A 72,089-nucleotide genomic window follows, 5' to 3' on the forward strand; every position below is an offset into this window, starting at 1 on the left:
TCCAGCAACGGAACCCTGGGAATTGTAGTCGGGAAAGTACGAAGGTCTCTCAGCTGGAATCAACTTTCCTTGTTTAGCGTCTAGTGGACGGAGAGCCGTTTGGTCCAATTCAGTGTTCCTGGCTTCTCATTGGGCCCTTCCGTTCAACACTTGGTGCATTTCCCTAGGTCACCAATGAACGCTTTAGTCTAAGAAAGCCTTCTCGGATTGGATGTCTTCTCCTCGCGTTGGAACGGTATCAGCCAATGAGAGGGCAGAACCGACGGAGGTGACAGGGTCATGTGGGAGAGCTTTTTCCCCGCCAGCGCCCTCGCTCTTTAGCTGGTAGAGTAAGTCTGGTGGTTTGCCTTCCCCGAGGCCGCGGCTGCCAACGGAGGGAGCCGCTTCGCGTCTCTTGGGTCCCTCTACCTCATCCCTGGGTGTGGCCCTGATGGTGCGGCAGGCTCTGGACTCCTAAAGCTCTGGAGCGGTATGTACGGTCCAGGGGCGGCAGACAAAGCCGTGGAGCCCGGAAGGCCGCGGAGAGCGGCCCCTGCACCAGGTCGGCGAATCGGGCTGGGCAGGGGCGTTCTGCCTGCCTCCGTGTCAGGACCCAGCAGTGCGGCCCGCCGGGCGCTTTAAAGCGCCCTGCTCCCGTGTCTCCTGCCAAAATGTTAGCCTTGTTCACTTCCTCTCTTTCCCCGGCATGTCCGGTTTTTACGAGCCCTAGCATCGTTATTGGATGTCATGTCACTTCTTCATTTCTCCAGGTTGTTCTTTGGTAACTTTCTATTAGTTTTGTGCACCTGCGTGTCTACTACGAGCAGAAGGACATGGTTGTGTTTGGGTTCATTCAAGAGAGACCATTGTTCACATCTCTGTATTTAAAAAACGTTCTTGAGGGGCATTCTTGGTGTTAGCAACTTCTTTCGTGGTAGTATAGGTACTGATGTGTTAGGGCCGTGCGGAACATACCCCAACACCTGGCAGAAGAGAGGACCCCACAGGATCAAGTGTTCTTGTTTGGTGATTGCTGGTGCTCTGTTATATCATCTTAAGTTCTTTGATCCGAACAACCACTCAGGATTATTATATGAGGAAACTGAGGCTCGAAGGAGGTAACCCAACTTCTCAAAGAGTTACAGTTATTTACTAGTAAGGGGAAGCCGGATCTGATCTCAATGCTTATGTTATTTTTTTAAAAACTCGCTTAACAGAATATGGATTTAGGTTTTGTGTGTACCCTCTGCAGCTCTTAGTATATGAGAGCTAAATAATTCTTTGAGTTGAATGGTAAATCTTGGCTGAAAGAAGAGAAAATCTTTCAGACATCTGCCTAAATACAGATGTCTCACATCGATTATCTAGCTCCTCAAAGTGTGGTTCCCTGACTAGCAGCATAGCCCTCACCTGGGAGCTTGTTGGAAATGCAGAATCTCAGGCCTCACCCCACCTACTGGATCAGAATCTGCGTTTTAACAAGATCTAAGTGATCAGAGTGCTGGTTCAAGTTTGGGGAGTGTTTATTGTCTTATAATGATTTGTCCAAATTGAACTAAACAAAAGAGAAAATAAAAGGTATGCTGTATATCCATTTGTGTTCTAATAAGACTGGAGCTATAAAGACAAGGAGAGAGTTTTTTCACATTTTCCTCATTTGCTAGTGAGGCTTTGATTTTTAAATTTTAAATTAAATATATCTGTATTGGCAGTTTTAGCTTTGCAGCCAAAAATCGTAAAATAGACATGAATATTTAAATAGTAATTCAGAACTAATTTGTAAGACATCAGGTGCTGGTCTTAAAAAGGCTGAGACTGTTAAATACTACTGCTGACAATTAAATAAAATTTCTAGAACTTTCTTTTTACTCACACACAATCTGCACAAATTCCCCACCATGATTTCCCCCTATGATTGTGTTCCATTGATCAAGAGCTTCCAATCAATTTATTTGGAATGAGGGGGTAGATTTGCTACTGCTAGTGGTTTTTCCAGTTTATTAATTTGGTTATCTGGTAGTAAAACTAAAACTTGGTCCCAAATTCACTTACCCTCATGTTGCTCGGTAATAACGTATCTTGTAGAGTTTTAGTGTTCAGAGTTTTATTCAGATGTTCATAGGCATGTGAAAAGGACTCTTATTTGTACTAGGAATCACCTGGTGTGCTTATTAAAAGGGTAAGTCTTGGGTTCTACCGCCAAGGATTCCTTTTTAGGTCTGGGATTGGGCCTTGGATTCTGCATTTTAAAAATAATCCCAGCTTATTCTGATATGGCTATCCGGGTCCACACCTTGCCATTAGTATTTTAGATGAAAAATGCAACTAGAAAGCAAGCTTATTTTCTTTTGAACCTAATGTAGTACTCATTGTAGAAGAAGAGAAGAGAGGATTTTTTTGTTATTGCTTTTTTTTTTTTTGCTTACATTATGGTTCATTGGTTGCTATAAAATTGCTCTTATCAGTGATTTTAAAAGGTTAATTAAAAAGTATTTTGCGTCTGCCAAATTTGAAATTAAGAAAGGGTAGGATGGAATGAATAACAAAATAATCATTTAAAAACATTTTTCCGAGGTTAACATTATATTAAAATGAGAAAAATGAACTCAACACTAAAGAATTCTCTCCTGAAGTTTTACATAAAAACTCATCTAATTTAGGGGGGCGAATCACAGGTTCTGCCTGCCTTTCTTGCCTTCATTTAAATGTCATAGGAATTGCAGCTCTTGACTGCCGCTTCTGCCTCTGCTTGTTGTATTAGGATCTTTGATGCCTTGTGGTATTCCCAACCTTTTCCTAGGCAGATCCTGTTTTGAGTCTTCTCCTTATCAGTGGGCTTTGAAAATTAGAAGTTTTAACTGTTTTGACTTTTGTTCATCTCAAAGGAACAGGAAGGCCCTAACTTTTTCAAAGCTGTGAATAGTTGCGAGTCCTCGCTCTGAGGACTCCATGAGAATGGAGCTCTCCAGTTCCAAGGCCCACGTTGTATGCAAAAAGCCATCACCCACAGTGTTTGGTTCTTAACTGTGACTCGGCTCTTGGGCCTTTGAGCCAGTAATTGGTTCTGCGGGTTCCATTTTGGATAGGATTTGTACTGGTGACAGCATGTAAAGCTCATGGTAAGCTGGTTTGTAAACAGAGATATTCAGGGTGTTGATAATAGAGGCATCTAAGAGGCAACATGCCCCCAAACCCTGTGGTCTTATCTCTGGGTAGTCACTCTATTGCTTTTTTTTATTGCTGTAATAACTATAATATTTTCATTTTGAGAAAATTTCCTGCCAAATACTATCCTGATAAAGCCCTGTTTTCTCTGAGTCCTTTATTTTGCATTTGCTTGCAAACTTAAAAAATTTAACTCTTAATTTAATGTATTTTATCTGGAATATGATTTTTTTGCCGTGTGGTAGGAGTTAAAAATCCTTAGCAGTGGTTTTAAAATTGCTTAAAAGTTATTCCAATGCCATTTATTGAATAATCTTAGTATTTTTCATTGATTTTTGACCCCATGTAATGTATACCTATCATTTATTGAACATGTGCTGTGTGCCAGAACTAGTCTAAGCCCTTTATGTGTATTGTCATTTCATTTGGACAATACACCATTTGCTAGCTGCTATAATTAACTCCATTTTACAGATGAAGAAACTGAGACAAAGAGTTTAAGTGATTTGCCTCAAATCACAGTAACCTCACGGTGGGGGCTGCCTTCTTATAGTATTGAATGCATAAATAATTTTCCCGAGAGTAGTATCTTTATCCTCTCTCTCTACCCCCGCCCCCGACTCCCAACCACCAGTATTACTGCTTTACTCTTTATAGCTTTGTATATTTCAATACATGATAAGGCCAGTTCTGCTTTATTACCTTTTTCCCTCAAAATAACTTTAATAGCCTTTTTGGATTTATAATTTTGTCACCATCCTCCTCTCCCCCAGTTGGCATTGTTATTGAAATTAGCATGAAACTTATTAATTTGTGGAAAGTATTTATACCTTTATATTCTTGCTAATAAGGAATATATTGTGTAACTTGGTTAATTGAAGTTATTATTTTTAACTTTCTGCTTATATGAATATTATTCCTTGATATTTTGTTTCTTTGGCTTTTGTGTGTTTAGCATGTTATATTTTCTAAAATATCCGGTTTACTTCTATGGGAAAAGAGTATGCTGAATTTAAAAGGATTGTATGGGAAGTGGAAAGACTGACCAGTTTAGGAGATAGTAAGTAAGATTTTAGCCCAGTTCTAAACTAACTAGCTTTTGTCACTTGCGGCAAATTATTTAACTTCTCAGTGACTGTCTGCGTACCTGTGAAATGAATTACCTCAAGTTCTGTTTCCTTATTCTTTTTTTTTTTTTTTTTGTGAGGAAGATCAGCCCTGAGCTAACATCCAATGCCAATCCTCCTCTTTTTGCTGAGGAAGACTGGCCCTGGGCTAACATCTGTGCCCATCTTCCTCTGCTTTATATGGGACGCCACCACAGCATGGCTTGACAAGCAGTGCGTCGGTGCGCACCCGGGATCCGAACCTGCGAACCCCGGACCGCCACAGCGGAGCGTGCGCACCAAACCGCTTGCGCCACCGGGCCGGCCCCTCCTTATTCTGAATATAGCCCACTTACAGATGGACAGGTGTGCTTAGGGTCAGTTCAGATTCACCACGATCTCCTTAAACTCCACTGGCCTGAGGCTTCTTTGTTCACAGCCTTCTTTGACGCCCTCCTTTTTCCTCAGGGATTTTATCTTTTGTAGACCCGGTATGCTGGGTTTTGTTCATAGATGAATAAGAAAAAAAGCTGTCAGCTAGCCACTTTTCCCTGAGGAACTTGTCTTAGGCTCCAGAAATGTTCTAGAGGAAAAAAGCACTGGCAGTGTTACAGTCTGGGAAGCTTGAACTGTAAAGATCTTGTTTATTGTGACTTTAGTGTTAAAATATGTATTGCTAAAAAGAAATTTATTGGAATATTGAAGATGACATATGTTCTTTAAACATTGTGCACACATAAATAACTTCATTTTTTTTTTTAGTCAGCTTCTTATGTTCATTTTACTTTTCCTAAACTGTGGAATTGCCAATTCTTAAGTTTTTGTGTGATTTGGATTCATCTGTTTCTTTCTAAAGGTGTCATAATCCTGATGATTTAATAAATGCCGTAATATATCTCAGCAGCCTATAACTAATTTCGCAAACCATTTCTACAGAATTTAAGAAGATTTTGTTCATGTGTACGGCATAGAAGATGAATTCTTCCTCCTCCACCATGAATGAAGAACCTGATGCTCTATCGGTAGTTAACCAGCTACGGGATCTAGCAGCAGATCCGTTAAATAGAAGAGCCATTGTCCAGGATCAAGGATGTCTGCCTGGCCTTATTTTATTTATGGACCATCCCAACCCCCCTGTTGTCCACTCAGCTTTGCTCGTAAGTTGCCTTTAGTAATTTCAGTCTCAGTGTTATACTTTTGCAATTAAGGAGAATTTGAAGAAGTGTTAGATGACGTGGTAAAAAAAATTAAAAGTAACCATAGAGCAAATAATCCTAAGTCTGTATTTCTGTATGTGCAAGCGTATATGTATGTGCATAGTCCTTTTACACAAACGATAGCATACTACATTGGTTTTATTCTTTGATGCAAATGGTAGCATACTACATGCATGGAATGTTCTGCAACTTACTTTTTTCACTTAACAAGATATCTTAAGGATTATATCATATGTAACAGCTTTATTAAGATGTAAATCACATACCATACCATTCACCTATTCAAAGTGTACCATTCAGTGGTTTTCAGTATATTTGCAGAGTTGTACAACCATCACCACAATCAATTTTAGAACATTTTCATCACCTCAGAAACAAGCTGTACTCTTTACCCCTTGCTCCCCAATCCCTCACCCCCTTCCCTAAACAGCCACTGCTTTCTATCTCTCTGTATTTGCCTATTCCAACAAAAATGCCTATAAATTTTTTATATAAATAGAATCATAATATGTGGTCTTTGTGACTGGTTTCTTTCACTGAGCATAGTGTTTTCAAAGATCATCTGTGGGGCCGGCCTGGTGCTGCAGTGGTTAAGTGCATGTGCTCTGCTTCGGCGGCCTGGGGTTCGCAGGTTTGGACCCCGGGCGTGCACCGATGCACTGCTTGTCAAGCCATGCTGCGGCAGCCTCCCATGTAAAGTAGAGGAAGATGGGCACGGATGATGTTAGCCCGGGGCCCATCTTCCTCAGCAAAAAGAAAAAAAAAGGGGATTGGCAACAGATGTTAGCTCAGGGCTGATCTTCCTCACACACACAAAAAAGAATCATCCACATTGTAACATGTATCAGTACTTCATTCCTGTTAATGGCTGAATAATATTCCATTGTATGGCCATGCCACATTCTGTTTGTCGATTCATCGGTAGATGGACATGGCACTTGTTTTAATATAAGATAAGGAAAGGACAGGAAACGATAAAAATATACAGGAACATAGCTAATAATGCAAAAGGAACTACCGTGATATGAGAAATATGGGGGCTAGAGAAACATGTTGAAGAACAACACAAGGCAATCAGGCAAATCTAGAATCTGATAATTTCTGGAGGACAAACAGTCTGGTTCTGTGAACAATAAATGACATTAAAAAGAAAGACCATTTATTAGGGTTAGAAAGTTGAGGGGCCGGCCCAGTGGCGTAGCGGTTAAGTGTGCGCGCTCCGCTGCTGGTGGCCTGGGTTCGGATCCTGGGCGCGCACCGATGCACCGCTTGTCAGGCCGCGCTGTGGCAGCGTCCCACATAAAGTGGAGGAAGATGGGCATGGATGTTAGCTCAGGGCCAGTCTTCCTCAGCAAAAAGTGGAGGAGTGGCAGATGTTAGCTCAGGCCTGATCTTCCTCACACACACAAAAAAAAGTTGAGGTGGAGGAGAGGGATAGTAGTAACTATTATAGATTTAAAACGAGACTTAAGGGATATATCAGCCACGTGTAATACGTGGACCTAATTTGGATCCTGATTTGAACAAATCAACCATAAACATATTTTTAAATAGCTTGAAATGAATATGGACCAGGTAGTAGATGATATTAAAGGACGATTAGTACTTTTGCAGGGTATTGTAATAGTTGTACCATTAAGTTAATTTAGAAAAAATCATTAATTTCTTAAGAATGTACTGAACTATTTACAAATGAAATTATATGTTCTCTGAGATTTGCTATAAAGTACTCCAGTGTGGTTGCAAGGAGGGGAGGTAGATGAAATAAGATTGTCGAGTGGTTGATAATTGTTGAAGCTGAATGGTGGGTACGTGGGGGTCGCCACACATTTTCTTTACTTTTGTGTCTTCTAAAATTTTCATAACAATAAGTTTAAAAGAAAATGAATGTAATAGAAAATTTTAAACTCATTGTCCTTTACCTTAAGGACCCGTGATAAATTCCCATTTAGTCTAATTTCACAAGTTCATACAAAAAAATAGTATAGGCTTTTCCTTTTTGAAAATCAAAATACATAATACAAATTTCCTATTTTTTCTTCGTAGAATGGAGTTTAATAAGCAAAAGAGACATTGACATGAGTGAACAATAGTAACAAATGGGGAAATTTGGATGGCCCCTAGTTTTGGTTCCATTTCGGTAAGACTTGCAGTAAGGGTGAGAAGAGAGTGTTGGTCTTTAGATAGGGATTGAAGGAAGTTTTTTTTTTTTTTTTAAATAGGCTAGAGTTGAACCTGTTTAAATTCAGAAGGCAAGGGGCTGCTAGAGTGGGAGAGATTTGAGGCGAAGGCCCTCATAGTTGTTACAGAAAATAGAAAAGGTTGCTAACTGAGGAGAATGGTGAGATTGTTCACTGTGTTGAGGAGCTGATTAGCTTGGTAACACTGAATTGATACGATGCTTACGGCTCATGAAACTCTTTTTTCATCCCCTTCGGGCCTGCTGTAGGCCCTGGCAGCCAAATGGTTGGATTTGCTCAGGGTTGACTCTTGGCCAGGTAAGTTGGACAGAACGACTATGCAAGGGAGTTGAGGGTTTTGGCAAGAGAGTGGTTGAAATGATAGACTGTAGATGCTAGGCTGAATAGGATGGGAAGTCAAGTCATGGGAGGACAGAGCGAAGGAGAAAGTAGAGGGATCAGTGGGTGAAAGTTCCCAGTGAGGTTGAAGAACAGGTGTGGTGTTTTTATAATTTCATTTTATCTTCACTGTTGGCTTACTAGCCATACTCTTTTGTTTTTAATTTTTTTAGTGATTGCTGTAGGTTTATAGTATGTGTCTTTAACTTATCACAGTCTACCTTTAAATAAATCATACACTTCCTGTAGAGTGTAAGAATCACACAACAATATATTTCCATTTCCTCCTCCCATCCTTTGCTATTTTTTGTCATACATTTTACTTCACCATGTGTTAAAAAACTACAGTATTTTTTAAATAATTATCTTTTAAAGAGATTAAAAAAAATAAAGAGATTAAAATTTTGAAAATCAAATGTATTTTATATTTATCCTCATATTTACCATTTCTGGTGTTCTTCCTTCTTTAATATAGATTCACATTTCCACTGGTTCTTTTTTTTTCTGCCTGAAGAACTTTAACATTTTTTGTAATGCAGGTTTGCTGGTGGCTTTTTTCCCGGTACTTTATTTTTATTTTTATTTTATTCTATTTTTTTTGTCAGGAAGATCAGCCCTGAGCTAACATCCATGCCAATCCTCCTCTTTTTGCTGAGGAAGACCAGCCCTGAGCTAACATCTATTGCCAATCCTCCTCCTTTTTTTTTCCCCCTTTTTCTCCCCAAAACCCCAGTAGATAGTTGTATATCATAGTTGCACCTCCTTCTAGTTGCTGTATGTGGGACGCCACCTCAGCATGGCCAGACAAGCGGTGCGTTGGTGGGCGCCCGGGATCGAACCCGGGCCGCCAGTAGCGGAGCGTAAGCACCTAACCGCTAAGGCATGGGGCCGACCTCTTCCCGGTACTTTAAAAGTTGTTGTTTCATTGCCTGGCTCATATGATTTCTAATAGGAAGACTGCTGTAATTCTTATCTTTGCTCCTCTCCATATAATGCCTTTTTCTGGCTTCTTTTGTTACTCTATCACTGGTTTTCAGTAAATGACTATGATGTCCTTGATATGGATGGTTTTCTTTTTGTTCTGTTTTTGTTTGTTCTTGTTTTGCTTGGGATTTGTTGGGCTTCTTGGATCTGTGGGTTTATAGTTTTCATCAATTTTGGGAAACTGTCATCCCTTATTTTTTCAAGTTTTTTCTGTCTCCTCCCACTCACTCCTCTCCTGGGCGTCTGGTTACATGTATGTTAGATACTTCATGTTGTCTCATAGGTCGCTGTTGCACTGCTCATTTTTTTTTCTATTTAAGTCTTTTTTCCCCTCTCTGTGCTTCATTTTGGGTAGTTTCTATTGCTACATTTTAAAGTTCACTGATCTTTTTTTCTGTAGTGTCTGTTCTGCTATTAATCAATCCAGTGTGCTTTTCATTTCAGATATTATGTTTTTGTCCTCTAGAAGTTACAGTTGAGTCTTTTTTATATCTTCCATGTCTTTCCTCACCATGCTCCTGTGTTCCTACTCATCCTTGAGCATATGGAATATATTCATAATAGCTGTTTTAATGCCTTATTTTCTAATTCCATCTCTGTCATATCTTGGTCTGTTCTATTGATTTTTTTCCTCTTAGTTATGGGTCATAATTTCTTGCTTCTTCTCATGACTGATAATTTTTATTCAGATGCCAGACATTACAAATTTGATGGTTTTGGGTTTTTGGATTTTTGGTATCCCCATAAATATTCTTGCACTTTGTTCTGGATGGCAGTTAAGTTACTTGGGATCAATTTGATTCTTTCAAGACTGATTTTTAGGCTTTGTGGAGTGAGTCCAAAGCAGTCTGTATTCTGTGATATCATCTCAGGTTTGATAATTTGCTAGAATGGCTCACAGAAGTCAGGAAGCCACTTTACTCACATTTACCAGTTCATTGTAAAGGATACAAATGAACAGGTACAGAGGGCAAGGTCTGGGAGGGTCCTGAGTACAGGAACTTAGTGGAGTTGGAGTGTGCCACCCTCCCGGCAGGTGGATGTATTCACCAGTTCAGAAGCTCTGAATCTCGTCCTTCAAGAGTTTTTATAGGGGCTGGCCTGTGGTGGTTAATCACTTGCTCTGCTTCAGCAGCCCAGGGTTCACGGGTTTGGATCCTACACACAACTCATCAAGCCACGCTGTGGTGGCATCCCACATACAAAATAGAGGAAGATTGGTGCAGATGTTAGCTCAGGGTCAATCTTCCTCACACACAAAAAAAGAGTTTTTCTAGAGCTCAGTCTCCAGCCCCTCTGCCCCACTCCTCCCCAGGTCAGTGGATGGGGCTGATAGTTTCCACCCTCTAATCACTTGGTGTTTCTAGTGACGAGCCCCATACTGAGGCTATTTAGGGGTCCCAGCCTCACGCACTTCTTTAACCTAAACTCAGATGTGATCAAAAGGGCCTCCTTGTGAACAACAAAAGACACTCTTATCACTCAGAAAATTCCAAAGGTGTTAGGAGCTCTGTGCCAGGAACTGGACAAAGACCAAATATTTATTTTTCGTTATACTATTTTTCCTTATACTATACTATACTATATTTATTTTCCTTATACCTTATATTTCCTTATACCTTATACTATACCCCAACCTCCCAAACTCTGATCTCTGCCTCCCTAACTCAGCAAGACCACTGGGCTCCTTTCGGGCTCCCTCTCCCTGTGCTGCAGTCTGGAAACTGCCTCCGAAGCAGTAAGATGGGGCAATTGTCCAGCCCACCTCATCATTTCTTTTTTCTGAGGGCTTACAATCTTTTGCTTCCTCTTGTCCAGGGTGTTTAACATATGTTGTCCTGTTGGTTAGCTTTTTATGGAGGGAGGGCAGTTTCCATGGCAGTTAATCCTTTATGGACTGAAGTAAATATCAAGGTGGGATGAAAAGTACACTATTGTTGCAGAAAGGATAGGAGATTGTACTCTGAGAGAGGTCGTTGAATTTGTGATTTCATAGATTTTTGGTAATGACCAGCACTTTGAAAATGTAGTGTAGAGGACCAGTAGAAAAGTGAAAGTCAGTGGACTGAGATGGCAGTTTTGGATGGTGCAGTTCACAGAGGTATTCTCTTGAGAATCAGGTGCCCAAGTCTTCAGTGAATGGAGAGAGAGTAGGAAGTCTCTAGAACAGCTGAATGAAATCCCTAAAGAATCAGCAGGTGAGGGAAATACTTGCAAAAATATATTTCATTTATTTTTTTTTTTGTGAGCAAGATCAGCCCAGAGCTAACATCCATGCCCATCTTCCTCTATGTTATATGGGACACCGCCACAACATGGCTTGACAAGCAGTGCGTCGGTGTGCTCCTGGGATCTGAACCTGCGAACCCCGGGCTGCTGAAGCAGAGTGCCTGCACTTAACTGCTGTGCCACTGCGCCAGCCCCCCAAAATGTATTTTAAATGTTAAGAGAAAAGTACCCTAGAAAAGTTAAACTCATAAAATAGAAATTTGTGAGAGTGAGTTCATCTTTTGCTTTTTAGTAAAAGAGACATTGTAAAGGTGAATTGTAAAACAAAAGCAGTTCATTCCGTACGGTGTTTGTGTGTTTTGCCCCCCTCAGCAGTTTATTTTAATTAATATGCAAAAAGCATCCAGGGAAACGGCGGCTGTTGGTACTACTCCCTGAAATTAATAAATGGAATATAGTTCCTTGTATCCCTGTCAAGATGAAAATAAAACCGGAACAACCTAATTTTGACCTTGCAGGTAAGTTAGGAACCTTCATTTCAAAGAGCAGATTCAGCTACTTCAGCTCAAAGCATCATTTCTCCCCTAGGGGACTGCTCTGATTATCATATTTAAAGAAGAGCTTCTAAACACTTCAAAAACAAATGATTCTAAAAACAAAAACTATTTTTCTCTCTTTTTTCTCTCGCAGTAAGTTAGTAGTGGGTTTAATTTTGAGTAGTCTGGACGTGTGAATTAACCTATTGCTGTTTCTGCTGTAGGCTCTTCGATACTTGGCAGAATGCCGTGCTAACAGAGAAAAGATGAAAGGAGAACTGGGTATGATGTTAAGCTTGCAAAATGTTATACAGAAGTAAGTACAATAGATAATATCTCCGAATGCAGTAGAGAAATGATCTTCTTGTTAAATGTTGTACTGATTGTTAATATATAGTTTTACTGAAATTTTTCTTCTAACATAAAGGCATACTTTTGTGGGTTATGTGTCTAAAAATGTTCTGATGGTCAATGTTCTGATTATTCTTAAACATTGATATTAGTAATACCTTATGAAAATGCTCAAATAATAATTTTTTTAAAAAGAGAAAATCCTACCTTGTAGGAAGTTTTGTAAAGTATATATAAATTGATTTGCTAGTAGAGCAAGACAGGTGACTAATCACATTTGAGAATATGCAGTATTATAGTATAGTACAAAATTCTTTTGTTACTTCATCCCAGTCTTACTCAAAAGAACCTTCATCAGAATCATGGCAAAAAAAGGCTTTTGGTGAGATTTTCCTGAGCATCATTGAGAGGTCTCTCAGAGACTTAGAGCCATTTAATTTGAATTTTAGCTGATGGGTGGTTTTATTTATTTATTTATTTATATATATATATATATATATATATATTTTAATTTTTTGTGAGGAGGATCAGCCCTGAGCTAACATCCATGCTAATCCTCCTCTTTTCGCTGAGGAAGACCGGCTCTGAGCTAACATCTATTGCCAATCCTCCTTTTTTTTTCCCCAAAGCCCCAGTAGATAGTTGTATGTCATAGTTGCACATCCTTCTAGTTGCTGTATGTGGGACGCGGCCTCAGCATGGCCATGGCCGGAGAAGCAGTGCGTCCGTGCGTGCCCGGGATCCGAACCCGGGCTGCCGGTAGCGGAGCACGTGTACTTAACTGCTAAGCCACCGGGCCGGCCCTGATGGGTGGTTTTTAATTGTACCTTTCATCTTACTAAGATTTTCATGTTCATTGTCTCATTTTGTTATTTACAACTTTTCGAGGTAGGTTTGACAGATAACAGCTTTATGGGTGAGGAAAATGCAGGGGCCGAGTTACATATCTGTAGTCTTTCAGCTGTGTTGCCTCTGGGGATATCTGGTTTTGCCCCTTTCTTAGGCCTTGCTGAATTCCTTGCAGAAGGCCAGAAATTGAAGATTAAGTGTTTTGATATTTCCACTGTGTCTGGAAGCAAAAAAGCTGTGCTTTCTGAGGCTTTATCTTAGTTTACTTTGTATCTTGATCTTATATGAGACATGGCTGCCTTTAAAATTATAATGAGTAACCATTTAATTTATAAAACTTACTTTGTGGTTTCTTTGGCATGAGTGATCACAAAAGTTCTTCTACAATTCCCAAACACTATAAGTTAAATTATAGCAGTGGAGAATCATCTAAACTGATTTCCAAGGCAGTGTGTTTTTTTCTTAGTGTTTGTGGCTTCTGGATAAATTTTATTTTATTATTATTAATCTTATTTTTTAGAGATTACTTAAATATTTGTTCTCGTGGGGTCAACTACCTGATGGTGATACCTCTGAATCTCAAGTGTGCCTGATGCACAGTAAGCCAATCACTGAGACACCAGGGCTTGGAGGTAGAGAAAACCTTATTCAAATTGGCCAAAATGAGAAGGCAGGAGGATAGGTTCTCTCAAATCCACCTTAACAAAAGAAGAAAGCAGGGGATTTTATAGAGCTAAGGGGCTTAGGAGGAGGAGTTTCAGAGAAACAAAGGAGAAATCTGTGTTTCTTTCACTCCGGGTAAGCCCTTGGGCATTGAGACTTCTGGGTGTCATCAGCACCTGGGGGCTGGTTATCTGGTGATCCTAACTTCCTTAAAGGCATTCTTTTTCTTCTGCAAAACAAGCTCATAAATCCTTGGGACCCTTGAGTCACCCCTCAGGTTAAACAAGAAAACAGCAAATTAACAAGATTAACTTCTTTTCATCTGTGTCTGTGTTGGGAACAAGGTTAAAGGGTAATCATTTTCTTATTGAATATTTACAGTAACCCTCAGGTACCCAGCTTCAATAAGATAGTTCTGTGGTGCCTTGATCTTTGATGATGACAAGATAGAGACTGAAGTGTTTTTCTTGTTTTTATTCAAGTGATCGGTTAGAAATAAATAAGAGAAAAATATTGACTGCCATCAATTGTATTAATCATTGCCTATGGTTTGAGGTCAATTCTATTTAGTAAAAATTTGGATTCTAGTTCTGGCTTGAGACAGATAATTTCATTGACCCTCAGTTTCCTTATCTATAAGCCCGCAGTAACACGGCAGAGTGATTGACGATCCAATGGGATATTAGATGTAGAAATGTTTGTAAATTCTAAAGTGTTGTATAAATATAAGGCTGCATATTCTTGTTCCTAGTGTGCTTTAATGCCGTATAGTTAACTATTTTTACTGGCATATTAGTTTTACTGGCAATAGTGAAAGCTTTAAGCATAATGTGATGCTTCTGTAGGGCCATTTTAGTTATATGATGAACTTAAGATTGTGTCTTCCTTTAACAAATATAGTTATTGAAGTTGAAAATATGTGGTAAAAATTTTAAAATGTAAGAAATTAGATGAAAAATTAATGTTGATATATTAACATATATTTCAAATTTGAGCTTTAAAGACTTAGAGCAAGTTTTAGAGATGTCGTAGATTTAACCTGTACAACAGTTTCTTAGCTTTGTTGGTCAAGGTTGTGGTATGTATGTATTTGTGAGTGTGTGTATATGTAAGTGAGAGATATATCTATAAAATAGTAGAGAGATTTCTTGTGTCCTTCTGAGAGAAGTGGTGTGTCAGTTCAGGTTGTTATCTTGGCGTATCATCTGGGAAGGAGACCCTGAGATGGAGTTAGAAATGGAAGAGGTTTATTGTAGAGTAAGGTCTGTAAAATCGGACATCTGTAAAAGGAAAGTGGAGAGGAAGCTGAATGGGGCCAGGAGAGTCTCAGATTGCAGTGCGAATCTGACAGCCAACTCAGTGGGGAGCTCCAAAGCAAGGATTACCCTGTAGATGAGTCTTGCATTGGGCAGAAATGGCCAGGCCCTTGTGCCCCCACTCAGATAGAGCAGGGTGAGTTTTATATCTGCGTAACTAATTTGACACTGTAAACATTGTTCTTGAGACATTTTGCATTTTGACATCTGTGTTACCAGATGCAGATGACTGATTTATCACTATTCTAGTTTAACTAGTTTATGAATTAATTGGCATCCCATTCTTACATAGGTCACCTTGGTAAGCCATAGCACAAGAGATCTATATTGTATATGTTAATTGTTTTCTTTGATGTGACTGCCCCATGACAGCCAGTCAGTCAGAATGGGATTCCGAAAAGTATCTCTCTGTTTGGGAATACTGAGTTAGGAGAGATGTAGTTATGATTCTATGGAATTGTGCAACTAAGGAAGTATCAGAAGGATCTTCCCATACCCCAGAAAGACCCAGAGAACAAAGAAAATCTGTTGTGGAGGGACGCTACTTTATTGACTGAAGAGAAACCTTCCACCTGGCAGTAATCAAAGAGGAAACCAAAAAGCAGAAGAAGGTAAGGAGAGTGCAGGTTATTCTTCACGTCGGGAGCAGAGAAGAATATTTTATAAAATACGGAAAATTCTGTATAGTAAAATTTTCAACTTTTAATCACCATGTTATGTTTTGTTACAGAATTTTGCTGTTATTCAACAGCAGGGTTTTACTTGTGTTGAGGTCCAATTGGTGCTTACTGATCGACAGTTGGATTGACTTCAAAGTCACTGTTACTTTTAGTTCTTTAATTGTGAGGAGAATTTTAAGTTCTCTGTCACTCAGAATGAATCTGGCATTATGTTCTAATTTTAATCTCTTCCATAACTAAAATCTTATTATTAGGGGTTAGAACCTTTTTACATTTTATTTTTAGTCCTGGATCCCTTTGTGAAGAGAATTTTCAACATGTCGACTTAGGAAAAGATCTAAATCTAGTTGAAGACATTTGTTCATTGGTATTTCAGGAGTAATACTTCTGATACAAGATGTGTTTTATAAAAGCACTTGTGAATATCTAACATGAAGTATACTATAAATAAAAGCCACTTTAATAAAATGTGGCATCACAACTTTAAAATATCTCATTTCATCTGGAGAACTTCCTAAAATTCTAGATTTTGAAACAGTGCCATAATAAGTGGTAGTCTATTCTTCTTGCTGAAATCTTGGATGAAAAGTATGTGCTTCATTTCTTTATCCCTTTTTACTATGTTCTTTTATTTTTTAAAATGTAAATTTAAAATCTTATTGCAGGTATGCGGTATGTGGTTTATTCCTAAAAAATTAGAAAATATAAAAAAGAGAATCCGTAATGCCATTTATCTTTTCATTTAAATGTGTTTATACATATATGTATTTTAAAACTTTAGATTGAAGTGGTATCAGACTTACAGAAAAGTTGTAAAAACAGTACAACTGTACCTAGATACCTTATACCTAGATTCCCCAAATTTTAACATTTTTTGCTTTATCATTCTGTCTCCATACATGTAGTTATTTGGTACATACATATTCATAACTTATTCGTTGTGAAGTATGTCTTTTAGGATTAAAAAAGTGCCCTTTGTCTTGTTTAATGCTTGAATTTGGGGCTGGAATTCTACTCTGTGTTTTTTTTTTTGTGAGGAAGATCAGCCCTGAGCTAACATCCGATGTCAATCCTCCTCTTTTTTACCGAGGAAGATTGGTCCTGAGCTAACATCCGTGCCCATCTTCCTCTACTTTATATGGGATGCTGCTACAGCATGGCGTGACAGGCGGTGTGTTGGTGCGCGCCTGGGATCCGAACCTGTGAACCCTGGGCCGCTGAAGCATAGCACGCGCACTTAACCGCTTGCGCCACTGGGCGGCCCCTCTACTCTGTTCCATATCAGTATACAGTGTTCTAATTGTTTCTGTTTGCCTGGTCTGTGTTTCCCCATTCCTCTATTTCTGAATCACTTGGTTTTAGCTGTGTCTTGTTTTGTGAGCCAAATTGAAAATCTTTTTCTTTTAATTGATGACCAAAGGCCATTCATATTTATTGAGGTGACTGATATATTTCATCTTAACTCATTTTTGTTGTAGTTACCACTTGTATTATGTTGTTTTAGTAGTTGTGTTTCTTTCTCTGCATGGTGTTTTCTTGTTTTATTTTGAAAATTTCTTCTGATACTTAGAAAGATTTGTCTTATTGTTACAGTGGTTGTCTTTGTAGCTATACTTTTAAAAAATGTTTGAAGTTGCCTGTTTTCTTATTTAAACTTTCACTATCTTGCTTGTTAGTTTTTTTTTTTTTTTTTGGTGAGGAAGATTGGCCCTGAGCTAACATGTGTTGCCAATTGTCCTCTTTTTGCTAAGGAAGACTAGCCATGAGCTAACATCTGTACCCATCTTCCTCTGTTTTGTATATGGGATATTGCCACAGCATGGCCTAATGAGTGGTGCGTGGATCTGCTCCAGGGATCCGAACCCGTGAACCCCAGGCTGCCAAAGCAGAGCGTGCAAACTTAACTACTCCACCAGTGGGCCAGCCCTTTGCTTCTTAGTTTTTGATGGTATCTTTTGACTCTGGCCTATTGTGTGTTTAATAGTCATTGAGCTTTCTCTGTTTCCTATTTTCTTCTCTCTTCTCCATTCTCTGTTTTTGTTTGTTTTTTGAGGAAGATTGGCCTTGAGCTAACATCTGCCAATCCTCCTCTTTTTGCTGAGGAAGCCTGGCCCTGGGCTAACATCTATGCCCATCCTCCTCCACTCTATATGGGACACCGCCACAGCATGGCTTGACAAGCGGTGCGTCAGTGCACGCCCGGGGTCCGAACCGGCGAATTCCTGGCCGCTGCAGCAGAGTGTGTGCACTTAACCGCCTGCACCACGGGGCTGGCCCCCTTCATTCTCTTTTTTTTTTTTTGGTGAGGAAGATCGGCCCTGAGCTAACATCTGCCAATCCTCTTCTTTTTGTTGAGGAAGACCGGCCCTGGGCTAACATCCACGCCCATCTTCCTCCACTTTATATGGGATGCCGCCAGAGCATAGTTTGACAAGTGGTGCATCGGTGCTCGCCAGGGACCTGAACTGGTGAACCCTGGGCCACGGCGAGTGTGCACCTAACCGCTTGCGCCACCGGGCCGGCCCCCTTCATTCTCTTTTTTAAGTTGCATTATTTCTGCTTTGTCAGAACATTTATATATTCTTCCATTCTCTTTCCCAGCTTAGTTTTAAACTTAGATCTACAGTTAAATATATAAAATGCTCATCGTCAGTCCTTTTGTTTTGTAAAGTTTTCCTAGTCATCTCTTGGTTGGTTGAAGCTCATTTGATAGTAGATTGCTCAAGAAAGGCTCAAATATTCTTTGAGTTCTTTCATGTTTAAAACTCTTTTTCTATAAACTTGATGCTTGAAGGACAGCTGGACAGGATCTGTGACTCACCTTTTGTTTTCTTGAGATTATTGAAAATTCTGCTCCATTTTGCCTTGATTTTTATGTTGTTTTTGAGAAATCTGATGTCAGCCTATCTTATAAAAGATAAAGACAGTAGTGGTAGTTTACTAAATATATCAGGAGCACTCTTCCATATACCATTTTCCTGAAACATCATTCTTTTTTTTGTGTGTGTGAGGAAGATCAGGCCTGAGCTAACATCCATGCCAATCCTCCTCTTTTTGCTGGGGAAGACTGGCCCTGAGCTAACATCCGTGCCCATCTTCCTCCACTTTACATGGGACGCCTCCACAGCATGGCCTGACAAGCGGTGCGTCTGTGTGCGCCCGGAATCCGAACCCGGGCTACCAGCAGAGGAGCGTGCGCTCTTAACCGCTCCGCCGTGGGGCTGGCCCCCTGAAACATCATTCTTAATGGCTGAAGTTATATTCCACATCCTTTGTAGTTTTTTCCAGTGTCTTTTAAAAAAATTATTTAAAACAGAGAGAAGCAAATTTTTTTCTGTAAAAATCCAAATAGTAAATATTTTAGGCTTTGCCAGACATACAGTCTCTGTTGCAACTACTCAGATGTGCCCTTGTGGGTCAGAACAGCCGTAGATAATATGTAAATGAATGGGCTTTGGCCCAAGGATCATAGTTTCCCAACCTTGGACTTCACTGTTACCAAAACAGAGCTATTGACTTCCTTCTTAGAACCCTTTTAAAGTTAGGATTGTTTTTGCATTAAAAGATGACGGATGATTTTCTGGGTTGCATAACTGTTACAAAAACACTTTTCTTGGTAAACAACACAGAAAAAAATGTGAAACCAACTCCTAAAGGAAAAATTATGAAGTTTTACAAAAGACAATAGCAAGTCTTTAACAGTAAAATAGTATGTTTGTTGCTTTCATGCATTATATGGAAATCTTAACTGGCCTTTATTGGCAATATAAAATGTTACTAGCAGCATCTAGAATTAGAGTGAATTGGTGTTTATGATCAATAAGGAAATATGCTTATTTTCAGAATGAAAATTATTTTTGATATATAATAAAGATCAGAGCTCACCTTTTAGTTGTGTATTATGAATAACATTTTGAACCTTTTCAATATAGATAACTAATTAGAAAAAGTGGTGAGGAATCAATGTACTTCATTATGGAATAGTAAATGACTGAGGAAAATTCCAATTGCTTAGGTGAAAGGGCTTCTTAAGATAGTCTTTTTTTCTGGATGTCAGATTTTTTTTTTTTTTTTTTTTGGTGAGGAAGATCAGCCCTGTGCTAGCATCTGCCAATCCTCCTCCTTTTTTGCTGAGGAAGACTGGCCCTGGGCTAACATCCGTGCCCATCTTCCTCCACTTTATATGGGACGCTGCCACAGCATGGCTTGCCAAGCTGTGCGTCAGTGTGCGCCTGGGATCGGAACCGGCGAACCCCGGGCCGCTGCCGCAGCGGAGCGCACGCACTTAACTGCTTGCACTGCTGGGCCGGGCCCTGGATGTCAGATTTTAAAGACCGAACTAAATCCAGGGCATTAATCAGCTCTTTCAATTTTCACTTGCTGAAAAAGATTAGAGCAATTAATACTTGTTTAATTATATGATCTCTCTTACATTTATGGCCAAATGTACCATATAACTCTAAACTTTTTCTACTTGAATGTTTTGAATCATAGTATTTGAACAGTAATTTTGGTTTATTTTAAAAAAATAAAAAAGGCTAAGATAGCTTCTAAATCTGTAGATGCACTTGGATTTTTCTTTTTCGTTGTAAAAGCATTTTTTCAAGATAAGGAAATAATTATTATAATTGATTTGTTGAACAGCAATACGCATATCTATTCGTGATACTTCATATAGTGCCCAGATCAAGAAGTAACTTAGTTTGCAATTCATTTTTGCTTATATGCTTTTGTAAATTTCATCTCGCCTAAGACAAAATTTCATTTAGTTTTTAGAGAGATCTGGTTCTATAAATACAGGTATTCCCTTAACTGTTTCATAAGAAGGGTAGCAGTAAAATTAGTCCTATGAGGTGCACCAGAAGGACATACTTAAAATAACAGTGAGACCATCACCTTGATTTGATTGTTATCCTTTTAAAATCTTTCGGTTTTAGGTAGATAGGAATTGAAAATCTTCCAGGACAGAATTTATTTCTGTATGAAAATGATGAAACTTTGGAACTATGAAATAAGGAAGTTAGAAATAGTGTTGGTGGAAGTATTTATTTCGTGTAACCATTTTTGCTAATGTCATCTGTAATTGGCTTTGTTTATCTAGGTAGACATAGCCTTTGTGATTCTATAGATAAGTGTAGTTGTGTTGTAAATCCTCAACTTTCTAATTGAAAGTTAGTGTGAATCGCCTCTGTGGCTATACAGGCAATCACAAATGCCCATGAATCACCTTTGCAAATTGTTCTGTTCTTTTTTTTTTTTTTTTTTGTGGGGAAGATCAGCCCTGAGCTAACATCCATGCCAATCCTCCTCTTTTTGCTGAGGAAGACTGGCCCTGAGCTAACATCCGTGCCCATCTTCCTCCACTTTATATGGGACGCCGCCACAGCATGGCCTGACAAGTGGTGCCTCAGTGCGTGCCCGGAATCTGAACCCCGGGCCACCAGCAGCAGAGCGCGTGCACTTAGCCGCTACGCCATGGGGCCGGCACCCTGCAAATTGTTCTTGTGAATAAATGGCCACTTCTCTCCTCACTCTAATGCTGCTAATATGGAAACCACTAGAACAGGTTTATGAGAGAAATTAAGCCCTAAAGCCCTAAGGAATCCATTAGATGAACAGATTATCTTCTCACCTATGAATCTGGAATTGTTCTGTCTGTATACCATCCTTAGGAGAATTGAGAAAACACTTACTTAGATAGTTGTAGAGCTACTTTCTTTTGCAAGACCTCCATCAGAAAGGCTGTTGGAGAAGTGGTTTGTCAGAAGCATAGGAGCAATAATTAACAAGGAAAAGGAAGACTAGCTTAAGGAAACTGATAGAACAGTCTTCCCTTTTTTCTAAAACATCAGTCCAACATGGTAGTCATTAGCTATATGTGGCAATTTAAATTAATTACATTTAAATTTAAAAATCAGTTCCTCAGTCACACCAGCCGTATTCCAGTGTTCAGTAGTCATTTGGCTAGTGACTGCGTTTCCATCATCTCGGAAAGTTATGTTGGGCGGTACTGTTCTAAAACTTCCTTGCCTAACTGCATAAAAGCCTATTTTTATATTTTGGATTATTTTTATTTCATGGATTATTTTCTTAACAAGTTCCATTGGAAGAGTTACTGAGTCAAAGAATGTAGCTATTTTTATCAGTGTTAATTTTTTTCAAATGGTACCAATTATACTCTTCCAGCAGTTTCCATTTTATTGGATTTTTTCAAGCATTGGATAGAATTGCTACATTGCAGTTCTACTCTCTACAATTCTAGATCAGTTTTTAAAAAAATTTAAACCGTCTGTGTTCCTTGATGTTGGTATAAGATGGATGGTTTGGGTGGGGACATAAACTCACTGAAATTGATTTGGAGAATTTTTTTATTTTCAGTTTTCCTGTGAAACAGTCTCTGACTTTACGTCAGATTCGCAAAGGCGTTAGTAGACCTGTTTGGTTGAGAACTACTGTTACAGTTCTTATTCTGTAGAACAGGAAGATAATAATTTGGTGTTACAGTGTTTTAATATTTGTCACTATTGGTTCATCAGGAAGCACATAAAAAAGTTTTGAAATAGTGTGTATGTTTTAAAAAATTTTATGAGAAGGTCATAAATTAAATCTTCTATTACGTGTTGTGATGATTCTTTTTTTATTTGATGCAAACATCTAAAAATATTATTGATGGTGAAAAGGGATAACAAAGACATTGTTTTTTCCTCAAATTCATGAGTGCCCCTATCCTCATACTCTTTACAGTTTGTGATTGGCTAGTATTTAAAATATCTCAGAAGTGCAGTGACCTTTTCAATAAACTGTAAAACAGCTATCAGAAAAGTGCTGAGACATCTCCTAAAAAAACCAGCCTTTTTGATAGCTTCCTGCAATACAGAGCCAAAATCATTCAAAGCCTGGTCAACACTGCCCCAGAAAAGCACCTGGTATAGTAAATTGAGTGCCTGGAGAACTGCCAGATTAACACCCCTGGAACTGAAGCTCTATATAGCTGGAATGTGTAAGTCTGAATATCAGAAATTGAAATATTGCTATTCATTCAGTAAACAAACAGATTGCAAAAAAATTTTGTTGGGCTCTGTGGAAGGTAAAGAGGGAATACATCCCTATTCTAGAAGCGTTTGTTTACTTCTGAAAGAAAGTTAAGATCAGTAGTATAAGGACAAGCATAGTACTTTGAAGCTGAGCCCTCAAGGGAGGGATAAGATTTTAAAAGAACACAATCTAGGTAAAGCTCTTCTGGCTGAGGAAAAGGCATTTATAAAAGGTATATAAAAGGACAGAATGAGCTGATGTTGGTAGAAGTGAATGGGGACGGATTTTAAAGGCCTTGAATGTATGTTAAAGGTTTGGACTTAATTGAGCCCAATTATAGGTGAAGTGAGAATTATTTTCTTACAGTTATGTGTACTTATTGTTTATTTGATATAGCTAATTAATACAAACTGTTAGATTTGTGCTGTCCAATATGGTGGCCACGTGCCACACGTGGCTAGTTAAATCTAATTAAAAGTAAATAAAATTCATTTTTTTTAGTTGCACTGCCACATTTCAAGTGCTCAGTAGCCACATGTGGTGAGTGGACAGTGCAGATATAGAACGTTTCTATCAATGCAGAAAGTTCTGTTGTACAGCATGGCACTAGATGTTTATGTGAGGGGCTGTAGTAGGATTTAAAAGTTGAAGAATTGGGCCGGCCCCGTGGCTTAGCGGTTAAGTGCGCGCGCTCCGCTGCTGGCGGCCCGGGTTCGGACCCCAGGCACGCACCGATGCACCGCTTCTCCAGCCATGCTGAGGCCGCGTCCCACATACAGCAACTAGAAGGATGTGCAACTCTGACATACAACTATCTACTGGGGCTATGGGGGGAAAAATAAATAAATAAAATTAAAAAAAATAAATAAAAAAAAGTTGAAGAATGAAAACTTTAGTTTGAGTTGTGATTTTATGACACATACGTGCTTTGTAAAAGATGTGTAAAAAATGTAAATTAAGAAACAATCAGGGCCAGCGCCAGTGGCCTAGTGGTTAAGTTCAGCGTGCTGTGCTTCAGCAGCCTGGTTCAGTTCCCGGGTGTGGACCTACACCACTCATCTGTCAGTGACCATGCTGTGGCAGCGTCTCACGTACAAAAGGAAGAAGATTGGCAACAGATGTTAGCTCGGGGCAAATCTTCCTCAGCAAAAAAGAAAAAGAAAAAAAAAAAAAGAAACAACCAGTTTGAATATACTAAGCAATCTCTTTCTTGAAATAACTCTGATATGAATGATCCTCTCCTAATTTGTTTTCGCCTTTTGGATTTCTGATGTTGTATTTTCTTGAAGGTCAGGGTACTTTCACATTGAGAGTTGAATGTTAGTGTTAATCCAGGGACATGTTAGATCCTGATCTTTGTAGTTGATTTGCTATTTAATTAATGATTTCAATTAAATGTGCTTTTATGCCACTATAGTGATTAGTTTTGTTTTTTTTTAATTTTTTAATTTTATTTATTTATTTTTTCCCCCAAAGCCCCAGTAGATAGTTGTATGTCATAGCTGCACATCCTTCTAGTTGCTGTATGTGGGACGCGGCCCCAGCATGGCCAGAGAAGCAGCACGTTGGCGCGCGCCCGGGATCTGAACCCGGGCCACCAGCAGCGGAGTGCGCGCACCTAACCGCTAAGCCACGGGGCTGGCCTTATAGTGATGAGTTTTGAATCTCAGTGAACTGTGCGTTTAAAATGAAATTAAAAGACTATTATAGACTAGATGCTTTTTCTACATTTTTGATTATTCTGGGATTCACTGGTATTTCTTTTCAATTGAACAAGTCATCCGAATGAAGAAGACAAGGCTCCGCAAAGTTGAGCAATAAAATTACAGAATCAGTAGACGTGGCAAGACTGATTTATTAATTTATATGTGCTTCTTTTCAAGGACTACAACTCCAGGAGAAACGAAACTGCTGGCCTCTGAAATCTATGACGTTCTTCAGTCTTCCAGTACGGCAGATGGTGATAGTTTCAATGAAATGAATTCACGTCGAAGGAAAGCTCAGTTTTTTCTGGGAACTACTAACAAACGTGCCAAAACAGTGGTTCTGCATATAGATGGTCTTGATGATACGGTAAGACTGTCATATACACATGGTTCATAAGATGGGGAAGAGAAATCATGTTAACTAAATAGTTTCTTCAGTGTCACCTGTTAACAGTCTTTAAGAATAAATCCCATTATCAGTGTTTTATACTGATAAAGAGTGTCATTTTGTGCTAAAGGGGTCAGTTAATCAGAGGATATAACAATTTTAAATATTTATGTCCTAATAATAGAACTTCAAAATATATGAAGCAAAAACTTACAGAAATGCAAGGAGAAATAGACAACTTCACAATTAGAGCTGGAGATTTCAGCACCACTCTCAATTAATAGAACACCACTCTCAATTAATAGAAATCAGTAAGGATATAGAAGACTCAAATAACACTAACAACCAACTTAACCTAATTGGTATTTATAGAATACCCCACCCAACAACAAGATAATATTCATTCTTTCCATGTGCACGTGGAACATTTTCCAAGATAGATATTATAGGCCATAAAACAAATCTTAATAAATTTAAAAGAATTAAAACCATGCAGAGCCTGTTCTCTGAGCACAATGAAAAGCAAATTAGAAATCAATAACAGAAGGATATCTGGATAATTCCCTAAATATTTTGGAAACTAAGTGACATATTTCTAAAATAATCCATGGGTCAATGAAGAAATCAAAAGAGAAATTAGAAAGTGTTTTGAGTTGAATAAAAATGAAAATGTAATAGCAAAATTTGTGAGAAGCAGCTAAAGCAATGTTTAGGGGGGAATTCATTAGCACCAATTGCCTAGAATGTTTATATACGAAAAAGAAAAGGTCTCAATGACTTAAGCTTCTACTTTAAGAAACTAGAAAAAGGAGAGCTTCCAAAGTAAGCAGAAGAGAGGAAACAAAAAAGCAGAAATCAGTGAAATGAAGAAAATAGAGAAAAATCTATGAAATCAAAAGCTGATCTTTGAAATGAACAATAAAATTGATATTAACCAAACTGATCAAAAGTAAGAGAGAAGTCACAAATGATCAATATCAGAAATGAGAGAGAACATCACAATAGATTGTACAGACATTAAAAAGGATAATGAGTGAGTCTTTTAAATAACTTATGCCACTAACTTTGATAAGGTATTTGAAACAGGAAAATTTCTTGATAGACACAGTTTGCCAAAGTTTACTCAAGGAGAAAGAGATAACCTGAGTAGCTCTCTATTAAAGAAATTGAATTTGTAGTTAGAATTTATAGAACTTCAATGTAGTTTCTTCTGAACTCATTTTCCTTGATTGGCTTTTTTTTTGTGTGAGGAAGATTGTCCCTGAGCTAACATCATTGCCAGTCTTCCTCCATTTTGTATGTGGGACACTGCCACAGTGTGGCTTGATGAGCAGTGTGTAGGTCTGCACCTGGGATCGGAACCCGCAAACTCTGGGCTGCCAAAGTGGAGCATGTGTACTTAACCACTACGCCACTGGGCTGGCCCCTGTCTGCTTTTAATATGAGCTACTCCAGCTTTCTTTTGATTAGTGTGTATTTTATATTTGTGTCTGTATTTCAGGTGGATTTCTTACAGGTACTGTGTAGTTGGGCCTTGCTTTTTTACCCAACCTGAAAACTTCCTGCCGTTTAACTGGAGTGTTGGGGTCATTTAGCTTTAACATGATTATTGATATGTTTGGGTTTAAAACACTGTCTTGGTAATTGCTTTCTATTTGTCCCATCTTTTCTTTGTTCCTTTTTCCTCTTTTTCTGCCTTTTGGACTAATTGAATGTTTTTTATGATTCCATTTTATCTCCTCTGTTGGCTTATTAGCTACAATTCTCTTTCTTTTCTTCTTTCTTTTTTATTGTTTGATTTAGGGTTTATTTTATATATCTTTAACTTATCACAGTCTAGCTTCAATTAATATTGTATCACTCCATGCACAGTATAAGACACTTCTAACGGTATACTTCCATTTCCTTTATCTCTGCCTTTGTGCTGTTGTTATATGTTTTACCTCTGAATATGTTGTAAACCCCAAAATATATCGTTATTTCTTCGAAATAGTCTATTTTTTCAATATTTTTTATTGTGCTAAAATACACATGGCATAAAATTTACCATCTTAACCATTTTTAAGTATACAGTTCAGTGGTATTAAATACATTCTTAATGTTGTGCAACCATCCCCACCATATATCTCCATAACTTTTCATCTTGTAAAATGGAAACTCTGTACCCGTTAAACAGTAACTCCCTATTCTTCCTTCCCCCAGCCCCCAGCAACCATTATTCTACTTTCTGTCTCTATGGTTTTGAAAAAGTCAGTCTCTTTTAAAGGCATTAAAAAATTATATATCTATAATTATATATAAAAATATTTAAAATTATATATCTATAATTATATATAAAAATATTTATAATTATATATATAAAAATAATATCCTAAGGAAACAAAGTCACTATCTTTCAAAAAGATATTGGGCCGGCCCTGTGGCTTAGCGGTTGAGTGCGTGCGCTCCGCTGCTGGCGGCCCGGGTTCAGATCCCGGGCGTGCACTGACGCACTGCTTCTCTGGCCATGCTGAGGCCACGTCCCACATACAACAACTAGAAGGATGTGCAGCTATGACATACAACTATCTGCCGGGGCTTTGGGGGGAAAAAAAAAAGATATCTGCACCCCATGTTCATTGCAGCATTGTGTACAATAGTCAAGTCATGGAAACAACCTAAATGTCCATCTACGGATGAATGGATAAAGAAAATGTGATGTGTGTGTGTATGTGTATATATATATATATACACATACACACACACACAGTGGACTATTATTCAGCTGTAAAAAAGAAGGAAATCTTACCATTTTTGACAGCATTGATGGACCTTGAGGGCATTATGTTAAGTAAAGTAAGTCTGACAGAGAAAGACAAATACTGTATGATTTTGCTTATATGTAGAATCTTAAAAAAAAACAACAAAAAAACAAAACCGAGCTCATAGACACAGAGAACAAATTGGTGCTTGCCAGAGGCAGGGGATAGCGGATGGGTGAAATGGATGAAAGTGGTCAAAAGGTACAAAATTTTAGTTACAGTGTAAATAAGTCCTGGGGATGTAATATACAGCATGGTGACTATAGTTAACAGTACAGTATTGTATATTTGAAAGTTGCTAAGAGAGTAGATCTTGAAAGTTCTCATCACAAGAAAAAAAGATTTATAACTGTGTGGTGATGGTTGTTAACTAAATTTACTGTGGTCATCATTTCACAATATATATGAATATCAAATCATTGTCGTACACCTAAAACTAATAATAATGTTAGCACATATTTACCATTTCTGGGGATATTTATTCCTTTGTATAAATCTAAATTTTCATTTGCTGTCATTTTCCTTCTGCCTGAAGGACTTCCATTTCTTGTAGTACAGTTCTGGGGATGAATTCTTTTAGGTTTTTTTAAATTGAAATAGAGCTCACATACTATAAAATTGACCATTTTAAAGTGTACAATTCAGTGGTTTTAGTATATTCACAAGGTTGTGCAACCATCACCGTTGTCTAATTCCTGAATTTTTCATCACCCCAAAAAGAATCACTAGCAATCCATTAATTGTGCCCATTAGCAATGCACTAGCCCCTGGCCCCTGGCAACCACTAACCTACTTTCTGTCTGTGGATTTGCCTATTCTGAACATTTCCTATAAATGAGATCATTATATGTGACCTTTCATGTTTAGCTTTCACTTAGCATAATGTTTTCAAGGTTCATCCACTTTATAGCATGTATGAGTACATTATTGCTTTTTATAATATTCCATTTAATGGATAATACCATATTTTGTTTATCCATTTATCAGTTGATGGACATTTGTTTCCACTTTTTGGCTATTATGAATAATTCTGCTATGAACATTTGTGTACCACTTTTTGTGTGGACATATGTTCTCAGTTCTCCTGAGTATATTCCTAGGGGTGAATTGCTGGGTCATATGGTAACTCTTTGTGTAGCTTTTTAGCAAGTACCAGACTGTTTTCCACACTGGCTGCATGATTTTACAGTCCCGTCAGCAACGTATGAGAGGGTCCAGTTTCTCCACATCCTTGTCAACATTTGTTACTTTCTATTTGTTTATTTGTGTGTTTGTTTTTTCATAGCTATCCTGGTGGATGTGAACTGGTATCTTATCGTGGTTTTGATTTGCATCCCTAGTGACTAATGATGTTGAGTATCTTTTCATGGGCTTATTGGCCAGTTTTTAGTGATTGATTTAGGGTGTATTGCGTACATCCTTAATTTATCACAGATTTTTTCTTTGGAGAAATGTCTATTCATTCTTTGTCCATTTTTAAATTGCTTATTATTTGTCTTTTTTTGTGTGTGTGAAGAAAACCCTGAGCTAACATCCATTGCCAATCCTTATCTTTTTGCTGAGGATGATTGACCCTGGTCTAACATCCATGCCCATCTTCCTCTACTTTATATAGGATGGTGCCACAGCACGGCTTGACAAGCAGTGCATCGGTCTGCGCCTGGGAATCGAACTGAATTTGAATTGCTGAAGCGCAGCACGTGAACTTAACCGCAGCGCCACTGGGCAGGCCCCTTATTTGTCTTTTTATTGTTGAGTTCTATTAATATCATATTTATGTTGATTCTGTTAATATCGTATATTATGTTGATTGATTTTCATGTATTGAACCAGCCTTTCCTTCTTAGGATAAATCCCGGTTGGTCTTGGTGTATCGTCTTTTTAATATGCTGCTGGATTCAGTTTGTGGTATTTCGTTGAGGCGTTTTGCATCTGTATTCATACAGGGTGTTGGTTTGTAGTTCTCTTTCCTGTCTGGTTCTGGTATCAGGGTAATACTGGCTTTATAAAATGAGTTGGGAAGTGTCTGGATGAGTTTGTGAAGGATTGGTATTCATTCTTCTTTAAACATTTCGTAGAATTCACCAGTGAAGCCATTTGGTCCTGGGCTTTTCTTTGTGGCAAGTTTTCTGATTATTAATTCACTCTCTTTATTTGTTATAGGTCTATTCATATTTTCTTTCTTTCTTGAGCCAGTTTCAGTAGTTGATGTCTTTCTAGAAATGTGTCCATTTCGGTGAGGTTATGTAAATGTGTTGGCATACAATTGTTTATAGTGTTTGCTTATAAGGCTTTGTTTCTGTAATGTGGGTCATAATGTCCCCTCTTTTATTCCTGATTTTAGTAATTTGAGACTTCATTCTTTTTCTTGGTCAGTCTAGCTACAGGTTTATCAATTTGTTGATCTTTTCAAAGAACCAACTTTTGGTTTCATCAATTTTTGTATTTTTTTCTCCTATTCTCTTTTTCTTTTTTTTCCCTGCTTCTGATCTTTGTTACTTTCTTCCTTCTCCTTGCTTTGGCTTTAGTTTGCTCTTTTCTTTCTTGTTTCTTAGAATGGAAAGTTGTTATTGATTTGAGATTTTCTTTAATTTTAATGTTGTTATAGGTATCAATGTCCATCTAAGCACGGCTTTCTCTGTATCTCATAAGATTTGGTATGTGGTGGTTTTTTTTTTTTTTTTTTTTTTGTGAGGAAGATCAGCCCTGAGCTAACATCCATGCCAATCCTTCTCTTTTTGCTGAGGAAGACTGGCTCTGAGCTAACATCCGTGGCGATCTTCCTCTGCTTTGTGTGGGATGACGCCACAGCGTGGCCTGACAAGTAGTGTGTCAGTGTGCGCCTGGGATCCAAACCAGGGCTGCGAGCAGTGGAGTGTGCAGACTTAACCGCTACGCCACGGGGCCGGCCCCTGTGGTGTTTTCATTTCATTCATCTCAAAGTATTTTCTAATTGCCCTTGTGATTTCTTCTTTGACCTATTGGTTATTTAAAAGTGTGTTAATTTCCATTTGTTTCTGAATTTTCCCAATTTTCTTCTGTTACTGATTTCTAATTTCATTTCCTGTGATTAGACAACATTGTATGATTTCAATCCTTTTAAATTTATTCATGCTTGTTTCATGGCTAACGTATGTTCTATGCTTAGAATGTTCCATGTGCACTTGAGAATGTGTATACTGTTGGTTGGAGTGTACTAGAAGTGTCTGTTAGGATACTTGGTTTATAGTGTTGTTTGTCTTCTTTTTCCTTGCTGATCTTCCTGTTTAGCTGTTCTATCCATTTTTTTTTTCTAATTTTATTTATTTATTTTTCCCCCAAAGCCCCAGTAGATAGTTGTATGTCTACAACTATAGCTGCACATCCTTCTAGTTGCTGTATGTGGGACGCGGCCTCAGCATGGCCGGAGAAGTGGTGCGTTGGTGTGCACCCGAGATCCCAACCTGGGCCACCAGTAGCGGAGCATGCGCACTTAACCGCTAAGCCACGGGGCCGGCCAGTTCTATCCATTTTTGAAAGTCAGATATTGAAGTCTGTATCAGGTTTTGAATGTCTGGGAAAATCCTTATTTTCTTTTTCTTTTTGAAAGATATTTTTGACCAGTACAGAATTCTAGGTGACAGATTTTTTTTCTTGCCATACTTGAAGATATTGTTGCACTCTTCTGCTCTGTATTGTTTCCATTCAGAATTCTGTCATTCTTATTTTTGTTCTTCTGTGTGTAATGTGTCTTATTTTTCCCCCTTTGTCTGCTTTTAAGAGTTTCTCTTTTATCACTGCTTTTGATCAGTCTCTTATGATGTGCCTTGGTATAATTTTCTTCATGATGTTTCAGTTTCTAGGATCTCTGGGTTTACAGTTTGCAGCAAATTGGGCAGTTTTTTAAATTATTTCTTTAAATATTCTTTCTGTCCCCCTTTCCTCTCAGTCTTTCAGGGGTTCCTGTTACACATATATTCAACTCTGTGAAGTTGTCCCACAGCTCACTGATATTCTGTTCATTTCTTTTTCAATCATTTTTTCTCTGTTTCATTTTGGATAGTGTCTGTCACTATATTTGCTGAAGTTTTCTTCTGTGTTTAATTTGCTGTTATTCTTATCTGGTGTATTTTTCACCATAGACATTGTTTTATTATATCGCTAGAAGTTTGATTTGAGTCTTTTTTATATCTTCTTAACTTGTTTACACTTTTCTGTTTCTCCTTCAACATATAGCATATAGTTAGAATAACTGTCTAATGTCCTCGTCTGCTAGTTTGATCATCTGTTATTTCTGAGTGTGTTTCTGTAGATTGATTTTTCTGATTATAGGTTGTATTTTCTTGTTTCTTTGCATGCTGGGTGATTTTTGATTTGATGCCAAACATTGCCAATTTTACATTGTTGGGTACAGCGTGTATATGTATGCAAAGCCTTTAAATATTCTTGAGCTTTGTTCTGGATCACAGTTAAGTTAGTTGCAGACAGTTGAGTCTTTTCGAGGCTTGCCTTTAAGCTTTGTTAGGCGGGGTCGTAGCGCCCTTTAACCTAGGGACAATTGTGCTGCCCTCCTGAGGCAGTACTCTTCTGGCTTCTCTGTCCATGCCCCACGTGTATCCAAGTTCTTTCCACTCTGGCTGATGGAAACACGAAGTATTCCCGGCCCTTTGTGAGCCCGCAGAATTGTTTCTTCTGTTCCTTTCCAGCCCGGTTCTATACCCAGCCTCAGGTTGTTGCCTCATAGGTGTGCACTGATCATCACTCAGCTGAAAACCTGAGGGGAACTCCCTGCAGATCTCTAGCATGTGCTTCCTCTCTGTGTGGCCCTCTTGGTGCAGCTCTGCCCTCTCCTGTGCTCTGTCCTGTGACTTGCACTTTCCTTGATCTCCTGAATTTTCAATGTTGTGTCCTCAGTTACGGGAGACTGCTGGTTCTGCTTGGGTTCCCCCTTCCTGAGGTGCAGCCTAGGCACTTTCTAGGCAATATTTTGGTGTCCTTGTAGAGCTCACTTCATTTGTTTTCCTTCTCCCAGGGATGTTTGTCTTCTAGTGTCTGGAAATCATTGTTTTATTCGTTTTATTTTGTCTATATTTTTAGTTGTTTAAGCCTGGAGGGTAAATCCAGTCCCTGTTACTTCATCTTGACTGGAATTGGAAGTCTCTTTGAAGTTATCTTGAGCAGTGATAAGTTATATAACTTTACATATATAGGGGTGGCAACTGGTGGATTACTACTTATCTCTTGAGCTGTGCCAGGTAGGTTACATTAGATTATCGACAGCTTTTTCTAGCTGTGGTTTTGGGGCGCTTAGGCTTCAAGATTTAGGTTTCAGTAAATAAGGGGTGGGGGGAAGCTTTTCATATGCCTATTATCCATGACATTGACAAATAAGTTAATAACTGTCTTACTGAAACTGGGGCCACAAGATCCTGAAAAGTTTCTAGAAAGCATCTAGTAAATGTAAGTTGATTAAATGGAAGATATTAAGATATATTAAATATTACCAATACCATCTATTTGATTTTAATGAATAAGAATAATACAATTCGTTTTTAAAGCTAGCACAAACCAAATAATAAAACCCAACAAAGCACACACAAAAATATAGGCCAGTATATCATAAAGATGTGATTGCTAAAATCCAAAATAAAATATTAGCAGATTAATTCTAGCACCATACTGTAATGTCAGTTAACATTTTTTGGTGGCACAGCCTGGCACCTAGTGTATGTCAGGTGCTATTTTAGGCACCAGGGATATAGCAGTGACCAAAATAAGCAAAAGTTCTTATGAAACTTGTGTTTGCTCTCATTAAACTAATAATATAGTTGGAGGAGACACAATAAACCAAGTTGTATAGTGTATTAGAGGTGGTAACTTCTGTGAAGAAAAATAAAAAAAGAAAAAGAAAAAAAATGGGGACTGCTAAGGGATGGGATGAATGGTGGGGTTGTAGTTTTAAATAGGATGGTTCAGAAAAACCTCCTGGAGAAACTGACATGTCAGTGAAGATTTGGAGGGAGTGAGCCAATGGACGTCTGTGGAAGAGTGCATGTTCCAGGAGAGGGAGCTGTGAGGGCCCAGGCTTGAAACATCAACAGCTAAGAACATACCTAGGAGTAATACAAGGATGTGTTCTACCAGACATTAAAATGTACTATTAAATTTGCATAATTAAAACAATGTCATCTTGACAAAAAAAATTGAGAGAGAAGAAAGTCCTGAAGCAGCCCCTAGTACAGATTAGAACTTATCCTATGATGAAGGAGGCATCAGACGCCAGTGGGAAACAGATAGATTGGTCCATAAATGGGGCCAGGAAACTGACAGTTTTGCAGGGAGGGTAACGGACAGGGAAAGGGAGTTTTATCAGGTACTAAAAGTCAAAACGTACTAAAATGTCAGATGTAAAAAAAACTATGAAATTAAAGAATCTAAGTAAGTATTTAACTGATCTAAGGACTTTTTAAAGCATAAAGACAGTGGAAGAAATTGCTTTAGGAAAGATCTCTAGTTTGACAATAAAGTTTTTGTTTTGTCAAATATAACATTCTTAAAAGGTAAAAGAACAAGTAGGAACAATGCATCAGGTTAGTGGCCTTAAAAAATCAACAAAAGAAAATTTGGTAGGAAAATGGGCAAGGGCCTGAAATTCCCTGAGGGGATAAAATTTCCAATAAATAATATCAGTTAACATTTATTGCAGTACTTGCAGGTACCCTTCTGATGTGTTAACTTATTTCTTGTAACACTATAAGGTAGATCTATTTATAGCTCCAGTTTTTGGATAAGGAGAGTAAAGCACACAAAATTTACATAGTGTCCCAGGGTCACACAATTACCAAGTGGAGGACATGGGATTTGAACCTAAGCAGTGTGGGTCTAGCTTCAGGACCCTACTCTTTTTTTTTTTTTTTTTAATTGTGAAATTTTTGTTGTACATTATTGTTTATCAGTCACCATATAAGTGCATCCCTCCACCCCTTGTGCCCACCCCCCACCCCCCTAGCCCCTGGTAACGACCAAACAGTTCTATCTGTGCGTGTGTTGGTTTATCTTCCACATATGAGTGAAATCATGTCCTGTTTGTCTTTCTCTTTCTGGCTTATTTCACTTAACATAATACCCTCCAGGTCCATCCATGTTGTTGCAAATGGGACTACTTTATGGCTGAGTAGTATTCCATGGTGTATATATACCACATCTTCTTTATCCAATCATCAGTCGAGGGACACTTGTGTTGCTTCCATGTCTTGGCTATAGTGAATAATGCTGCAATGAACATAGGGGTGCATAAGCCTCTTTGGATTGTTGATTTCAGGTTCGTTGGGTAGATACCCAGTAGTGGGATAGCTGGATCATAAGGTATTTCTATTTTTAATTTTTTGAGGAATCTCCATACTGTTTTCCATAGCGGCTGCACCAGTTTGCACTCCCACCAGCAGTGGATTGGGGTTCCCATTTCTCCACAGCCTCTCCAGCATTTGTTGCTTTTTGTCTTGGTGATTATAGCCATTCTAACAGGTGTAAGGTGATATCTTAGTGTGGTTTTGATTTGCATTTCCCTGATGACTAGTGATGTTGAGCATCTTTTCATGTGCCTATTGGCCGTCTGTATATCTTCTTTGGAGAAGTGTCTGTTCATTTCCTCTGCCCATTTTTTGATTGGGTTGTTTGTTTTTTTGTTATTCAGTTGTGTGAGTTCTTTATATATTATGGAGATTAATCCCTTGTCAGATATATGGTTTGCAAATATTTTTTCCCAGATGGTGGGTTCCCTATTCATTTTGATCCTGGTTTCATTTGCCTTGTGGAAGCTCTTTAATCTGATGAAGTCCCACTTGTTTATTTTTTCTTTTGTTTCCCTTGTCTGAGTAGACATGGAATTTAAGAAAATCCCTCTATGGCTGATGGCGAGTAGTGTACTACCTATATTTTCCTCCAGGAGTTTTATAGTTTCAGGTCTTACCTTCAGGTCTTTGATCCATTTTGAGTTAATTTTTGTGTATGGTGAAAGAAGGTGGTCTACTTGCATTCTTTTGCAAGTGGCTGTCCAGTTTTCCCCGCACCATTTATTGAAGAGATTTTCCTTTCTCCACTGTTAGGTCCTTAGCTCCTTTGTCAAAGATTAGCTGCCCATAGATATGAGGTTTTATTTCTGGACTTTCAATTCTGTTCCATTGATCTGTGTGTAGGACCCTACTCATAATACACACACGCTCTCTCTTTTTTCTCATACCCATTGCCAGCCAGTTAACCTTGACTTGTCTCCCTCCTTGCCCACTTCCTAATTTCGTCTACTTATGATTCTCTCAACCTAATCTTGACCCTGTATCCCAATCAAGAGGTTATTCATCCTTTGTGGCTTATTCTTGATCCTGTTTTCTCTGTTGAAGATCTCATGTTTACTCGGAAATAACCTGTCCCTGAGATCAAATCTTGGAATTGAATTTTCCACCCCCCTACCCCCCCACCTTGCCTGTGGCAAATGTGTTAATTTGTGTCAAAATAAAGATGAATTGGCTTCATGAATCTGGTTTCTCACTGTTAGGTATAGTTGGAATTTAGTGTCAGACTCTTTACTTGAGATAAACTAGGCAAGTTGCTTCACTTTTTTATTTTCTGCTTTTCTCACATTTAAAATAAAGAATCAGGTTAGACTAGTAGTATCCTAACTTTCATGTTGTATATGCTATGCAAACTTTTCTTTCCTTTTAAGTTAACCTGGTGTTGAATATGTGGAAGAGATGAACATGGACCTGTTTGGTGCCGGTCGCCTAGAGGGGCTTTACGGAAACTGGGACTCCCCAGAGCAGAGTCCAGAAACAGCGCACCAGATGAGCCCCTATGGGTCTGTGGGCTGCCACACACCACTGAATCCCAGGTCCTTGCCTGAGTAGTGTTGAAATACAGCAGTGAAAAAGTGGTTTAAGTAGGGAGATAAGCAGTGATGTGAGTTATTTTGAAGAATGTGGGAATAAGTTTAAAGACTGATTTTTATTCAACAGAAGAGCAGAATGAATTGGGTAATTTGAAGGCAGTGCTTCTTAGGGTGTGATCCAGAGACTTGGGGTCAATTGCAGATTCCTGTCTCCTCAGAAGTACGGAATCAGAACCTGGTCTCGACACAGAAACAGGAAAATTTAGAGGTAGTGGTTTGGTGTGTGGGCTGGAGGTGGAGGGAGAGATAAGGAGAGACTGCAGTTACAGTCATGCATTGCTTACCGACGGGGATGCATTCTGAGAAATGCCTCGTTAGGCAGTTTCGTCGTTGTGCGGACATCATAGAGTGAGTGCACTTATACCAACCTAGAGGGTATAGCCTACTACACACCTAGGCTACGTGGTACTAATCTTATGGGACCACTGCTGTATATTTGGTCTGTCATTGACTGAAACGTCGTCATGCAGCACATGACTGTACTTTTAACCCATTTTCTCTTTGGATCTTGTGTTTGAAATGACCACTTGATATCCAAGTGGATATGTCTGATAGGCAAATGAAGATAAGAAAGTCGTATTGGAGATTTATGGCTGTGCTTCTATGTGGTGATGATGGCTGAAGTGATAAGAATAGTATTACTATTACTAGAGAAGAAGTAGAAGGAAAAATAACTTAGTTTTAGGACCTTGGAGGTAAGATGAGACAGAGATGGAATAATCAGTGGTGGAAGTACAAGACCAGGGTATTATAGTATTAGGAGTCAAAGAAGCACTAAAGAGTGTGTGTTATATTGTGTCGTCAGAGGAAAATGAGAACCAGAAAGTGACTACTGATAACCTTTGAGGATGCAGTGGTAACGATTGAGAATATCATAAATAAAGGGTGCAATGATATTTATAAATACCAAGTGCTTTAAAGAATAGTGACTCAAATACCGAATGCTCAGTAATTTGAACTTTAGTCTATTAGAATTTATCCCTAGAGATTTTTAAGCTAGAGTAGGGATCAGCAAACCTTTTCTTTAAAGGGCCAGATAGTAAATATTTTAGATTTTGCAGGCCATATGGTCTCTGTTATAAATACTAACTATGTTATAGCATGAAACTAGCCTCAGTATGTAAATAAATGGGTGTGGCCGTGTTCCAGTAAAACTTTTTTTTTTTCCCCTGAGGAAGATTTGCCCTGAGCTAACATCTGTTGTCAATCTTCTTCTTTTTGTATGTGAGCTGCCACCGCAGCATGGCCACTGACAGACGAGGGGTGTAACTCTGTGCCCCGGAACTGAACCTGGGCTGCCAAAGCAGAGCACGCTGAACTTAACCACTAGGCCTCTGGGGCTGGCCCTCCAGTAAAACTTGATTTACAAAAACAGGTGGTGGACTATAGTTTGCTCACTCTTGAACTAGAGAAATCTCTACTTTTCAGTATTGTTTTTTCGTTGTTTTAAGATTTAAATTAACATTGGGTAACTTCAGATTAAAATTATTAAAACTAAATGTTAGTAATGAAGCTTGAAAAAAAACCCAGCAGGAGTTACTATTCTGTTGATCTTATAAAATTTAGTAAACTTGGCTAAGTGCCACCCCCTCTGTGCCCTCAAATATGAGATGGTAGAACCGAAATAGGGACATTTGCCCCCCCACCCCAAATATAATGACGTGTTCGGTGTGATATAAGTTGAATTATTCCTTTTTACTATTCTGCCAATTTTAATAACAATTTGCTTTTACATTTTCAGTCTCGGAGAAATCTATGTGAAGAGGCTTTGTTAAAAATTAAAGGTGTTATTAGCTTTACTTTTCAAATGGCCGTTCAAAGATGTGTGGTGCGAATCCGTTCAGATTTGAAAGCAGAGGTTAGTATTTTAAATGGCTGAATATGCTTGGGGTTACAGGTAAACAAATCAGTGTTGAAAATTGTTCCTTTTTATCTTGGCCTAGGCTTTGGCATCAGCGATAGCGTCAACCAAGGTTATGAAGGCTCAGCAAGTTGTGAAAAGTGAAAGTGGAGAAGAGGTAAAAGGTTTATTTAGTTTTCTTTATACCTAACTCGGACTCTTGGTTATTCCTTATGGCTAGCAGATTGCTCGCATTTCTAGACCATTAGTTGCCAATAATATCGGAATGTGGTTGGGTCAGACTATCTTAATGTTTCTTGGTTAACTGATAACTCTTTTAGAAATACAGAGAGGTCTTTTGTGGATTTCAGGGTCTGTTCTTATGTTTATGTTTTTTGGGTTTCAAAGTCTGTTCTTTATGTCAATGGAAATCTTATTGATTTTACATGGAAATAAAGGATATATAGCTTCCTTGCATTGGTTTTTAACTACTTTCTTTCTGACCTTAATTAGTTTTGCCAATCCAAAAAATAAAGGTCAGTCCCACCATTGGGCAAATAAATATAGTGAAAACTTTTGCCTCTTGCTACTCTTTCCACTAGCCTTGCGATAGGGAAAACGAATCTATATGCCTTTAGCTTGTTTGTATTCCCATAGAAAGGAGTTCAGTGGCCCTCCAGGGGCCCATAGTAGCCAGATGCCTGCTTTTGTCATCTTTGAACAGACAGAGGTGGAACATTTATTCCTGGAGCCTCAGGAGAAAAGCATCTGAGTTTTCATGTGTAGTTCTGCCTTTCTGTGCTTCCACAGTGCTCAGCAATTGGACCTACCTTCTTGTAAGAGGAAAACTTTTAAAGGAATATAGCCCCTGAGAATAAATAGAGTGATTAGTAAAATTGACCTTTAATTTATGTCATATGTCAGTTAGGTTGATTTTGTAATGACTCTTAAACATCTTCCCTGTATCAGATGCTGGTCCCATTTCAAGATACGCCTGTGGAAGTAGAACAGAACACAGAGCTGCCCGACTACCTGCCTGAGGATGAGAGTCCCACAAAGGAGCAGGACAAAGCCGTGTCCCGGGTCGGTTCACACCCGGAGGGTGGAGCTAGCTGGCTGAGCACAGCTGCAAACTTTCTATCCAGATCGTTCTACTGGTGACTTTCAGTTTGGGGCTCAAGGACTGTGTGAACCAACAAGGGGCCAGTTTTCCATTGTTGTGGTGAACTGTCAAGTGCAATTTGCAATAAGTTATCATGAAAAGTTTTTAGATTACATGATTGCATATGCTGCATTTTACACATTATTGGACATTTTACCCCACTAAGTGGTACAAGCGACAGAGGCTGCAGGTGGAGCTTTGTTTCTGAAGGTATCTTGGTTTTGTTTTCCTCTGTTTAATTGCCTCACTTTAAAATACATGGGTCCACTGTTAAACCAAACGTATATATGTGCAGCTTTACATTTTATTTTACATGAAGCACGTGATTAGGAACACTTGTTTTCTCCTCAAGTCTCAGGACCTATCTGAAGAGAAGTGTGTTTTAGCTCACATTGTGCATGAATTATTGAGCATTTTTCTCTGCTTCTCTTCATGGAAGATGCTTGCTTTGGTACCCTTCCCTGAAAGATAAAGATGTTTCTCATCATGTCCCTTTTGTGCCTTTTTTATTTTGCCAACCATGTTTGTAGAAAGGACATTACTCATGACATTTTGTGGATTAAAATATATTCATTTGAACGTAACAATCCCCTAAAAATACAGCTCTACACAGACTTTGCAATGTTGTTTGTTATAATTTTCATAAGATTAGCACAGAAAAGGTTGAGAAGAGGGAAACGTGTATCAGCAAAGTGCCAGTGGAGACTATTTGAAGGCGACCAAACGTGGTTCCAGTTGACTGCTGTTCCATTTGGTCTGTATCAGCTCTTGAGAGTTATGTGCACCATAGTATTGGGTCTCTAGGCCATACTTTGTCATTACGCACTATCCCCTGCTAGAAAAAAACGTTAGTAGTAAAGAACTGACAAATTGGGAAAAAAGAAAACAAAAATTAAATGCCTATAATGCCATAGTGCCATTTGGTAGAGTCTAACCTTAAAACGTGCATCGCTTGGCAGATGCGTATTCAGTGGGTGTTTCCCTGTATTGCCTTGTGTGAATTTATTATGAACCTGCAATGGCAGTGAATGAAAAAAGACTCAAATTATTGCTTATAAAGAAATAAAGCCAGCATTGGTCCACTTAATCTTGTTTCTCCTGTCCAACCAGAAAAAAGAACTTCAGTGAAGGTAAGATAAATAAATATAAATATATATACATATATATTTTTTGGTAGATAACTAATTACATATATGGGATGCTTTATTAAATTTCTGAAATATTTGGCAACTAAAATTTTCCTTTTGGACATCCAACTAAATCCAGATAAATTTTAATGCTAATACAATTAAAAACCAATAGGAAGAAACTGTAAGTCTTTTTCACCAACATGGAGAGCTGCTATTTTACTACTTGGCAAACGTGAAGTGAAAATTGGACCCTGGAGGGTTTCCTTGCATTTCCATTGCTTCTCTTTTAGAGAAAATTAAAAGCAGCCAGTGTTACTGGAAAAAATTATTGTAAAATACTTCACCAACGAGAATCTTGAGTTCACGAACATTGTGACCTTCTGGAGGGAGGGGTATTGAGGGTATTGAGAGTATTTTTTCCTGTGTCTGGGCTCTGATGCAGGTGACACGCACAACTGAAGATATAAGCTTTCAGGGCATGTATTGCCTTAACTGCATAATACAACTTGCTGTCAGACCAGATGTGATGAAAAAGATAACAAAACCACCTCCTTACTATAGCCATTAAAACAAAGTTTACTGTTCTGTTTTAACAAGTTTGTATTTTATTTTGCATTGCCATACATCTGCTTATTTAAAAAACTCCATCCCTTTGGTAGTAATGGTTCAATACAAGTAGGTATGACAGCTTGATGTTTGTGTCTTCTAATGCTAAGTGTTCTTTTATTCCAGGTCTTATAGAGCAGTTAAGGCAACTGTAACAGCATTTTTTGAAATATGTTGTAAAATAATAAAAGGTAACATAATTAAAAGTGAATGGATGTTGCATTTTTGTGGTATAAGCATTATTGATCAGTCTTAAGCCTGTTTGTATCCACACTGCCTGGCGCCTTCTCCCAGCTCCCTGCAGGTGCGCTACCTGCCTTATTCCCATGCATCCTCCGTTCGTCTCTTCCCAGCACCACACCTGCCTCTCCCCAGGTTTGAATCAACTGCCCCTGTACCTATACCCATTGCAGTGTTTTATCACATTAGATTAAAATTGTATGTATCCGGGGGCCTTCTCCTACTTACCTCTTTGAGAACTGGGAGATTCTGTAGGTGTACCTAGCTGGTAGTAAGTGCTCAAATATTTTTATAGGAGAATGAACAAAGAATTTTTAAAAAATCAGTGAAAATAAATAGAAGATACTGAGCAAATAGGAAAAATGTCAGGTTGTATTTTTATTTCTGGGCATGTTTGTTTCTGATTTATTGGTTAATATTTAGCAAATTCTTTCATTTACTTTGTCATTTGTTTTTTATTTAAAATAAAAAGGCGAAAGGGGGCGTAATACTTGCTCCATTGAATGAGGTTAAGATTAACTTATCCTGATTCTTATAGAATTGTTATAGGAGAATATTATATATATATAGGAGTGATTTTGATGTCCTATTTTATCACTTATTAGCTATGTAATTTTAGGTAATAATTTAGTCTCTGAGGTATTTCTTCATTATAATTCCTCTACTTCATGGGGTCATTATTAGAATCCAGTGAGATAATCATGAGTAATTTGAAAACTAAAAACTTACAAGTGTCAGATGGAATTATTGTTACTGGAAATTGGACACGATTTTCTTCTTGTCCTTAATTCTCAAGTGAGACACTATACCTTTCTGATCATACTTTATCTGATGCCTCGTCTTTCTATATCCGATCAGAGGGATTTTTTTTGAGGTTTAGTCTTCAGCTATTCGATTTTTCTGTAAATGTTGTCCCTTGAAGAATTCTTCTGTTGTCAGAATTTCCTTTACCTTTGTGTAGATAACTTCTAAATCTCCATTGTACCATCATCTTCGATACCCTTTCCTTTGCTGTACCTATCAAGAGTCAAGTCTGTGAATTATTATTTCTCTTAGAACCAAGCTCATGGTAGGCATGCAATACATTTAACAAAAACTAACTCTGTGCCAAGCACTGTGCTAAGTGTTTTACAAGTATTTATTCATTTAATCCTTAACGACTATGAGGTAGGTACTGTTATATCTCCATTTTATAGATGGGAAAAACTGAGATGGAGCGAAATTAAGTAACTCATTAGTCCCAGGTCTCAGAACTAATGAGTGGTGAAGCTGGGACTCAAGCCCAGGCAGCCTGGCTCCGGGTCTCAACTCGCTCACAGGGCAGCCTGCATCCTGGGTCCCGCTGCTGTGCCTTTCCAGTTCTACACCACCATTCCAGTCCAGACCCTGCCACCTCCATCATGTCATGTGACTTAACTCGGGTGTCTGTTAGCAATCAAAAACTCTGTCTGGAGACCAGAAAAGTTCGATACATGAAAGAGGTAAGTCTGGTTAGGCCACAACATAGGAGAACACATGGAGAGCGCCTGGCCTGTTTACAGAGGGAAACCACATTTTCCTCACGTGGATTGTGGGCTTTTAACAATGCAGAGCTTCTGGGCTTTGAGGCTGTTCCAGACCCTTAAAGCACTACCTGAGCCGTGTCAGATGTGTCTGTGGGGCAGAAATTGGCTACGTTCACTTCCAGAGTAGCCACATTCTACTCTATCAGATTAATCTTAACAGTGTTTTTGTCATTTTCTGCACTATTGTCAACTAAGGCCTGTGGATTCTTTTGGACTGCTTTGTCTAGCACCAAAAATGCCATGCAAGTTCCACCCCCAACCTAGTCGTTCATACATTCTGTAGCGTTATTACAGACTTTCTAGTGTGAGGCACAGTTGTGTATCTCATTGTTACAAAAACAGTCTGCTTTATTTAGACTTGTCTATTTATTATAATCTAAATATTCTGTATTCATCATGCCCTCTAGATCTTTGCTCATATTTTTTCATATCTGGAATTTCCTCTTTATACTCTCATTTCTTTTAAATATTTTGTTATGAAAATAAGCTCAGTGTATTACAGAAATGCATAAGAGAAACACAAGTAACCTGTCCTCCTACCACACAGAAAATGTCAATATTTTGCTTTGTTTTATTCTCATTTAGTTTTTTAATTGGTAAGAAGTATACACTTTAAATTTTTAACATGTTCAAAATAGGCATCCACTGAAGAGTTCTCCCTTTGAGCCTTAGTCCCCTGGGTCCCCTCACCAGGAATAGCCATTGTTACTAATTTTGTGTGCCCATCAGAGATATTCTATAAATTTATCAATTTTCATATTTTTTTCTGCACAGGTGGTAATGTAATGCCCTGCACCTTACTTTTTTCACTTAAAGTATATGTTAGAAATTACTCTATATGCTTGTATAAAACAGCTTCCTTCTTTCACAGCTTCACAGTATTATGTCATATTAATGTTCCACCCTTTATTTAACTAGTGTTTTGATTGTAATCCTTTGCTCTTACCAACAGTACTATGTAAGTTTACCTGTAGGATGGATTCCTGGATGTAGAATTGCTGCGTCAAAGGCTGTGAGTGCTTTTAATTTGGATAGTTCCTGCCTCCTATGGATGATTCCAGTTGCCTCTCTCACCGGCAGGGTGTGAGAGTTCCTCCTTCCCTCAGCCTTTCCAACTCTGTTATCCCGCATGTGGCCCTTTGTGGTCTAAAAAACAGATCTCTTATGAATGAGAGTGAGCTTTTTAGATATTTAGGAGCTGTTTGAATATTTTTTCTGTGAACTCAGTTCTTTTTTCATTTTTTGGCAGAGGGGAGAGGGATTTGGTTTTTCTTACCTAATTTATAGAAGTTCTTGAACATACTCGAGAGATATGCCCATTTCTTTCATAAAAATATTTACAACTCAGGTTGTACAATGGTATTTCCCAGTGCTGCGTATACAAATCCATTATACTCCTGTGATCATTTTCACCCCATGATTTCTTACTCTTAACTGTTACGGTTCTTACTTTTGTTTGGGACCTGTCTTTTATGGTTTGTTACTTTCCGTAAGTATATTTCTTCTTATTAAGATCCAGATGCTTAAGGGGAGGGGGTGTTTCTCTTGTTTTATTAGTGTTGGTCACACTTCAGAGCATAATACTGTGTGTGCTGAGTGTTTGGGGGTGTTTACGAATAAGCTATGACAGTGGAACATTTATAGTAGTATTTCTCTGTTGAGGGGATAACTATTGGGTATATTGTTTCTGCTCTTGTCTGGATCTTTTTTTTTTTTTATTTTTTGTGAGGAAGATTAGCCCAGAGTTAACATCTGTCACCAACCCTCCTCTTTTTGCTGAGGAAGACTGGCCCTAGGCTAACATCCGTGCCCATCTTCCTTTACTTTATATGGGACGCCACCACAGCATGGCTTGACAAGTGGTGCATCAGTGCATGCCCGGGATCCGAATCCTGGGCCACCGCAGCAGAGCACGTGCACTTAAACTGCTATGCCACGGGGCGGTACCTGTCTGGATCTTAATTACTGCACATCTGATCACTGCCACCAGCTTCTTGATAACATTTCACATTACTTCAGCTCTTACTATGTTCCGGGCTCTGCTGGGTCCTTGACTTGTGTAATCTCCTTTAATCATCACAATGGTCCAGTGAGCTGGGGGTTTTCCTACTCCTTTTACAGAGGAAACTAAAGCTTGGAAATAAAGTAACTGGAGTCAAATACAACTAATAAGTGTCAAGGTTGGGATTTAAATCTCAGCGTGACCAAATAGTTACTGAACTAATAATTATATGTTTGTATTTACTCTTATGGCAATAAACCTTTAGTGACTTTTATTCTGTCAAATCTAAGTTATTCTTGTGTTTTCAAGATTTTCTGTAACCTGCGCTATTCTCCTACTAATTGACATGACACTCTTATTTTTAATTAAATTGACATCTTCAGTCTTCAGTAAATGCATTGAACGCTTGTACTCATCTGGAATGCATTCTCTTCTCAAATGACCAAATTCCATCATTGAAGAAATGGCTAGTCTGTGGAGCCTTCCCTGGCCATTTTGGCCCTTGCCAGTCTACGTCCCAATCCTTTAAACTCTTTCTGCACTTAAATGATCTGCTGTACCTTTGACCCCTTAGTTGTGTCATCCGTCTCTTCACTCCTAGATGTGTTTATTTTGTAGATTGTGACAGCAGAGATCACTTTCAAAGCTCGTGCTTCCTCCTTGGCACTGCCCCCTTCCTTATCAAGCCCAAATTGAAGCCTAACTCGAAGCCTCCTCATTCCTGGTGGCTTCAGGATCAGCCTGTTTTCTGAGGCTCTTTCCAGTCCTTATTGAAGTCCTTTTCTTTCTTTTTTTTTTTTTTGTGAGGAAAATCAGCCCTGAGCTAACATCCATGCCAATCCTCCTCTTTTTGCTGAGGAGGACTGGCCCTGGGCTAACATCCGTGCCCATCTTCCTCCACTTTATGTGGGGCGCCGCCACAGCATGGCCTGACAAGCAGTGCATTGGTGCGTGCCAGGGATCCGAACCGGGCCGCCAGCAGCGGAGCGTGTGCACTTAACTGCTACGCCACGGGCTGGCCCCTGAAGTTCTGTTCTAAACTATTCTCTTCTGATAAGAAGTTTAATGTGAAAATTTAAGTTGTGTAAGTACCCATTTTCTCATGTTTAAATATTTTAGGTGGGGGCTGGCCCCGTGGCTTAGGGGTTAAGTGCGCGTGCTCCGCTGCTGGCGGCCCGGGTTCGGATCCCGGGCGCGCACCGACGCACCGCTTCTCCGGCCATGCTGAGGCCGCATCCCACATACAGCAACTAGAAGGATGTGCAGCTATGGCATACAACTATCTACTGGGGCTTTGGGGGAAAAATAAATAAATAAAATTATTAAAAAATTATTAAATATTTTAGGTGGGAGGGTAGTTTATTAGGACATATTAAAAATAATATTCAGAGGCCGGCCCGGTGGCATAGTGGTTAAGCTCCCACGCTCTGCTTTGGCGGCCTGGGGTTCGCAGGTTCGGATCCTGGGCATGGACTTAGGCACCTCTCATCAAGCCATGCTGTGGTGGTGTCCCATATAAAGTAGAGGAAGACTGGCACAGATGTTCGCTCAGGGCCAGTCTTCCTCAGCAAAAAAGAGGAGGATTGGCTTTGGATGTTAGCTCAGGGCCGATCTTCCTCAAATGAAAAATAAAAATTCAATGTGTAGTCTGTGCAAATAAATATTCCAGTTATCCAGTGGGAGTAAAATGGGGCAATGGAAAATACACTCGCAGAGAAAAAATTAATTTTGTGATTGGTAGAAAAAAAGGAGGAAATTTTAGTTTAAGATAAGTGAATCAGAAGACTGATAAGAAAGTGGCATAGAATGAATTCAAAATTATTGTAGGGAATGAAAGAAGATGGAAAAAGAGCAAACACATAGAAAGTCAGCCATACCAACCTTACCAGTGAATGAAAAAACAGGGCTAAAGGAAATGTAGGGGAAAACCTTAAGGCACATTGTGAAAGAATTGAGCCAGAAGTCAGGACTCAGTTTTAGGAGATAAACTTTAAGGGAAAAAGGAATTATTACCTCTCAATCCAGAAACTCGGAGAAAAAATATACTGCTTTAAGAAGGTTTATACGTAAAAATAGAGCTTTAAAAAACCAACTATATTTATGTGGGCTTTGATACTTTTAGTTTTGATTTTTTTAATGTATCAAGTTCCTCCAGGCAATCTAAGGTCTGTGTTTTAAAAATTAGATTCATGTGACACTTAGGGAATTAAAGCGAGATGTACCTAGTGGGAACAAAACCAAGTGTTTCTGGTCCCATAGTTTAAATTCAGTAGAAAACTAGCTAAGAACAATAAACAAGATATAAAGACACTTCTGGGGGAAGATATTTATAGTGCTTGATATAAGGACTACTAGTTTATGTAACTTTTTGTGGACCAGTATGTAGTGAAACTCTTAGAGGTGACTATGGGAATCTTTTCTCACCCTGTGATTGGATAGTAAGTAGCAAGTGTAGGCTGATATAAGGTAATGAGTTAAAGAAAATGTATTCTAAATTAAGATCCCGATCAGTGAGCTATTAGTAATAATCCAGGCCAGGAAAGCGGATCAGCCTTTTTCCTTCAGCATACGATTTCCTAGTGTTGTGATAGCAAAATAGGCCAAGCAGATGTTTTGTTACCTCCCCAAAAGTTATGTTAGAAATATAACTTTTATTTAGAAAAGTTATATTAGAAATCAAAAATGAAGGTACTTTCCTTACTCTTTATGGTAGCTATACCATAAAGAGTGGTTGGTGGTTGGTGACGCTCAAGGGAGATGAAGTGATAGAGAAATGCCAGCAGTTACCAACTCCTGCTGAAGGGGGTCACAGGCTTCTATTAGAGTGTAACACTTTAGGGTATTTTTCAGTATGTCATTAAAGTCAGGTACTAAATATTTGCGAACATATATTGTCCGAGTCATGGTGCTAATTGGTGGAATTAGAGACGTAATCCTTCCTGGGGCTCACAGTCTGGTGGGAAGGAAGGTCATGGAGCAGATTATTACAAATGGGCTGTACTGGGAGGTTAGTAGTATAGGAGGTTTGGGCGTCCTGACATTTGTGGGGAAGGGGGTGGGGGAGTCAGAGTAGGCTTCTTGGGGAAATTAAAGTTTAAGCTGGAACTTTATTGATGAGCAGGAGTTAGTCGGCCACGTGGGACAAGGAGAACATTCCAGGCAAAGGGAACAATTTTGTGAAGGCTCATAAGTCAGAGTGAGGCTGGTGTGTTGAGTCTAAGATGAGACTGGTATGTTGGTGGAGGCCAGATTAAACAAGACTTTGTGGGTCCTTTGATTTAGTCCCTGAAGATTATATTATTTCCTCTCCTAATGTGAGTAGTTCAATTGCTATTATGTATTTGTGCATTAATAAATTTTTTTAAACAATTTTATTCATTTATTTTTTACCCCAAAGCCCCAGTAGATAGTTGTATGTCATAGTTGCACATCCTTCTAGCTGCTGCATGTGGGACGCGGCCTCAGCATGGCCAGAGAAGCGGTGCGTCGGTGTGCACCCGGGATCTGAACCCGGGCCGCCAGCAGCGGAGCGCGCACACTTAACCGCTAAGCCACAGGGCTGGCCCTGTACATTAATAAATTAATAATAGCTACCATTTATTATGCTTCACAGTTGCTAATTGCTTTTGTCTAGTATTCATTTGATCTCACAACAATCCTATGAGGTCTGTTAAAAAAAACAAAGTGGACTTTACATATGAAAAAACTGAAGCATGAGTTTAGTAATTTGCCTAAGGTGAGATTACTTAGGCTACAATGTGGAGATGAACCTGAGAAGAGAAAAGTGGATCTGAGGATACCAGATTATAAGGCTATTACCATACTTGGAATACAGGGGCAATGGTGGCTTGGACTAGAGTAAGTAGGAGTAGGCATAGAGAGAGGTGACATGTATGAGAGATTTCTTTAGGTAGTATCACAGAAGAACTTGTTAATTTGTTGTGAGGGGAGATTCCCAGGATTCCTAGCAGCTGCGCTGATGGACTTGTTGGACACTGAGCTAGGAGATACTGCAAGAATAGGATTGTGGGCAAGGATGTCGATGGGGGACCCAGGGATGCATGTTTTAAGATGGGAGAGACTGAAATGTTTAAATGTTAGTGGGATGGATCCGAGAGAGAGAAGATAAGAAAAGAGAATGTTTAATGTAGAGTGAGGTTCAGAAGCAGGTGGAATCCAGAGTAGGGTGGAAGGACTGGCCTTTGATAGATGGACTCCTCTGGGTCCTTCTCTAAGGCTGAATGAAGACTTGCTGGATTGATCCAATAGGACATTTCTTATATTGCTATTCTTAAATTCCTAGTGGATTAAGAAGGCAAGTTGAATTAGTTTTATTTTAAGGCTATTTAAAATTAACCAGAATGAGAATGCACTCAGTCTTAATAATCTCGTCACTCGTATTTTTTATATTAGCACGGATGAGTTTATTTCTGTGAAAGATTGTCAGACTCCTAAATTACCACCTGCTTTCTCTGATCCTTTGATTTGATCCTTGCATCTAGTTCAGTGGGTCTCAACCCTGTCTGCACATTGGGATTACCTGCATGCTCTTAATAAATAGCATCATCTGTGTCCCCACTCCAGACACTTGAACCAGAGTCTCTGGGGATGAGGCAAGGAAGGGCATGGGTGTTTTCTTAACATCTTTGAGGTGATGCTAATATGCAGCCAAGGCTGAGAACCATAACTTACACTTCTTGAACTTGCACTTCTAAGATCTAAAGATCTTGTGAGAGCTGTTACCTTAAGCTTTTGCTCAGTTCAGAAAAGCCTCTTTCCTCCAACCAACTGGTTTCAGAAACTGCACAAATTGAAATTAAGAGCAAAAGCTTATATACAAACCCTTTGCTTGTTAGTTGAATATCTTTGCAACGTTATTAGTTACTTGGCTTTGTATGGTGGTTAGTGTGCTCATTTTGCACTTGTGCTTCTGTCTGATGTGTTTCCTGTTATAAATGTCAGGGTACCCTGTCTTCCCTAAATAGCATCTAGCATGGTGCCACATATGTAATGGTAGATATTCTTTATAGATTTGTAGTTTCTTAACCTTGAAATTCTCCTGTATTGTAGCCCCAAATAGTGTTACCTATTCTAAAATATTTTGACAACACGTATACCCCAAAATGTATGGATTCTCCAGATACCCAGAATCTAGACCATGATCAAAGTAAAAAGATATTAAAAAGGCAAGAATATACTTGAAAAATTTCTCAAGGCACTGCTGGGCAGAAGGCTTAAATTTAAGCAATTGAATACTTAAAATAGTTATAAAAATTTTAGAGCTAGCAACTATTCAGAAAGCATAAATGTTTTAGAATGAAGAAGGCTTTGATAGTTGTAATAAGCTTGCATTGTTATTTGGTATCTGTTATAAATTACAGCTGTTTTACATAAACATGAAATTGTGTTGATCTGTGAGTCTTGGTTAATGGTTGTCACCATTTCCTGTACATTTATAAATTCTCCAAATTAAAAGTATTAATCCAACACTCTAGAAGGAAAAATATCATCAGTAGAAAGACAGCTATTTTACATGACTTTGTAGCAAGTTATGGCTGTTATTTTTCTTTACCTGTTTCAAAGGAATGCATAGAATGTTTTTATAAGTGTTTGTGTTCATGTAACATACCTATTAGTGCTTACTGTAGAGGAATGGTATTGACTATTTAATTTCAGTTGTCTACATTTTCAAAACAATGAAGACATATCATTGACCATAAAATAGAAATAGCAACCATTCAAAATAGTTGAACGTTTATTGTATCATTTACTCTACAGAGGCAATCTCATTATTAAAGGAAATATAGCCAGTTTATGTGCATATGTAGATGCAAGGATCTATAATGTACATTACAATTTTTAACTATCAAATACACAATTGCAATGGATATTTTGGTTTATTTTCAATACAAGCTTATATCAAACAAAGATTCTGTGCCCATGTGTTCTCTAAGGAGTGGTTTCAATTTCAAATGAAGATTTGAAAGTTTTTTTATGAAACTTTACCTGTCCCCCATTGTTTTCCGAAGAACTATTGAAGGAAAGGTATGAAAGCAGATTGATTCTGTACCCACTTTTTAGATGTCAGATTCACATGTGGTTTTTTTGTGTGTGTGTGTGAGGAAGATCAGCCCTGAGCTAACATCTGTGCTAATCCTCCTCTTTGTTTTGCTGAGGAAGACCGGCTCTGAGCTAACATCTATTGCCAATCCTCCTCCTTTTTTTTCCCCCAAAGCCCCAGTAGATTAGTTGTATGTCATAGTTGCACATCCTTCTAGTTGCTGTATGTGGGACGCGGCCTCAGCATGGCCGGAGAAGCGGTGCGTCAGTGCGCACCTGGGATCCGAACCCGGGCTGCCAGCAGCGGAGCGTGCACACTTAACTGCTAAGCCACGGGGTCGGCCCTCACACGTGTTTTAATAGTGGTCTCCATACAGTCTTATTCAGTTAAGGCTTTTTTTTTTTGGTGAGGAAGATTGGCCATGAGTTGAGCTAACATCCGTTGCCAATCTTCCTCTTTTTGATGAGGAAGATTGGCCCTGAGCTAACATCTGTGCCCATCTTCCTCCGTTTTGTCTGTGGGATACCGCCAAAGCTTTCTGGTTTGTAGTTCATATATATAATTGTGCAAGGGCTTTCAGTGCAATATCTTTGTGGTATGTACAGGCATAACAATTTTTCAAAAGTAAGTCTAAAACTAATATATAAACGTTCTCTATAAAATCAATAATATTAATAAATCTGAATTGCTTTAAAGAAAAATCTTGCATGATATGTGAAATTTATATATAGAGATACCCTGATTTTCCATTATATTTTAATCTTTCAAGTTAAAAAGAGGTCCAAGTCCTGTGTGGTGGTTGGGGGTGGGGTGGGGGACATGGTAGGGAGAGAGAAAAGTACAATTCCTGAGTTTAGATTTCTGACTCAGAACCCTTCTTTAACTTAAATGAACACAATTACCTACTGGAATAAACAATGTTTGTTAATCCTAATCAATATCATATGGATGTCTTATTCTAAAATTAAGCCCAGATTAATAACAAAGAAGTCAGCAAGTCAAATTATGAGTTATGTTAGAAAAATTTCCTAGCTAAATCATACATTGAATATATCTAGTCTCCTTAAACCCTGTTCCAAAGAACAGGTTATTTTTGCCAACTTTGTCCAAGTCTACTATCATGTCCGTCACAGTGGTTCTTGAAGGCGATGAGGGGAGTGGTAGGATTATCACAATGTCTGGGGGCACATTCAGGGTTCCTGCCCACACATTGCTATGGTCATAGCAGTGGAATGAACTATTGGTACTTAGTGTGGTGGGACCAGGGATGCTACACATCCTCCAGTGCTCAGGACAGTCCCAAATGTTGGGGATCGTCCTGTCCAAAATGCCAGTAGAGAAACACTGGTAATAAATATACTGAGTGCATACAAGTAATAATACTATAACTTTACTGATTAATAAAATATTATGTAAATTTAGATCAGATGTTTTACATTTTATCTGGATATAAATCAGTAGTGGGCTCAGATTTTAAAACAAATTGGGACAGAAGATTTTTTATGTTCTATGTTCATTAAATCTCAAAGGAAAATTATGGTAGCCACTAGGAAATCATGAAGTCCTAAATCACTAATGGGGAGATGTTTCTTTAATCATTGACAGATGCTCTGATGCAAGGGGGGTTGGTCAGTCTAAAAAGTCTCCACTCATAGGCACTAACTGTAAGAAACAATTTCAGTTTATTAAACTGAGTCAAACAAATAATGATTTATGAGTAAATATACTGAATTCCTTACATTAATTTTGAAAATTTTAAACTATCCATTTTTTTAAAGGAATCTAAGCTTCCTTACAACTATGTTTCTGATTTTTTTATGCAAAAGTAGGAAAAAAGATAAAATTCAGATTGTTTACTTGATCTTTTTGCTTTAGTTAAATATATGCCAAGGGAAAGGCAGTTTACTATGAATAAGAAACTTTTAAACTTTTGTTACCCTATTTCAGCAAGATAGGTAGGTATAGGTGGCATTCTTAGTTTTCACTAGTCCTGTAACACACATTGCTAAAACCATAAAATTTATATTTCCCGGGCTGCTACTCAGGCCACAGACTGTCTTACCTTATCTTATTTTGGACTTATACATTCAATAATTAAAATAATTATATAGTAACTATTTTATGTATTTTTCATGTTCCCACAATGAGTATGTCAAAGTTAGCTATTGATTTACTTATCAAAAAACTTACTAATTCAACTTCTCAGAATCAGAAGAGACCTGGGTTTAGGGTCCAGCTCTAGCCTAAATGCTATGTGATTCATCACGCCCTTCAATTTCTCGTATACAGAATAAAGTTAACACTAATCTTCACAGGATTTGTTTGAGGCTCAACATAGACAACAGTTTAATTTTATTTGAGATGAAGGTAAAGTTGGACTTGAAATAAAATTTTTTTAACCAGGCATTATCTTTCTAAAAACATAATTTCATCTGAACTTACCATGAAGAATAAATATGGCTTAAAACAATCTTTGTGATTGTTGGCAAGGGCTTGGTATTTGTAGTAAATAAAGATGGGCCCTTAAAGTGATAACCTGTTATGTTGCCTTCGTCAGAGGAAAGTAGCCTAAGGCAGCTCTGTCTATGAGGAATAGGAATGTTTGTATTTTGCCATAGTGTCGATTCAGCCATGGCCAGAACTCTTCAGGGATCAGAGATGGTGGATATTGACAAAATGACCCAGTCAGCTTTCAACCTGGATTATTTAGAGCTAAAAAACCGTGACATGAACAGAGATAACAATGTCAAAGTACTAGTGCCATTAGTGATGCTGATATATCTTAAAAATAAATCTTTTTCCTTTAAGTTTACCTGGGCATGTTTCTTATTTGTAATCTGAGCAGAGCAATAACAGAAATTGGTACCAGGAGTGGGATATGAACTACCATGTTAAGACCTTTATTTTGTTATTAGTATCTTCATGAACATAGGGGAGTCCTGTCAGAGGCACATTCAAGTTTTATGAGTCCAACTGTATGTGCTGGGCCAGGGAAAGAGAGAGGTTGAGAATTTAAGTCACGCAGTCCCTCCGGCCTACCATTTCTCTCAAGTATTCCCCAGACGAAGTGTTAAAAGGGAGACATTGATCTATAGCTCCCTCAATTGGTCATAGATTCTTTGTGCCTTGTAGTGTGAGCTTCCCACTGTGCAGAGTGTGATTCTAGTGTTTAAAGATAAGTCTTTTTATACAAGATGGCCTCAAATGCAAGCCAACTCCTTCATCTGGTGCTCACCCAGAGAATGAGCCATCTGTTTGAACACTGAAGGAAAAATTGGCTGTGTTGGACATATTGAGAGTCTGCCTCCAACGTGGTCTGTAAATGTTGTATACTGTATTTTAAAGGTGACTTAGATTTCCAAGCATAATTTTGACTCCATGAGATTTTTTTTCTTGTGTATACATCTCTGTACGAGAGGCAACTTCACTATAATAAATGCTGCTTCTTTCCAGCTTTCCTTTGTTACTAGAGAACATAGATATTTGCAATAGTGTATGGAAACCTTTTTAAAAAATCTTTTCATTAAAGGAATTAAAATAATGACCTGAAGATAAAGCAAGGTTTTGAGCAAATATTTTTAAAGTTTATATATAGCTATAAATGACAAAGTCAAGGCTATTATAAAATTTCCTCAAATTGTATATTTAGTATATAAGCCCTGGTTATGGTTATCCTCTGTAATCATCCTCTGTCCGGTCCAGGATGCTGTGTGGCAGAGTTGGCTATGGTCCAGAAGATGATGCTCTAGACCAGAGATCAGCATTTTTTTTCTATAAAGGACCAAATTGTAAATATTCTGTAAAGGACCAAAAAAGGTTTTGCAGGTCATAAAGTCTGTTGCAACTACTAAACTCTGCACTTCTACCAAGAAAGCAGCCATAGACAATATGTAAACAAATGAGTGTGGCTGTGTTACAATAAAACTATTTATATAAAGGAATGACAGGTTAGATTGGGCCCACCAGCTACTCTGAGCTAGAAAATAATGCCCTAGGCAGTGGTTCTTTAAGTTTGATGCCCAGACCAGCAGCACTGACGTTACTGTTAGCAATGCAAATTCTCAGACCCCATCCAACAGTGGCTACTGAGTCTGCGGCCCAGCAATTAGGGTTAGAACAAGCCCCAGGGGATTCCGGTGCATGCGTGCTGAAGTTTAAGAACCACTGCTCTAAAGATCTAGACCCCTTAAGGCCAACCCTAAAACTACACCAGAAGATATTTTTGGTATTGTTACCATTCGTGCACAAGACAGTAAAGTAATTTGAACGTTGAAATAACTTGTAAGCACTCTATTGAGTCAGAAAATAGTTTTATACTTCTAGTAAGGAAATATTTACTTTTCCAATTTTTGAAGTTGTCTTTTCTGTTTAATAGGTTTGAATGTATTGAATGTATTACCTGAGAAAAATTTTCCCTTAAATTTGAGACCAGCTTTCATTTATGCTATCATCATATATACTAAAACCTATGAAAATAGCACAAAGTTTCCTGCTGCGGGATTCAGTTTAGAGTGAAACCTAACAATGATGCAAAGTTATCGCCTGTGATCGTTTTTAGCATGTTTTTAAAAGACCGATGTCTTACAAATACCTGTGTCACAATCTTCAATAGGAACTTTCCTATTATTCTGGAATTGCTAGCAAGGCCCAAAGCTGAGAACAAAGGGTACTAAATTCTCCCATATTCTGCTGTTCGACACTGCCAAATTTTGGATTTATTTTATCAACCATTTCCTTCACCCACAAGTTTATGTAAGGAGAGGCTTGAGGAGGGGAAGTGAAACCTAGATCTTAAGGGGGAAAGGGTGTTTGCAGCAGGCAGCCACTTCCTCTCCTCCTGTTGGGGGAAAGATAAGGGAGCGGTTTCTCCCCAGCCCAGGGAGTGGGGTGGGTGACTTTAAGGGAAGGAATCTGAAACCAGAAGTGCTTAGAGGTCCTTCTTGCATTGTCACTTGAGTGGATCGTGGACAGAGCCTAGAGAGAGCGTGAAATACATCCATACAATTTGGGGCAGTGTGTGTACATAGAAAGAAATATCTGTTTCTGTCTGGAGGTTTCTGAAGGTGAGAAATCTACAAGAGTAGCCTCTGTCAGCAGAGTTTGAAGGGACGTTGATGTGGGGTGCCTGGTTACAGGAGGGGGTAACCGCCACCCTGTTCTAGGTTTCCACAGCCCTCAGGGGCTGTGGAAGAGTTAGTTAGAGGTTCTTTGGGCTCCGTGGGAAGGAGCTTGGAAATTCAAAGAAGGGTAGGAACTATTCAATTACCTAGGTCAAGCGGAAAGACAGCCCACCTCAAGAGGGACTTGAGAACATTTACCACATACGGGTGAAAGGGACGTGGTTCCTCCTCCCTGAGGGGCTCCTCAGCAGGAGCTGGGGTGAAGCTGACAGTAGCCCAAGAAGAACACATATATGGCCTCTTTGGAGACCACTAGCATCAGCCAGAACCAAGTCCAATCAGCAGAAATGAGGGACCCTTCCTACCATCACCACCACCACCACCACCACCAGGCAGGCAGTTACAGATTTCTACCTCCCTAATCCTTCCTCCTTGGCCCCAGCTCCAGCCTTAAAGAAGGAAAGAGAGAAGGTATCGCCAAGACAGACCATACTGTTACAAGTCCTGGAGTGCTGTCCAGCCCGTGACTGAGATGGACATAGGGGTACGGATGGGCAAGGGGTTTTGCCTCAGATATGAGTGTCAAGAACTGTGAACGGTCTAATTTTACCGTGCAAGCCAATAAGTTAGCCTGATACGTTTCATGTCTGCTGGCAGAAGGCATCAGACTCCCAGGTCAGAGACAAATGGCTTTTATTACTCACTGCACAATAAAAGCATGAGCCTCAGCACATTCGTGTTGGTTTCCCTTGCCCCCAGGTCCCATGAGGGTGATTTCATGGGCTGAGATAATATGAATACATGCAGTGGATTGTGTTTCAGGAGAAGAAGCGAAGGACAAGAGCCCAGAGCTTTTTGAGCAAGCAGCAAACATTGTAGCAAAGAGAAAGCAAGCCAGTTCCTTCCTCTTGAGAGTGGGCAGCTAGATGGTGGTCAACTGGGCTGGGAGAAGGATGAGGCTAGGGATGGTACCCATGGTGCAAAATTTAGGGAAGCACTCAGTCTTAGGTTTGTACAAATGCAGGATTGGCACCTAAGCATGAGAGCCTCCTTAAATTTTGTTCCTGGGCACCTTGCTTGCCTCACCCCAATCCTGGCTCTGGTAGCCATGCTGGGCTCCCTGGTGGTCACCTTGACTCACATAATTGTCTATGTGACCAGCTACACAATTTGCTCAGTGTCATAGGACACACACATCCGGCAGTCTAGCACTGAGCAGGAACATGCCGGGACACTCAAAGCCCAACGTGCCTCTCCCCCAAATGAGACTGAAGCTCAATACTGAACTGTTTTAGTAACCCATGGGCCAAAACCAGACCTAGCCCATGGTTTTTTAAAGGATTGCAAAATAAACAAGAATATGAAACAGAGAACGCATGTGACCCACAAAGCCTGAAATATTTATTATCTGGCTCTTTACAGAAAAAGTTTGCTGATCCCCGTAAAAACCGAAAAGCATTTAATTTGTGCATATCTTTAAAAGATGAAAGAGGGAGAGTCAATGTAGTACAGCCCGAGGCAATAATTAAAAAAAAAATTATTTTACATTTATTCCCCCAAAGAGCTGTGTCTCTTCAATAAACTGGTTACGCATATGATAGACACTAGGCCACTTTCAAGTGACAGAAACGCAACTTGAATTAAAGCCAAAAGAATGCGTTGGTTCATATAGGCAAACTGCAGAAAGGGCAGGCGTAAAATCAGCCTGAGGGCTGGCTGGATCTAGAGATTTGAATGCCCTTGGAACTTGTGCACCTGTTGGCTTCATTTTTGCCTCCTTGAGCTACCATGGAATGGCTTTTCCCAAATGGTAGGAAGCCCTTCCCACCACCCGTCTGTCGGTTGTCATACTGTGGGGGCTGTTTGTTGCTGTGATAACTGAAAGCTATGCCACTGGTATTTCAAATACCAGCAGGGTCGCCCATGGTGGACAGGTTTCAGCAGAGCTTCTAGGCTAGACAGACTAGGACGAAGGACTGGCCACCCACTTCGTAAAAATGGGCCATGAAAACCCTATGAATAGCAGTGGAACATTGTCTGATATAGCGCCGGGAAGGTGAGAGGATGGTGTAAAAAGACCGGGCAGGGTTCTGCCCTGCTGTACACAGGGTCAGTAGGAATCAGAATCAACTCAACAGCACTAACAAGGAAACAAGGTTCAGGCCACTCCAGAATCCTCCCCAGCAATCCAAGAGGCAACAAGGAGTCTGTGTCCTAGCATCACGGTGGGGTGGGAGAGGTACTATGTGATTAACCCAGCAATGTGCCATGTCTGGGGCCAGGGAAAGGCAAGCTCTGTTACCAGCGAGCAGCGAAGAGCCGTGGCACAGACACATGGCCCTGGGTGATCGTTGGCAGCAGCCCCAGTTTGTGTCTACCACAGTGTCCTTTAGTTATAGAATAACATGTGGGAGTTTTAGGCCCTGTCAATGTCTGCAGTTGAAGCTCTTAGCCTATAAAATTTTCATGTGTTGAAAATTAGGGGCTCTATCTTTGATTGATGGATTAGACTGGCCTCTCTAGCCTGTTTCCACAGTTTTATCTCGTTGTTTGGATTGTGCTTTCCTGTAGCAATGCCTTGCAGCTCTTCCTCTTTTACTGTGTGGGCTTACCACGCAAGAGTTGCTTGGGGGAATTTTGATTAATCATCCTTTTATGATCAGGCACTCCTCCTGTCTTTCTGGCCTAGCCAGATAGTTCTATGACGAACATCACATTCCTGATTCTAGACTGTGTCCTATAATCGCAATGATGACTGTGTTTTGCTAATTAATTTTTAGTGTGGCTTGTAGATGATGCTCATGAAACAAGTGAAATGTGACAGGCTTACAATCCATAAACAAGCCTGAGTAGAAGCCACCATTCTCTAGATGGTTAACTCTATTTGGGACTTAATGCCAGATGGATCCCAGGGCCCTAAAAGACTTGCTAGGCAGAGTTCTCTTCTGTTTTGTCTGACACTATGTGGCAGCTTGGGTAATTTCTACTGTCCATATTGGGTCAAATATTGTATCAAAAATATTTCCTGGAGCTGGCCTGGTGGTGCAGCGGCTAAGTGCACGCGCTCTGCTTCGGTGGCCTGGGGTTCGCAGGTTCGGATCCTCGGCACGCACCGCTGCACCGCTTGTCAAGCCATGCTGTGGCGGCGTCCCATATAAAGCAGAGGAAAATGGGCATGGATGTTAGCCCAGGGCCAATCTTCCTCAGCAAAAAAGAGGAAGATTGGCATCGGCTGTTAGCTCAGGGCTAATCTTCCTCACACAGACACAAAAAAGTATTTCCTAAGGCTCTCCTTTCCCAGTGTAAATTTTGGAGGCAGCATCCACCCAATGTGAAATGTCTTATTCATGAAAATCTCAGGGTTGAAAGGAATGGTAGTGATTCAGTTCCACTTTGTCACCCAATTGTTTCAATATCCATCAGTGTAACCCTTCCTAGGCTGCCCTTTTGGTTTTCAGACAGCTCTCATCACTAGAAAGTGTCCTCGTTGTGCGGGCATCTGCTCCCCTGTTGCACCTACATGGCCCCACTCGTCTGTTCTTTCTGGGACGAGGCACAGCAAGCAGGCTGCTCTCTCTCTATTACCCTGTCCATCCACGTCGTCCCCTCTCCAGGCTAATTTCAGTTAAAGACACGTTTGACAAGGAAATGTGTATTGGATGATATATTTTCATTGGTTTTCTGCAAAAAACTAGTTTCTATTTCTGGAAGCTTCTTATTAAGATCCTGAAATGGTCAATAGCCCTAGCACAAAGAATTTAAGAATATAATCTTTCACTAAAAGTTCTTATTTTCAATTGCGTTTTATGACATGAAACATGAAAAAGAACAATTCTTAAAGCAAGTGAGTGTGAATTTGTGGAAGGTAAGCAAATTCTTCAGTTCTGAAACAAATCCTTGTGAGAGTTGTACGACATTAGAACATAAAAAAGTGCGCACAAGTTTACTGTTTGAACAACGGTTTGTTTGAAACCATTAGCGCTGTGATAAGCACATGTGACTGTTACTAGGTGACTATTCAGCGATGAAGCAGTAAAAGTATTTTAACAGATTTTTGGACTTCAGTATATTGTTCCTGCATTAATCCTAGCATATGCAATATAGAAAAACACTTATTTCCTGAAGATAAAATTGTACTTTTTAAGTTATTAAAGTAATACATACACAGAGTTAAAAAAATCAACATATAAAATAGTTTTAAATGAAGAAGTAAAAATCTCCCATGTTTTCTTAGTACCACTCTCCAGAGGTAGTCACTTCTTAACTGTTTTATTTTTAATTCTAAAAGTGGCTACCACCAGAGTAAATAATATTCTTATTTCTCTCTTCCTTGATGTATCAACTTTAGACTATATTAGTCAATTTCCTAATATGAAAAACGACTCCCACCTTTCTTTCATGCCTCTTACCTTGAGTTTGTTAGTTATATTATTATTTTGTGTTCTTTTGGAGGTGGTTACTTTTAGAACTTTAAATAATGTATGTAAACATCTATTCTTTATTCCATCAACCTTAGTCAGAAAGTATCTATTAATATCCTATGGAACAAGCCCTCTTTTTCTCCCAGTGATTCTCGCCTTCTTGTATTCAAGGGCACTCTCATATTGAATAGGGTTGACCTGTGTAACCAATAGAATATTGCAGAAATGATGGTGTGTGACTTCCAAGGTTAGGTCATAAAAGATGTTGCAGCTTCTGCCTTGCTCTCTCTTGGGTCATTTACTCTGGTGGAAGTCAGGTGCCCTGTCACGAGGACATGCAAGCAGCCCTAAGTGGAAGCCCATGTGGCAAAGAACTGAGACTTCCTGCCAAGAGTCAGCACCAAATTTGCCAGTCATGGGGAGCTATCTTGGAAGCAGATCATCCAGCCCCGGTCAAGCCTTCAGATGACTGCAGCTTAAAGCCAACTTTTTGACAGCAACCTCATGAGAAACCCTGAGTCAGAACCACTCAACTAACTTGCTCCTGAATTCCTTACCCACAGAAATTCTGTGCGATAAGAAATGTTTATTAGTCTTTTAAGTCACTAAGTTTTTTTGGGGGGGAGAGTATATCTTATGCAGCAATAGATAACTGATACATACCTTCTAGGTAAGATGATGCCATTTTCCCCTTCAGAGTAACCTCCATCTCTTTTCCCAACCCCTTTACTTCTCTTCCAATTTCTGTCATCTGCTTCATTACTTTTGTCATTAATTCCTTGTGTGGTTTATGATATTTGTATTCTGCTTTTTAGCTATAAGTACAAAGTGTAACCATCCATGCTTTATTTAACTGGTGATTCTAAAGTTAGAAATAAAAATAGCATTTAAATCATTATAATTAGGAAGTGTGAATATATAATCTTATTATAAAACATGTAATATTTATTAATTTTTCCAAACTTTATTTTATTTTTTTCCAAGCTTTATTGAGGTATAATTGACATATAACATTGTGTAATTTTAAGGTGTACAACATGAAGATTTAATATGTATTATCACTACATATATATAGTGAAATGATTACCACAGTAAGATTAGTTAACACATCCATCACCTCACAGTTACCATATTTTTTTTTTGTAGTGAGAACTTTTAGAATTTACTTTCAGCAACTTTCAAGTATACAATACGGTATTGTTAACTATAGTCACTGTGCTGTATAATACATCCCCAGAATTTGCTCACCTTATAACTGGAAGTTTGTGCCCTTTGACCACTTGCACCCATTTCCCCCACTATCCCCTGGCCCTGGCAAACATCAGTCTACTCTCTGTTTCTGTGAGTTTGATTTTTTTAGATTCCACATATAGGTGAGATCATACAGTATTTATCTTTTTCTGTCTGACTTATTTCACTTAGCTTAATGCCCTCAAGTTTCATCCATTTTGTTGTAAATGGAAAGATTTCCTTCTTTTTAATGGCTGGATAACATTACATTGTATATATACGTACCGCCTTTTCTTTATCTATTTATCCATCAATGGACACTTACGTTGTTTCCATGTCTTGGCTATTGTAAATAATGCTGCAATGAACATGGAGGTGCAGATATCTCTTTGAGATAGTGATTTCATTTCCTTTGGATATGTAGCCAGAAGTGGAATTGCTGGATCACAGTTATATTTTTAAGTTTTTAGGAACCTCCATGCTGTTTCCATGGTAGCTGTGCCAATTTACATTCCCACCAACAGTGCACAAGAGTTCCCTTTTCTCCATATCCTTGCTGGCACTTATTATCTCTTGTCTTTTTGATAACAGATGTCCTAATAGGTATGAGGTGATATCTCATTGTGGTTTTGATTTATATTTTCCTGATGATTAGTGATGTTGAGCACCTTTTCATGTACCTATATATCTTCTTTGGAAAAATATATATTCAGATCCTTTGCGCATTTTTAATTTTTTGTTTTTTTTTGTGAGGAAGATCAGCCCTGAGCTAACATCCATGCTAATCCTCCTCTTTTTGCTGAGGAAGACTGGCTCTGAGCTAACATCTATTGCCAATCCTCCTCCTTTTTTTCCCCAAAGCCCCAGTAGATAGTTGTATGTCATAGTTGCACATCCTTCTAGTTGCTGTATGTGGGACGCCACCTCAGCGTGGCTGGAGAAGCGGTGCATCGGTGTGCACCCGGGATCCGAACCCGGGCCGCCAGTAGTGGAGCGTGTGCACTTAACCGCTAAGCCATGGGGCCGGCCCCCCCATTTTTAATTTGGATTGTTTATTTTTTTGATATTGAGTCATATGAGTTCCTTATATACTTTGTATATTAACCCCTTATCAGACACGTGGTTTGCAAATATTTTCTCCCATTCTGTAGATTGCCTTTTCATTTGTTGACTGCTTCTTTTGCTGTGCAGAAGCCTTTTACTTTGATGTAGTCCTACTTGTCTATTTTTGCTTTTGTTGTTCGTGCTTTTGGTGTCATATCTGAAAAATCATTACCAAGACCAACGTCAAAGAGCTTTTTCCCTCTGTTTTCTTTTAGGAGTTTTATGGTTTCAGGTCTTACATTTAAGTCTTTGATCAATTTTGAGTTAATTTTTGTGAGTGGTACATGTAATATTAACACGGAGCCAGTAGGAGTGGACCAGTAGAGATGGAAAAGCACTCCAGCCTCACCAAGGCTTTGCCACTTGAAGGAGATTGCTTCCTATTTGGCTCTTGATTTTTTGGTAAGTTTCTAAAATTTTTGTCAGAGTCTCCAGAGTTGCTTTTTAAATTCTTGTTGAGAGAAAAAACATATGTTTCTTTGCCATATCAATAAGTTCTTTCAGCCTCTTAATCTTATGATTTGCTGAATGAAATCCATTCCAACATTCTTTTCGAAGACATTTTCTTTATGTCTTCTAATGTCTTGTTCTAGCCACATAGCCACCAGCATAGATTTATTTTCATTGTACTTTCTGGGTTAGTCTCATTGTTTTCAGATTCTATGTAATATTTTCCAGAAGGGTGTGTCAATGGAGTCCTTTGCATATCTACAAAACTTTTTATTTTTCCTCACCCTTGATTTTGTTGCTGCTCTGAATGGTATCTTACTTTCAATTATATTTTCTAATTGGTGAATGTAGAATAACACTATTCATAAGTTGATCTTTTATCTGAGAACTTTGCTCAACTCTCTTGTTTTTAATAATTGACTGATTTGAAGATCAAATCGTCTGCAAATAATCAGTTTTATCCTTTTCCTTCCAATTCTTATCTTTTTCTTATTGCATTCATCAGGATGTCCAGTAGTCTGTAGTATAGAATTACAGATCTATATAACTTTTCCTCCAAATTTTTAAGATGTTGTCTTATATCATTCAGGTACCCTGTCGAAAAATGATATGGGAGCTACATGATAACACCAGCACCTGGTATCTATCTTTCTTTTTTTTTTTTAAGTTCAGTTTTTTTTTTACTTTTTTTTGTGAGGAAGATCAGCCCTGAGCTAACATCCAATGCCAATCCTCCTCTTTTTGCTGAGGAAGACTGGCCCTGGGCTAACATCCGTGCCCATCTTCCTCCACTTTATATGGGACACCGCCACAGCATGGCTTGACAAGCAGTGTGTCGGTGCACGCCCGGGATCTGAATCCGTGAACCCTGGGCGGCTGAAGCAGAGAGTGTGAACTTAACTGCTACGCCACCGGGCCGGCCCTGGTATCTATCTTTCTTAACCTTACCTCTGTTTATTCTAGTTCCATTCTCAGACTCTCCCTTCATGGGAGCAAGAGACAGCACCGGCTTCACCTACAGAGGTTACAGTTGTATGCCAATGAGTGAGGGCCTCTTTCCTGGAGTTCCCAGCAAGAGACTCATCGTACCTCCCTGGTTCTGACTGGACACATTTCTACACAAGTTCTAGTAGTCATAGGAATGGAATCTGGAAATTTTACACCAGGGCAGCCGTAGCCATCTTTCTCCCATTAGGGAAGAGTCTATCTGACCATCGAGTTCAGGCTTAGGTTGTGGAGTGGATTCAACTGCATTTGTGACACGAGGGCTGAGTGTAGCAGGATATGGCTCCACAGAGCAAAATGGGGTAACCAGAAGGAGGAAGAGTCCTAGGCATAAAACAAATATTTTCTACAATCATATAATTTAGAAAAATTGGAAAGTTTTGAATATGTAGTGGTAAGAGGTAGATGAGCATTGGGCATTTTCCTGAAACAAAGGGTAGTAAACTAGGGACTGGCCAGTATGGACCATAAAAATTGTCTGTCCCGAGGCCTCTATGTCTCACTATTTATAGGTAGTGGTGTGGGGCAGAGAAAGAAACCCTTAATGACTAAAAAAGTCTCTGTGTTCATGCCTGAAGTTTCATCGATTTTGTCAGGACAGGAAAATACTGCTGGGTGGAATGGGAAGATTAGAAACTAATAATCATTTACATTTTCATGGGAATTATCCTAGTCAGTTTTCCTATTTCTAGAGGAGATCAGCCTCTACTTACATACACAGGAACATGGACTGTCACTGGGGAGACGGAGATAAGACTTTCCCATAGGACATCAAGGACTTCTGAGAGGAGGATGTCCTAAGTGGAGGAGGATTTGAAGAAAGGGAAGTAAGAGGAAATCAAGACAAGAACTCCACTGCCTTGATGTCATTTTGACCTTTTCTCCCAGAAACTGAATCTCGGCTCTATTCATCTTTCTTTTTCCTCCCTCTCCTTATTCTTTTACGTTAAAGTGACAAGTAGAGGAAAGAAGGACTGTTGGCAGTAAATAACTTGCATCACTAATTTATAAGTCAATTTTTACACTCTATCTACTCTCTGAACCAACTGTCATCACAATGTGAATTTCCATAACCAGTTTGTTTTGCTAAGTCCAGAGATTAGCCTTCTGAGGCAACCATGTGAGGACAAAGGATGGAATGAGTAGATTTTACCTGCTGAATAAGCCCGAAGCATCACTCTGAAGTTAGTAAGCGTCCTTTTGTTTTCCTTCCTAAACCATTGTGCACCTTGCTCTAAGTGGAGTGTTACTGTGTGGCAGCAGGCTTTCTTGTAACTGTTTTAAAAATTCTCTCTGCTTTGGTAGCTCTTGGAGTGTGAATTTATTCATCATTTGGAAGCTGAGGTATGGACAGGTCCCATCCTCAGGGCCAGACCTCACCTGAGGAAGCGAGAAGACTCTAGACAGAGTCTGTGGGCTACGTGGCAGCTGCTCTGATGCCCACGGCCATGGGACTGCAGGCTGTTTTATCAAACAGGCATGCTGGATGAGATCTCTAAGGTCATTTCCAGCTTTGACATTTTATCATCTGACAGACCATGTGTAGGTTTTTTGTGTTTTTTTTTGTGAGGAATATTGTTGCTGAGCTAACATCTGTGCCAGTGTTTCTCTATTTTGTATGCAGGACGCTGCCATAGTATGGCTTGATGAGTGGTGTAGGTCCACGCCCAGGATCTGAACTGGCAAACCCTGGGCCGCTGAAGCGGAGCACACAAACTTAACTACTACGCCACCGTGCCGGCCCTCAGGTGCAGGTTTTGATGTTAACTAAGAATCAGTGCAGACAGTTTTAGTCTAGTTGTTTAAAATGAATCTCTTCACCTGATAGCCACACCTCACTAGTGATGAGACCAGGTTCTATGGGGGGCAGAGGAGAGGCGTGAACTCACTCAGCCTCTGTATTCCTGTCTGCATCCCTTGTGTGTCATCCCTTCCATCTCTTCCTTCTGCTAGACTCAATGCTGCTTGGGTACAAGGGCTGCGTTCTTTATCTCGCTCTTCCTGGTGCCAAGCATGGTGCCTGCATGCAGTGGTGCTCATTAAGAATCTGAACTACTGAAATGAATAATTCTACCTCAACTTCAATTATAACCTTAATGTAATTTGCCTTATTGTTTTCATAATATTTGGAAAACCTACTTCTCAGTGTATTCTTATGCTATTTTATCGTAATAATTTAAAAAATTAGCTTTATGTTAAAAAGAAATTGCCACTTTCCTTCTTTTTCTCTAGTTAAGATGCCAATTTTCTTTAATTTTCTCTTTGGGGAAGGGAAGATTAGGGTTGCTAGATAAAATTCAGGATGCCCATTAGAAATTTGAATTTCGGATAAACAACAAATACATTTTTAATATAAGTAGTATGTCCCAATTCTTTATTTTTTATCTGAAATTTTAATTTAACTGGGTGTCTTCTATTTTTTTTTTTTTTTTTTGCTAAATCTAGCAACCCCAGCCTCTCCTCCTGGTCAATCTAATATTTTATCTCAAAGGCCGCCAAACGTAGGTTCTACAGAACCTAATGAAGTAGCATTTTAGAGTCCAGGATCTGACCCAGAAGATATGATCCACCAGGTCAGCTCCCTTCTCTTCCCATAGAAGCGTCTACATTACAACCAGAGGTAAATGAATATCCACCCGAGAGCACACATTAGTACCCTGCTTTCCCACCTTTCTCTAAACTGGTTTACTGTATATATTATGCCCACAGCACCACCCTGCTGAGAGGTGCTGGTCTGGCAATGAGCGCAGAAATACGAGTCCTACATCTTGTTCACAGGATTCTGAAGAACACCTTTGAAGGGTCTCGTAAAGATTCTCCTAACACATCCTTTTAAGTTCTGCTCAAGTGGAAAAATTCTATACTTTCTCAGGTTTACTGGGGGAAGAAGTGGGGGTGGGGGGGATTAGGCGGCAGCGTTATTGTCCAGTTTCTTCTTCAGTTCTCCAATACATACATTGTGACTCACAAGAGTTTCTATTTTTCCCCCTCTCTCCCTTTCTGGGTTTATTGCTGACCCTAAAACTTGGGTACTCCAAGGAATGCCTGCAAGTCCAGGATGGTACGGAAGGGCAGCATGAATCAGTAACAACACTCGACAGTGGGTTTGTCAGCCACATATTAAACATATCCCCCTTGCCCCCACACATCACAGTAGCATTTGCTCTCTGGGACAGCATTCAGAATCTGAGGAAGGATGAGGATACCTACGATTCTGACACCAATCCTGATATGTGTGTTCTCTAATACCACCGAGCAGTTCTCTGGGTGTGCTACAGTTCAACTCAATTTTATCACTACCTGGAGACAGCGTCAGATCCTACAGGCTAGGGGCTCATTCCCACAGGCCTGCCTACCCACCCCCCCACTTCAGACACCAATGGCAAGTCCGGGTTGCCACCTGTGCTTCTGACCAACCAGCTATAGATTGGAGGTTCCAAGAACCCCTTCCTTGGGTTCGATTAATTTGCTAGAGACCACAGAACTCAGAGAAACATTTTACTTACTAGATTACTGGTTTATTATAAAAAGATATAACCCAGGAAGAGCCAGATGGAAGAGACGCATAGGGCAAGGTATGGAGAACGGGCGGGGAGCTTCCATGCCCTCTCCAGGCTAGCCACTTTTCCCAAATCTCCACACGTTCACCATCTCAGAAGCTCTCCGAACCCCATCCTTTTGGGTTTTTAAGGAGGCTTTATTATGTAGGCATGATTGATTAAATCATTGGCTATTGGTGATTGACTCAACCTCCAGCCCCTCTCACTGAAAGTTCCAACCCTGCAATCACATGATTGGTTCCTCTGGCAACCAGCCCCCACACTTAGGTGTGGACCAAAGATCACCTCATTAATATAACAAAAGACACCTTGATTGCTTCCATCACTTAGGAAATACCAAGGATTTTAGGAACTCTGTGCCAGGAACAGGATGAAGACCAAATATATATTTCTTATTATAAGTCACATATCACAATACCGTTTCCCCTTCTCCCGCTCCCCCCTTTCGCTGCTCCCAGTCTTTGTGGAGGGGAACAGCTCTGAAGTCATCATGTTCCTAGTTCAGCTAGTAGAAATCAGGCTGGTGATACTTTTGGTGGATGCTCCTAACCCCACTGTATATCACCAAGTGAGTTCACATGTCCTTCTCCGGGGGTTCAGCCCCTTTGCTTGGAGATGACAGGTGTCCACAGATGTTGGGAGAAGAGTGCTCGGACAGACAGCTCAGGCTATGGAGGGGGGAAGGAGTGGTAGTGCCCATCTTTCACTTGACCCCCACTGCCTAAGACCACAAATTAATTCTTGCTATGTGTCTTGGAGTCTTTTCCCAATGGCAGCTGGGTTAGGAGAGACTGGGCCCGGAGTTAGGCTAAAATGTCTTGTACATTATCTTTTTTATTTGCACATTATCTTTTAGGTAGGGGATTTTAACTGTCTTTTCTAAAATTTAGTGTTAGGTGGTAGAGATAATGCCAACACTAGTTTTTATAGTGATCCTTGCCTTAACATAGGATATTTATAATGTCTTTTATAGTAATTATTGCCTAAGCAGTGGCAAAAGCATTTTATTTCTCTATCAAGGTAACAACACTTAAAAGCTACAAGATCTTAAACTTAAAAACAAGATGGTTCTTAGGAAGAGGTTTAATATGTTAGAAGTAGCATACCATATACATTAAATCATATTTTGTTCTGTCAAATAAATAGCTTTAAGTAAGCAATAGGTCTTTTCATATCTGGCATAATTTTGGGGGGAAGGACTTTAGGTTTACCTGCTCCTGAGCCTTGACTGCATTGCCTAAGTAATCCACGAGATGGCAGCAGAGAAATGTTCATTTAAATTATCATCCGCAGAGAGGTTAAGAGCACTTCAACAATAAATAGACTAATCTTTGTAATTTGGTCCTTTCTAAACATGGAGTAGCTAGTGAGAGCTTTCAAATGATTTCTCAGGTCTTTTATGAGAGATGTAATGAGGATTTTATTTTCTTTATCTTAAAGTTATTTTCCCTGTTTACCGTATTTTGCAGAGTCGGGTCTAAATGGGACGCTGTGTGCACGTCCGTCCATGTGTTTCTGTCACAGTGAGCATTCTCATACATAATCTTAGAAAATCAGGGAACAATAAACTTTGGAATCTTACTAAGTGTGCTCTTTGTGGTGATTTACTACCCGCTCCCACCATCACCTAGGAACAGGTAAGAAAGTGAAAGCAAGTGGTTTTCAGGTCTTGGGCCCTGAGCTTATAGGGGAGATTTTGTGGTGGGGAGAGTAAGAACAGACGAAGTACGTGGGGAGAAAGGGTATTTCTATACAGGCTGTAGTTGTCACCTCAATTTATACTATCTTTACGTTATTGGCTTTGTTTTCCCGTGTTTGTTCGAGTGAGTAATTGGAGTTAATAGATAGTTGCAGGTGCTTTTGAGTCAGGAGAAAGGAAATTGGTTTCCTGCGAACAACCTCACTTTTGTATTGCTCTGTACCATTTATTACTTCGGATGACATTATGCCTGAAGCTTAGAGAACTACACACACACATTCACACACACACATCTGAATGTGTTTTTTGTTTGAGAAATAATAGATGCTTGTTGCAAACTTTTAAATCCTATAGTGATACACAAAATAGAGAATGAAGTCTCCCATAATCCCCTGATAGTTTGTTAATATCCTCCTAGGTTTGTCTCTATGTAAAGACAAACATTTACATTTTTAAGGAAATGAGTTCATACAACACTGAAACTGTTTTGTAACTTAACGTTTTCCATTTACTCTATCATGGGCATCTTCCCATGTTTAATTTTTACAAGCTATATTTTATTGCATTGTATGTTTGTGACATAATTGATAGATGTTGTTCTCTGTGTTATTTTTTGTTGCTCTAATAACAATGCTGCACTAAACAATTTTGTATGTTTATCTTTGTGTACCTAAAATCCAAACTTTTGAGCAATAACATTCTCAAAACTAGAACACCATTGCTGAATTTAGTAATCAAGTCCTACCATTACATTGTAGCCAGAGTGCGCAGAGCTTGTTCATTAAGCATAGGAATGTGTTGATAAACTTTCCTTTTCTAAAGTATTAGGTGAAGCCTGTGCTTGAATGGTGGCAGCAAAGCACAGAGGACACGCTTTCTCAAGTTTTCGAATGTATCACAGAGCAGTGAAATTTATAAAAGCCCTCCCCTTTCTGTGGAATGTCTTGACACTGTGCCGCCCCGACAGTGGTGCAAGTGCTGGCTTTTATCTAGACAGGCAGGCAGAATGGAAATATGCTTTTCCCAGGGACCCTCCTTTCCACCCATGCCTCCATGGTGCCAGAACCGAAGATTTGCAGTCTGGTAACCCAGGAGCAGGGTGTTCTCAGGGAGGGAAACAGGACCCTGGAATGCACTCCCTCCCGTGGTCCAGCAGCGCCGGTCTGTTTGCCTTCGGGGCACAGTGGAAGACCCATCTGTTTCCTCAAGCGTGTTTCTGAGTGGTCGCCTTATGGCGGCTCCCCTCACCCACCAGCCCGGGGAGCAGCAGCATCATCTTAACATCTTTGCCACTTAACATGGAGGGGCTAATACTGGCAAAGAATTGTTTTATAATAAGGCTTCTCAGCCAAGGGATTCAGACTCTTATTTATTCCATACGACAGACGATAAACATTTTATACAAATGGTAGAAATTAAAATCTAAGACAATAAAGTGTAACATTTCAAATTCAGAACTCTTTTTCAAGCCCCAGGATTATTTTATTATTTATTGAACATTATATCTCACTGGTTATATAAGCTGAGGATCTAGCACCTTTTTTTAAAAAAAAATATCTCTGGCATTGTATAAACTGGGGAAAAAAATCCTGACACTTTCCAAGGTCCTAAGATTTGCAAGACCATTAGAAACAACTTTTTCTTAGCATGGAAGGCAGCCATCTTCTCCCTAGTCTTGCCCAATAACTTCTCGTCTTTTCCACTTTTGACCTGTGTCTAGTTTTGTCGTCTTGACCCCTAGCTGTGTGTCTGGTGTTTCAGAGGCCCTTTTTAGGTTCTGAATGCACAGAATGCATTGTCGTTTGTGACTTTACAATCAAAATAGCATGGCTCTGCTGCTGCTGAGTAAAACAGATGAAAAGGTAAAACCACTGAATGCACACTTCCACACTGTGGAGGCTGTTTCATGTGTTCTGTATCTCTATGACGTTTTAATAGTAACAAGAGCAAAATATAAAACTCTCACCAGTGCATTAATGCTTTGATTTCACTCATTTAACAAGTTTGCATGGTGCCTGTCACTATTTTTGTCACTGTTTTGTGAAAAACAGTGACAAAAATTCCTGCCCTCAGGGTACTAAATTTTCAGTGGGTAGAGACAGATAATAAGCAAATAAACCAATCTTAGTATATTAGATGGTGATCATGGCCAAGGAGAAGCACAAAGCTGGGGAAGGGGATGAGTTGCATTTTTAAGTGGGGCAGTCAGGGTAGGCCTTACTAATAGGATGAATAAGCTGACATTTGAATAGTGGCTTGAGTGGATAAAGGAGGAAAGAGTGCTCCAAGTAGGAGGGACAGCGAACGCCAAGACTCCAGGCAGCAGCCTGCCCTGCGAGTGTGTGGTTGGGGTGCATTGAGCAAGGGGAGAGTCTCACGTGAGGCCAGAG

The 72,089-nt window shown here is 39.3% G+C and overlaps 1 protein-coding gene across 3 annotated transcripts; it reads left to right on the forward strand.

The window, feature by feature from the left end:
- The first annotated feature begins 306 nt into the window (after positions 1–306).
- ARMC1 (armadillo repeat containing 1) lies at positions 307–41,453 on the forward strand. 3 transcript variants are annotated; one of them, XM_087420511.1, is made up of 8 exons: positions 307–469; positions 4,100–4,204; positions 5,187–5,407; positions 12,020–12,111; positions 24,573–24,762; positions 38,246–38,362; positions 38,448–38,522; positions 39,314–41,453. In XM_087420511.1, exons 3-8 carry the CDS (start codon positions 5,225–5,227, stop codon positions 39,503–39,505), a joined length of 849 nt encoding a protein of 282 aa, XP_087276637.1. In that variant the 5' UTR covers positions 307–469; positions 4,100–4,204; positions 5,187–5,224; the 3' UTR covers positions 39,506–41,453. The 3 variants fall into 3 exon arrangements, with proteins under 3 accessions (XP_087276637.1, XP_004435794.1, XP_087276638.1); XM_004435737.3 differs by lacking the exon at positions 4,100–4,204 and having other exon boundaries at positions 308–469; XM_087420512.1 differs by lacking the exons at positions 307–469; positions 4,100–4,204 and adding an exon at positions 508–1,097.
- The last annotated feature ends 30,636 nt before the right edge of the window (positions 41,454–72,089 follow it).

This window comes from Ceratotherium simum, chromosome 31, assembly GCF_057802395.1.
Source record: "Ceratotherium simum simum isolate JZ-2026a chromosome 31, ASM5780239v1, whole genome shotgun sequence".
NCBI classification, from domain to species: Eukaryota; Metazoa; Chordata; class Mammalia; order Perissodactyla; family Rhinocerotidae; genus Ceratotherium; species Ceratotherium simum.

Bases quoted from the DNA above. Each gene is read 5' to 3' on its own strand.
- ARMC1 (XM_087420511.1), top strand. From the start codon at position 5,225: ATGAATTCTTCCTCCTCCACCATGAATGAAGAACCTGATGCTCTATCG. The intron at 12,112-24,572 runs GTAAGTACAATA...CTTCTTTTCAAG, and splicing joins TTGCAAAATGTTATACAGAA to GACTACAACTCCAGGAGAAA. The intron at 38,363-38,447 runs GTTAGTATTTTA...ATCTTGGCCTAG, and splicing joins GTTCAGATTTGAAAGCAGAG to GCTTTGGCATCAGCGATAGC.